This window comes from Pseudophryne corroboree, chromosome 2 (assembly GCF_028390025.1).
Source record: "Pseudophryne corroboree isolate aPseCor3 chromosome 2, aPseCor3.hap2, whole genome shotgun sequence".
Classification (NCBI taxonomy): Eukaryota; Metazoa; Chordata; class Amphibia; order Anura; family Myobatrachidae; genus Pseudophryne; species Pseudophryne corroboree.
Window position 1 is genome coordinate 130,358,820 of NC_086445.1, and position 72,089 is coordinate 130,430,908.

A 72,089-nucleotide genomic window follows, 5' to 3' on the forward strand; every position below is an offset into this window, starting at 1 on the left:
ACCTCATTGCGCCTCTTTTTTTCTTTGCGTCATGTGCTGTTTGGGGAGGGTTTTTTGGAAGGGACATCCTGCGTGACACTGCAGTGACACTCCTAGATGGGCCCGGTGTTTGTGTCGGCCACTAGGGTCGCTTATCTTACTCACACAGCTACCTCATTGCGCCTCTTTTTTTCTTTGCGTCATGTGCTGTTTGGGGAGGGTTTTTTGGAAGGGACATCCTGCGTGACACTGCAGTGACACTCCTAGATGGGCCCGGTGTTTGTGTCGGCCACTAGGGTCGCTTATCTTACTCACACAGCTACCTCATTGCGCCTCTTTTTTTCTTTGCGTCATGTGCTGTTTGGGGAGGGTTTTTTGGAAGGGACATCCTGCGTGACACTGCAGTGACACTCCTAGATGGGCCCGGTGTTTGTGTCGGCCACTAGGGTCGCTTATCTTACTCACACAGCTACCTCATTGCACCTCTTTTTTTCTTTGCGTCATGTGCTGTTTGGGGAGGGTTTTTTGGAAGGGACATCCTGCGTGACACTGCAGTGCCACTCCTAGATGGGCCCGGTGTTTGTGTCGGCCACTAGGGTCGCTTATCTTACTCACACAGCTACCTCATTGCGCCTCTTTTTTTCTTTGCGTCATGTGCTGTTTGGGGAGGGTTTTTTGGAAGGGACATCCTGCGTGACACTGCAGTGACACTCCTAGATGGGCCCGGTGTTTGTGTCGGCCACTAGGGTCGCTTAGCTTAGTCATCCAGCGACCTAGGTGCAAATTTTAGGACTAAAAATAATATTGTGAGGTGTGAGGTATTCAGAATAGACTGAAAATGAGTGTAAATTATGGTTTTTGAGGTTAATAATACTTTGGGATCAAAATGACCCCCAAATTCAATGATTTAAGCTGTTTTTTAGTGTTTTTTGAAAAAAACACCCGAATCCAAAACACACCCGAATCCGACAAAAAAAATTCGGTGAGGTTTTGCCAAAACGCGGTCGAACCCAAAACACGGCCGCGGAACCGAACCCAAAACCAAAACACAAAACCCGAAAAATTTCCGGCGCTCATCTCTAGTTTTTACATAGGAGGGGGCCTGTGTGCAGACTCTGGGTGGGCCCCCTTCTCTGCAGGGCGCAGTAGGCTTCGGCAATGTGCCTAAGTCTACTGTGCATGCGTACGTCTCCGGAAACATGGCGCCTGCCATGTTCCGGAGACTAATTTCACTACTGTGCATGCGTGGCGGACATTTTGGCTGTGATTTTTGCTGTGGCTGCAGCGCCCAACTCGGGACTCAAAAAAGGAAAGTATTAAAATATGGGTGCAGTGTGTGCTGTGTGGACCCCCCATAGGGGCTCATGTGCACCACACACATTGTACCCATTATAGAAACGCCAATGCCTGTGGGGTTATCTGTTACCCACCACTGATATATGTAGAATAGTAATCAAGCTAATAGAATGTGCAGGATTAGCCTCAGTGACAATTCAGTGCAGTTTTTTGTCACAAACATACAAATGTTTTTACAGGTATAGTTTGAGTTGCATGTATATTGCAATAAGTGTTGCATTAAACAATGTGTAAGAATGCAGCCTTGTTAATAATAATAATAATTATAATAATAATAATAATAATAATAATAATAATTTTATTTATATAGCGCTCTTTCTCCAATAGGACTCAAGGCGCTTAACAGATACATAGCATAATATAGTACAGAAAATAATGAAGTACAGAACAGCTTTTTATAAAATACAGAAGCATGTAGATAATAAAGGGACATTATAGAAATGATTGAGTAAAAAGGAAAGTCTTGAGTCTACTTTTGAAGGATTACTCTAGAATTGAGGCATCTCGCACTGTGCGGAGAAGTGAGTTCCATAGAGTCGGAGCCGCATGACTAAAAGCTCGACCCCCAGATGAATTACGGGAGATACTAGCTACTGCTAAAAGTCCTTCATCTACAGATCGCAGTAATCGAGTGGGGCAGTATGAAATCAGAAGCTGCTTCAGGTACCCCGGGGCCCTGGTCATGTAGTGCTTTGAAACTTAGTAAGCCAATCTTGAAGATGATTCATCATCTTACAGGCAGCCAGTGAAGGGAGCAGAAGATGGGTGTTATGTGGCTACAGCGGGGCTGGTTGATTAACAGCCTGGCAGCTGTGTTTTGCACCAGCTGTAAGCGGTGCAATTCGTTTGCTGGGAGACCAAGGTAGAGGGCATTACAGTAGTCTAATTGAGATGATACAAATGCATGGATGACTTTTGACAGATCATCTGAGGGAATTAAGTGCTTGATTCTGGCTATGTTCCTCAGGTGAAAGAATGAGGATTTGATTGTGGCTGATATCTGATGTTTAAGTGTCAAGCCACCATCCAGGACAACGCCAAGATTCCGCACACGATCAATGGTCTGTAATTCTGAATCCCAGAGTGTAAGTCCAGTTGGTTGGCTATGCTGCATACTCTGTTTTATCCGGGTTCAGTCGCAGCCAACTGGCGCTCATCCACTACTGGAGTTCAGCTAGACAGCCATTTAGGGTTGCTATTGGGTTATCAGTGCCCAGAGCAAAGGACAAGTACAGTTGTGTATCATCTGCATAGCAGTGGTAGACTAGCCCATGGCGCCTGATTATTTCACCCAGCGGGAGCATGTATACTGCAAAAAGCATGGGGGATAGCAGGGCCGTAACTACGTGTGTGCCAAGTGGGCTTGGCACACAGCGCAGTTGCCCTGAGGGCGCACGGCCAGCGGCATGCAATGAGTCAAATTGACTCATTACATGCCGCCTCTGCTGTGTGCGCCGTGCGCCGCGCTGTGGAGGGAGAAGAGGACCAGCGCCGGGCAGCGGAGAAGGAGGAGGAGGGAGGGGGAGCAGGGAGCCGCAGCAGCGCTATGTCATTGGTAGTAAGCGCCGCTGCAGCATCCCCCTCTCCTTCTGTATTGGCTGCCCGGCGCTGCTGTGGATGCTGGGATGCGGTTCCTCCATCCCAGCATCCACAGCAGCGCCGGGCAGCCAATACGGAAGGAGAGGGGGATGCTGCAGCGGCGCTTACTACCAATGACATAGCGCTGCTGCGGCTCCCTGCTCCCCCTCCCTCCTCCTCCTTCTCACCTCACTGCCTGCACCGAGGGAGCTGCACGAGGAGCCTGACTGCCATCAGGGAGATGGTAAGTATATCTCTCTTTCTCTCTTTCTCTCTCTCTCTCTCTCTCTCTCAGGGGGTCACCGTCTGCCGCAATGTGTAAAAAGGGGGATGGCTGCCGCAATGTGTAAAAAAGGGGGATGGCTGCCGCAATGTGTAAAAAGGGGGACTGGCTGTAAAAAGAGGGACTGGCTGCCGCAATGTGTAAAAAGGGGGCCTGGCTGCCGCAATGTGTAAAAAGGGGTCCTGGCTGCCGCAATGTGTAAAAAGGGGGACTGGCTGCCGCAATGTGTAAAAAGGGACTGTCTGCTGTAATGTGTAAAAAGGGGGACGCTGTCTGCTGTAATGTATAAAAGGGGCTGTACCTGGTGTAGTGGCGCTACTGTGCAGCGTAATTTGAATAATGTAGACTACTGTGCACCGTAGTATGAATTGCTATTATTTTGTGGCCACGCCCCTTCCCGTGAAGCCACGCCCCTATAAATTTTTGGTAAGTATATCTCTCTTTTTCTCTTTCTCTCTCTCTCTCTCTCCCTCTCAGGGGGTCACCGTCTGCCGCAATGTGTAAAAAGGGGGATGGCTGCCGCAATGTGTAAAAAAGGGGGATGGCTGCCGCAATGTGTAAAAAGGGGGACTGGCTGTAAAAAGAGGGACTGGCTGCCGCAATGTGTAAAAAGGGGGCCTGGCTGCCGCAATGTGTAAAAAGGGGTCCTGGCTGCCGCAATGTGTAAAAAGGGGGACTGGCTGCCGCAATGTGTAAAAAGGGGGCCTGGCTGCCGCAATGTGTAAAAAGGGGGATGGCTGCCGCAATGTGTAAAAAGGGGGACTGGCTGTAAAAAGGTGGACTGGCTGCCGCAATGTGTAAAAAGGGGGCATGATTGCCGCAATGTGTAAAAAGGGGTCCTGGCTGCCGCAATGTGTAAAAAGGGGGACTGGCTGCCGCAATGTGTAAAAAGGGGGCCTGGCTGCCGCAATGTGTAAAAAGGGGGCCTGGCTGCCGCAATGTGTAAAAAGGGGGCCTGGCTCCTGCAATGTGTAAAAAGGGGGACTGGCTGCCGCAATGTGTAAAGAGGGGGCCTGGCTGCCGCAATGTGTAAAAAGGGGGACTGGCTGCCGCAATGTGTAAAAAGGGGGCCTGGCTGCCGCAATGTGTAAAAAGGGGGACTGGCTGCCGCAATGTGTAAAAAGGGGGACTGTCTGCTGTAATGTGTAAAAAGGGGGACGCTGTCTGCTGTAATGTATAAAAGGGGCTGTACCTGGTGTAGTGGCGCTACTGTGCAGCGTAATTTGAATAATGTAGACTACTGTGCACCGTAGTATGAATTGCTATTATTTTGTGGCCACGCCCCTTCCCGTGAAGCCACGCCCCTATAAATTTTTGGCGCGCCAAAGGCGCGCACCGCCCCTGTCTTACATGGGGGGGGGGGGGGGGGCGCCACTGTCGTTTCTTGCACACAGCGCTAAAATGCCTAGTTACGGCACTGGGGGATAGTATAGAACCTTGTGGGACACCACATGGTAATGGCATTGGTGGTGATGAGTATAATCCAGACGATACTCTCTGTGACCTGCCTGTGAGAAATGATTTGAACCAGCTTAGGACTGTGCCATGCAGTCCACAAAAATGTGTCAGTCGCTCAATCAGAAGCCCATGGTCCACGGTATCAAATGCTGCAGGTATACTTAAGGTACACTTAAAGCTTTTAATGTATGTTAATGCTGCCGCACCATTCCTCATCATCAACTTAAATATACCGCACAGTAAACCAAGCACTGTCACAGCTAATAACAAGCCACAACCAGTACCATCACCAGTCCATGCCAGCCTGAGATGGTCCCACCATAACAGGCAAAACCAAAGTATGTGCTCGCATTTTAGCTGGTGGAGCGGAGCAGCCTTGCCCTGTGTTGGGCGGCCTCCTGCATGCTAGAGACATGAGTTGTAGTTTTGCAACTCATGCTGAATTAGGCCCCATGTCAGCTACAGTTGCCAGCGAGCAGACGGGAGTCACCATTTATGTAATTTGTATGTGAACTAGGCTCAATTACATCCAGCATGTGAGTAAACTGATGCAGTAAACTACTATTGTGCAGATACATTTGGCTCAATGGGGGTCATTCCGAGTTGATCGCTCGCTGCCGATTTTCACAGCGCAACGATCAGGTTAAAAAACAGCGAAACTGCGCATGCATATGCACGGCAAAGCTCATGCACGTCGTACGGGTACAAACAGCATTGTTGCTGTGCAATGCTTCTAGCGACTAATCCATTTGCACAGCCGATCGCAAGGAGATTGACAGGAAGAGGGCGTTTATGGGTGTCAACTGACCGTTTTCTGGGAGTGGTAGGGAAAACGCAGGCGTGTCCAAGCGTTTGCAGGGCGGGTATCTGACATCAATTCCGAGACCTGGAATCATCGCACAGGGTAAGTAACTACAGGGTTGGTCTTGTTTTGCACAAAATATTTTTGTACCGCTCAGCTGCACATGCGATCGCACACTTGCAAAGCGAAAATACACTCCCCTGTGGGTGGCGACTATGCATTTGCACGGCTGCTAAAAGTAGCTAGCGAGCGATCAACTCGGAATGAGGGCCAATGCACAGACAACTACAAAGGAAACGTGTGAGGAGAGGAACGGGTGAAAAGCACAAAAGGGCACTTTGGCTATGAGGCTCCGTGATGCAGTTAGGAAAATGGAAACCACATTTCTTAATGTGGTAAGGGATACAAGACTCCAGGCCTGGGAAAAGTTAATGACAAACTTCCCAACATGGCAAAACAAGAACTGTTAGAGCAGTGACAAACCTTAAGCACTGCTTAAACCATTGATGGACAGTCTCACATTGATGGTAGGGAACTTTCATGGAAACAGGGCCAGATAATCCACATCAGGGTGCAAGAGGGTGTCTAGGAGCCTATACATATAGGGCATGGGCCCAACCAATGCACCCCAAGGCAACACACTAGCGAAAGACAGCAAGTGAAGTGTTAAAGAGTGTTAGATAAGTGAGAGCAGCTGCGATGTGTCAGGAGTGTTACAGGGGTGAGAAATGTTACATGGATAAAAAAAAATAACACTATGGCCGGGATATAATGAAGTCCGAGTTCAGCGGCTGTGTGGGATGCCGGCTAAACTCAGATTTTTTTTAAAGGGGCAATCATGTGCAAGGCTAAATCATGCCTTGTACATGATTGCCCCTTTAAAAAAACGTCCGAGTTTGTCCGGCATCCCGCACGGCTGCCGAACTCGGACTTCATTATATCCCTCCCTTAGAGTGCTATAAAGGGCCTAATTCAGACCTGATCGCTGGGCAGCGATTTTTGCACTGCTGCGATCAGATAGTCGCCGCCTACAGGGGAGGGTACTTTAGCTGTGCAAATGTGTGAACGCATGTGTAGCAGAGCCAGGAGCGTAGCAAGAATGTTGTGGGCCCCATAGCAGGATTTTGAAGGGCCCCCTGTTCCAATGCTTCTAGAGAGACACCTCTCCGCAGCAGTTGTGAATTATATGCCCCATAATAGTACCCTAGTTCATTTTCTGAACCATTGTAGTGCCCTACTTAATGTTATGCCCCATAGTAGTGCCGTAGTTTATTTTGAGAACCATCAATGTTCCCAAGTTAACATTATGTCACATTGTAGGGCTGCCAGTACACATTATGTAACACAGTACCCCCAATGCACATTATGCCATATAGTCTCCCCAGTTCATATTATTCCACACCATTGTCCTTCCACTTCATATTGTGCCACATTACAGTGCTCCAGTTCATATTATATAATATTATAATGACCATCAGTCCATTTTTAGATCACATTACAATAAGCAGGTCCAGGGGCATACCTTGATATATTGCAAGCCCCAAGGCAAAGGTTTGTAAGGGTCCCTATGTACCTCCTAATGGTGAAATGTATATAACACATTTAGCTTTGACAGGGAAGGAGGGCCCCTCTCAGCTCTGGGCCCCATAGCCTCTGTACTCCCTGCACCTATGGTAACTACGCCCTTGAGCAGAGCTATACAAACAGATCTTGTGTAGTCTCTGCCCAGGACTTACTCAGCCGCTGCGATCACATCAGCCTGTCCGGGACAGGAATTGACATCAGGAACCCTCCCTGCAAACGTATGGACACGTCTGCATTTTTCCTAACACTCCCAGAAAATGGTCAGTTGACACCCACAAATGCCTTCTTCCTGTAAATCCCCACAAATGCCTTCTTCCTAAATCTCCTTGCAATCCTTTGCACAAACCCATCGCTGAGCAGCGATCCTCTTTGTACCCATGCAATGCGCCTGCGCATGCGTATGTGCAGTTTAGACCTGATCGCCCGCTGTACAAAAATGCAGCCTAGCGATCAGACCCCCAAAGTGCTGAAATAAGTGTTACATTGTGATACCTTGAAGCAGCCCAGCCAAAGCGATTCAGCGGGCCCCATGCCCCAAAACTCACCCCAAAAATTAGCTCTTCTGGCATCTGCCAGAAGTGCAAAATGGTCAATCTGGCCTTGATAGAACTCAAGAAGCACACTACAGTAGTTTTTATTTTTTAAATTGTGTTTATATTTTGCACAATATCCTTAATTATATTGTATAGCTCCTTGTTATTTAGATGATACTACTAGTTTTCTGGTTTGTACATTGAGAATGTCTAGATTATTTATAAGAAATATTTAAAAATGCCAGCGTTAATATATGCTGCCAACGCAAGGCGCATCTTATTACCATATACGTTAAAAGTGCACTGTACGTCGCAAACACTACATCCCTTAAGAGAAAACAAGTACTTGCACACATTGTAGATTGAGGTCCAACGCTCAGAGATGCATATATTTGATATTAAAAGGGTATGCATAAAATATAACACATGTACAGTATATATATATATATGGTTACAGTGTTACAATTACATGAGAAGCAGTTGTACTAACATGAGGATCAATCACAGCCACAGCCAGCATACATTACCCTCTCCCTCAAGGCACAGTCCTCTCCATCTTTGAATCTGCCTCAACAGCAACTAAACAGCAAACAGACCTTCTTGGGTGAGGGGAATTTCCTATATACTGTGTATTGGGGGGGGAAGTACATGTCTGGGACTGAGTCTTCTGTTATTGGTCCAGAGGAGGGAAATCTCTCATTCATGATGTGTCATTGGTCAGTGTGAGGGCTTTTGTTCTAGGTTGCTGACCCATGTGTCTGCCCCCAGGGCCATGCTGTGGAGCTAGTTTCAAGTCTTCAAGAAGTCTTTTGTTCACTTTAGAATTGTGGCTTCATATTCCTACATTTAATCATAACTAATTGTTGCAATGTGCTACAATCTAACCATTGCCAACAAATTAACACACTCATTCCCCTGATCATTTTGACACCAAACATGACATGTTTATCTTGTTCCGTTCCAATAATACATATATATCTGATGTTATATTCAATTATATAAATACATTATAATGTCTAGTGCTTGACATGTTTTGTCTATGTGTACTTTATGTGTGGTATGAAATATGTGTTGAATATATCTTTGTGGCTTGTCTGTGTGAATGCGTATGCTACCATATATCGCTGTTTGGAGTTTGAATTTGGTGTGTATGTAATATTTTTGACTTTGACAGCATTTAGGGGGTTATTCAGGTGGCATTACAGCAATAGTCTGTTGGCGGCACCACTGCGCACGTGCAGGTTCTGTCCTGTGAGTGTGCAGACCACCCAATGGGATAGCACTGCACTGGAAGGGAAGCAGCAGCTTTTATAATCCACCGCTTAGTAAATAAACCCCTGTGATAGCAACTGTCAAACATGGAGAAAGAAGTGTCATGATCTGGGGCAGGGGCGTTTCTAGAGAGGAGGAGGTACATGTGCAAGCTTTGTCTGGGCCCCCTCTAGCTGGCAGCGACATGCAGCTCTGGGCACTAGGGTCCCAGAGCCTAGAGGCGCGGTGGCCATTTTCCCAGTGATTTTGTTATTGCGCATGCACGAATCACCGGGAAAATTGTGCCACGCCATTTTCCCAGTGATTTTGGCAGCGCTGCTAATGCGCTGCGAAACTCTGGAGAGTAAGTATTTAAATTAATGGGTGCAGGGTGTGCGGTGTGGGCCCTCCTGGACCCCCATGGGCCCGTGTGTACCGCACACACTGCACCCTTTATAAATACGCCAGTGATCTGCGGCTTTTTGCTAGATGCAAGTTAGCGACTTGCTCAGAGTGACTTGCACCCTAAACTAAAAGAGCTAGAACAGCATTTTGTAGTACCATACTTAGTTGGTCGAGGGATTCATTCTACAGAAAGATAATGACCCAAAACATACCTCAGAAGAACTACCTTGAAGGAATGTAACAAGACAGTAGGCTTCACAGTCTCCAGGCAGGGCAGCTGAAACAGCCCAGGTACTTAAGGTGGTATGGCCAAATACAGGAGGTATAGCCACACTTCTCTGGGAAAAGAATAACGGAAAATACTATTTGTCACAGGACCCCAAGTAATAAGCACAAGCCCCCCCCCCCCCCCCGCGCCACTGTCTCCAGGCTGTTCTCATTGAGCCGGATTCCCTCCCAATGGCTGCCTTGTCCGTCTGATAGCACTTATCGGAAGAGCTGTCCTTTGCGATACTAATCGCATATGTTAGCACATATACGATTAGGAACAATGCGATGTGTGGTGGGATGTTCCACGGATGATTAGTACATCCCGCCCTATGCTTGGAAGTAACCTCAATTTATATTTTTACATTTTACTGTTGCTGATTCCATATTGTCCAGAAATCAGTAGGAATATTACTCTTTATTCTATCATGTGTTTAATGAGTAACAATTATCATCACTGTTTTGTGATACATGTACTTGTAAATTGCTCGCAAAATGATTTACTGACACTGATACACTGAGAATTTCCTGAAAGCAAATAATTGTTTTCCAGTTATTGTCAGGATTGCTGTGTATACTGGGAGACAAATTATAGCTAATAAAATCATAAAGTTTTATATAATACACTTCAACTACTTGGTTGTTTAGCTGTGACAGACTGAAGTAGTGGATTGGCTGTTTAGTTGTGACAGACTGAAGTAGTGGATTATATATGAGAGTCTCTCAGCATTCTGTTTAACAACTCTTCTGTGAAAATATCATAGCATGAACAAAATAGATGAAATCATCAAACAGTTCAGTTTATAGTTATAGCTTTCCGGCATTAGGCATGTCTTCTCCATCTTCTCCATGAGTTGACCTCACCCCTCAGTGATGTGGCCACACCCACTGTCCTGATCAGCTCCCCTCCAATGTTGTGAGTTATGGGGCACATACATCAACTGGCTGAATCCCCAATTCCCCATTGGCGATCCAATTCACTGATCAGTGATCTCTGATTCCCCAATGATCAGGAAAATATAACTTGTTAAAAAGCCATACATTATGCAATTTTCATAACGGCCACCACCTTCATTAGTTTTAACTTTTCCATTTAGTCACTTCTCAGTTTAGTGTCATAAGATTAAATAAATCCGGAAAGTGAGGGGACATCAGGATAAAAATAATAATAATAATAATAATAATAATAATAATAATATAATTCGTAAAGCGCCAATACAGTATGTCAGACAGTACTGTACAGATTGAACAGCACATGCAGGGACACACCTAGCAGGGTTTCCTGTTGCCCAGAAACCCCCTCAACCCCTTGCATAGGTTTGTGTTCAAAAGATGTTTCTGTGAATAGCTAGGTTCGTCTGTGACTACATCCACAACTCTGCGTACTGTCTCGTTCCTGGCACTGCTGCGAGAAAAATAAGCTGAGAGATATAAAGCACGGTCGGTGGTGTAATTAGTAAGTAGTGCTAGTACTCTTCCAACTACTCCATGCTTGTAACGTCACATCTACTCATGTTTATTACATGTGGCTTTCCTACGTTGTAGAGCAGCACATCAGTAGACATATATCCCAACTGTTTCTTATGTTAGGACAAAGGGGCCTATTTATCACCATCTGCATCCAAGGATGTGGTGTGATAAAATCACCCGAATCCGCACTGCGATAATTGATTACATCGCACGCATGTATCAGTTATCACATTCAGGGACAGAGCTTGCGATGACAATCTGCAGCATCATCAGGGTATTTTTCGGGAAAAATCTTAAAGCTGCAAGCTCTCTTCTGAGAATTGACATTTTGGAATTTGAATAAATATGTACCTACTATGCTGTATGGCCTTCTATCCTTAGGGTAATAGACAATAGCATTTACGTGGAATTGTCTCTCTCATTTCTAATGAAAACTGAGTAATTTTTTTATATTTAATAATTAATTTGTAATCATTAAATATACTTTAGATTTAGAATGTAGTGCATACAGCTCTGGATATAATTGCTTACTGTATCATTTATACACAATTTCCCTGCCAAATTCAAATGACAAATTCATTTTAAATCCTTGCAAATTCATTGTTAAGGATCTGAGGTGAGTCGAATCAGGGAATACAGCAAGTTCCTTGGTGTCCCTATTACACTCAGGGGGTCATTTCCGAGTTGATCGTAGCTGTGCTAAATTTTATCACAGCTACGATCATGTTCCCAGTCATGCGGGGTGACGCCCAGCACAGGGCTAGTCCACCCCGCATGTCTGCCCCCCTCCCCCCCCCCCCGCACAAGTACAAAAGCGTCACACAGCGGCAATGCTTTTGTACTTGTGGAATAACTCCCGGCCAGCGCAGCTCCTGCGGCTGGCCGGGAGTTGATCGTAGCTGCCCCTGGTCGCAGCGGCTGCGTGTGACGTCACGCAGCCACTGCGCCCCCCCCCCCGCACGGTCCGGCCACGCCTGCATTGGCCGGACCGTGCCCCCATAATGGCGGCCAAACGCCACCGTGCCGCCCCCTCCCGCCCAGCGACCACCTCTGCCTGTCAATCAGGCAGAGGCAATCGCTAGGGTATGACGGCCTTCGGCCGTCCGACATGTGCCGGCGCACTATGGCGCAGGTACATGCGCAGTTCCGACCAGATTGCTGCGCTGCGATAAACTGCAGCGAGCGATCGGGTCGGAATGACCCCCTCACTACAGTGTAATATTTCCAGCGATAGTGGGCAGCTAGAATTTATGGCACTAATATCAAAATCAATAGCATGATTATTGTATATGTTCTTAGTATATATGGTATGTATGTATGTATGTATGTATGTATGTATGTATGTATGATTATATGTATGTATGGATAGAGTTGAAAAATTACCAATATAGGACTGTATACAGTAATTCCCCAGTGATGCTGAAAGAGATGAGGCTGCAGTAAGCAGGCTTGGACTGGCCCACGGGGGTACAGGGGAACCCACCGGTGGGCCCTACTGCCTGGGGGCCCACCTTCTGCTCTATCTGGATCAGGTTCCAGATTGTGCACTTGAATTATACATTATATGTATTTTCTACAGTGCATTGCTGTTATTAATCTGGTACATTATCATGCATACAGCAGCTGAATTTACTGTATATATTTATGAAGGGGCCCAGACGTTGCACTCTCTAATGGTTAGTCAAACCAATGAGGTGGCAGGCCACACACCCTCTGCAGACTGGACACACCCCTAACATCGGCCCCTACCACTGCATTCCCCCGGTGGGCCCTACATGCACCAGTCCGACACTGGCAGTAAGACTAGATATTGTCCAGTTTGCCAACAATGAGACTAAACCCGTAATTCAGTAACCAGCTACTCTTTCTTCAATAACTAATACTATTACATTATTATATATTACTCAATATTGTAATTTCCTTCTAAAGCAAAATCTAGTCTATTCTGGGCCAGTTCAAACGTAAAGTGCACTCTTATGTTCAGTAGATGGCGCTATAGCCCAGGCTATGAAGAGTAGCTGCAGCATATGCTGTATTCTTTCAAGTGTGTATCATCTGTTGAATAAACATTAATCTATACCTGTATAACATTGTATAATGCAATGAATTAAATAATTTCACCTGTATTAACTAAATCCGCACGTGGAGTCTGACAGTTTCCAGAATGTTCTATAATATTTCATACTATTAGGAGTAAGTCAGTTTTTATCAGGACTTCCATAAGGCAAATATTAAATTTGTTCCTATTATATTCTACTCCATCTGATGGCAGTTCGCACTTGATAAGAGATATAGGCAGGCAATCTGACCTGTTGAGATGACCCGTAACATAATTAGTCCCAATTTACCTGTTTTTAGGGTGTATACTTAAATTAAATGATAATAAAAAATATGAATGAGAAAGTCGTATCTTTTACACCGGGGGTGGGGGGTGGTATGTATCAAGCCTTGGATAGAGATGTGGAGAGAGATACATTTATCAAAGCTCGGAGAGAGATAAAATGGAGAGAGAGAAAATATCAACCAATCAGCTCCTAACTACCATGTTACAGACTGTGGGGCATATGTATTGAGCCTGGAGACGGCATAAGGAAGTGATAAACCAGTGATAGGTGCAAGGTGATAAACGCACCAGCCAATCACCTCCTAACTGTAAACGGAACGGACTCTGGGTGCAGGATTGGAGGGGCGCCGAGGAGCAAGTATTTTTTTTTTCTTTTTTTACCGGCAGTGCTGTGCTGCTTCAGTGAAACAGCAGACGGCTCCCGGGGCAGTGTCCCTGACCCACCTGTGTGCCCGCAGCTGGCTCCGATGCTGTACAGGTGAACTCCAGTACCTGGGAGCTACTGTCTTAAACTCTTTTCTTTGCCATGCAGTGCTGCGACTAGCGTGCGGTGCGGTGCACCATGCAAGCTATAGAAGCGAGCTGTTGGTGCTGTGTTTTTCAGCAGACTATGATCCCGGCTGCCTGCCCAGCACCAACTGATAACAAGCTGCCGGCTACACACCACTGAGAGGACGCACTGCGCCAGGCTTTTGCTTGTTAACAGGTGCAGTCACCAATGTTACAGAAAGCAAAGGCTCACTTTGCTAGCTATCTACTTGACAGTGGAAACTAAGAGCCTGGACAACCTCCAACTCTCACCGAGTATCATTACAGCAGCTTTGTGGTGAGTTTAAAGACAGACTTTATTATTGGCGCTGTGCTTCCAGTTAGCAGTATCAACCTCTGCTTTGCTTCCCAGATTGGTTGATTTAGTGTAGCTTATAGGGGGATGTAGTGTAGTGATGTAGTGTACTCAGTGCTGAAAGTAGGGTGGTACGGAGTACCATTAAGAAATATGGTGGTGGTACTCAGTATCACCAGCCCATAGCTGGGGCACAATTTATAAGGGGCATTTTTGTGTGTGGGACATAAAATGGTGTCAGTGGCATAACTGTGTGTGGCATAATATGTAATAGGCATTAGGGTGTGTGATATAATATGTAAGGCATTACAGTGTGTGGCATAATGTTTAATGGGCATGATGGTGTGTGGCATAATGTGTAATAAGCATTATGGTGTGTGGCATAATGTGTAATAAGCATTACGGTTTGTGGCATAATGTGTAAGGGGCATTACGGTGTGTGGCATAATGTGGTCATGCCCCTATTGTCATGTAGCCACTCCCCTAGTTTCGTGTGACCATGCCCCCTCATGACATGTGACCACACCCATTTTTACTATCAGTATCACTAAAAAAAAAATTCTACTTGCACCACTGAGTGTACCATATACGGTATGTAGAGTAGTAATGTATTGCAGTATACAGGAGCATGTAGTGCACTGATGTGGTGTAGTATATAAGGGGATATTGGGGGTCATTCCGAGTTGTTCGCTCGCAAGCTGCTTTTAGCAGCTTTGCACACGCTAAGCCGCCGCCTACTGGGAGTGAATCTTAGCTTATCAAAATTGCGAACGAAAGATTCGCAATTTTGCGAAAAGACTTCTCTGTGCAGTTTCTGAGTAGCTCGAGACTTACTCTGCCAGTGCGATCAGTTCAGTGCTTGTCGTTCCTGGTTTGACGTCACAAACACACCCAGTGTTCGCCCAGACACTCCTCCGTTTCTCCAGCCACTCCCGCGTTTTCCCCAGAAACGGTAGCATTTTTTCACACACTCCCATAAAACGGCCAGTTTCCGCCCAGAAACACCCACTTCCTGTCAATCACATTACAATCACCAGAACGAAGAAAAAACCTCGTAATGCCGTGAGTAAAATACCTACCTGCATAGCAAATTTACTTGGCTCAGTCGCACTGCGGACATTGCGCATGCGCATTAGCGACTAATCGCTCCGTTGCGAGAAAAAAATAACGAGCGAACAACTCGGAATGACCCCCATAGTGTAGTGATGTAGTATAGCTTATAGGGTATGTAGTGCAGTGTATGGGGGCATGTAGTGTGGTGATGTAGTTCAGCGTGCAGGGGATGTAGTATAGTGATGTGGTGCAATGGACAGGGGAATGTAGTGCACTGATGTGGTGTAGTATATAAGGGGATATAGTGTAGTGATGTAGTATAGCATATAGGGTATGTAGTGCAGTGTATGGGGGCATGTAGTGTGGTGATGTAGTTCAGCGTGCAGGGGATGTAGTATAGTGATGTGGTGCAATGGACAGGGGAATGTAGTGCACTGATGTGGTGTAGTATATAAGGGGATATAGTGTAGTGATGTAGTATAGCATATAGGGTATGTAGTGCATTGTATGGGGGCATGTAGTGTGGTGATGTAGTTCAGCGTGCAGGGGATGTAGTATAGTGATGTGGTGCAATGGACAGGGGAATGTAGTGCACTGATGTGGTGTAGTATATAAGGGGATATAGTGTAGTGATGTAGTATAGCATATAGGGTATGTAGTGCAGTGTATGGGGGCATGTAGTGTGGTGATGTAGTTCAGCGTGCAGGGGATGTAGTATAGTGATGTGGTGCAATGGACAGGGGAATGTAGTGCACTGATGTGGTGTAGTATATAAGGGGATATAGTGTAGTGATGTAGTATAGCATATAGGGTATGTAGTGCATTGTATGGGGGCATGTAGTGTGGTGATGTAGTTCAGCGTGCAGGGGATGTAGTATAGTGATGTGGTGCAATGGACAGGGGAATGTAGTGCACTGATGTGGTGTAGTATATAAGGGGATATAGTGTAGTGATGTAGTATAGCATATAGGGTATGTAGTGCAGTGTATGGGGGCATGTAGTGTGGTGATGTAGTTCAGCGTGCAGGGGATGTAGTATAGTGATGTGGTGCAATGGACAGGGGAATGTAGTGCAGTGATGAAGTGTTATGATATAGTGCAATGTATGGGGACACACAGGGGGACATGTAGTGGAACACACTGCAGAGGTGGCATGAGATGCTTAGGGCATCTGGGACACATAGGGGAATATTGTCCACTAGTATCCCTTTTTTTCAAAATTTTTGATAATCTGATTATTTTAGTTTGAAGAGGTTTTTTTTTTATATCACCCAAGATACCCAACATAAGGCTCAGCCTGGTACCAGCCAATCGTACAAGGCATGCTTTAAAATAAATCATTTAGTGGACTGATCCCAGAATGTCTGTAATAAATAGTGGAGCAATGATATAACTTATGACGGAATGGGTCAGGTTGACATCTCTGCAATCTGTACAGTGCTGCTTAGGAGGAAATATTTATTCTCATGCAGAATATATTATTGGTTTGTTTATCATTACAACCCTGATAATGGCGATAAGTTTGATTATTATTTTTTATTGCAATTTCTCGACTGCCCCAGCGATATTTCTGCAGTGATAAGATTTATCCTACTGCTATGCCAGGCCAATCTTTACAGATGTGACCAGTTAAAGCTCCAGAGGTGGTGCTACAGCATACCTCCCAACTTCTATTAGATAAGAAGTGGGACTCTTCTGCGCGCGCCCGTCCAAAAAAGGGGCATGACCTAGCTGAAAAGGGGCATGACTTTGTGGGAATGCCGCGACCGCCTGCCACGCCTCCAGTTTTTGTCACAATGGGGGTATGGCCAGCGCTCAATGACATGCCCCCTGTCCCTCTGTCTCCTGTGAATAGATGCTGTGCGCATGCACGCAGGAGCCTCCCAACTGCCCCCCCTCCCCCCCCCCCCATCACCGCGGGACACTGCGGGTGGGACAGCGGGACAGTCCCAAAAAAAGGGAACTGTCCCATGAAAATTGGGACAGTTTGGAGGTATGCTACAGCGTAGTCTAAAATTCAAATAGGGGAGCCACTGCAACTGCCAGCGAGTCCCGGCCGGCGATATTTGCCAGCATTTGGAGTGGCAGTTGGTGTGGGTGTCATATTTGAATTATGGACTGTGCTGCAGCCCCACTTCTTGAGCCACCACTGGATGTGACCAAGTACAGTGTGAGCAAGCTCAGGACTGCACAGTGAAACTGAAAGCCCACATGACATGAGTTACAGGTAAAGCCAAAATACAAGCCTTGTAATTGTATAGCATATCGCTGGTGAAAACATCAATTTGCCCTTAAGAGTGTCAACCTTTTTCTTCACAGTTACAATGATCTCCTGTTTCGTAAACTAATACAGCCATACATTTACCCAGCCAAATGGTGGTCTCCAATGATAGGCGATTTGTCAGGGGATCTGCAAAATTCTACATGTTAAAAATCAAATTGCTGATTCCAATAATTTTTGGGTGGAAATGGTGAGTCAAGGATATCCAACATATTGGATTTTGCCGATGACCCAACTCAGTCACTGGCAAAAAGGGGAATTGCCACAATGAATTGTAGACTTATGGGCCCCATAAGAGTAAGGAGTCTAGATAAGTACTGACTAGGTAAACAATTTGCCAGACATGCACATTTTCTATTTTATCTTGTACATTCGATAAAATGATAGCTAGAATCTGATGTCATCTTTAGAAGGTTTGGTTCAATTCCCGATTGTTTCCTGATGGCAGCAAAAATGTAGAAACAGAGTTAACCTGAAACATAAAAGAGAAAAAGTGCAGATAGTCATCCTAAGAACAAGACATAGTGCTAAAGGTGCAACACCCTGTCATCTATTAAGTGGAAAAATAGTTATAAATGACACAAGTTATTTAATTTCAGTTATACTGCTCCCGCTGGCTTTACAAACACTCCATAATCAATGACGCCATATGTAATCTACAGTATTTACACCAGGACACTTTCGCCATGGCAACTTTAAAACATTTGCCGAGACAAGCTGCCGACTTTTATATCTTGAGCAAATCAAATCTCCCACTCAATAATATTTCAAAAAGGCTTTCATTGCTCAAAAAAAGAAAAAATCAATCCAAAAGCAGTCAGCAAGAAAACGCTTAATAATTAATGATCAGTTGGCTGACTAATAGTATTTACATAGTCTCTCAATAAACGTTTTCCACCAAAACATTAAGATAAAACATTAAGATTCTAAATCGTAGGTCATAGATCGATCACATATCCGTGGCTTTGAGAGTTTAGATATAGTTTTACTTAACATAAAGAATATAAAACATAGGTTATACGTAATAACTTCAAAAAGGCAATATAGTGCCAAATTAGCTTAAACAAATGATCATCATCAAGAGGCCATAACTAAGAATCCCTAATTTAAAATAAAAAGTTATTGCAGTACTCTGCAATTGTGTCAATTAAGTGAACTGCGAATAGGAAGTTCAATCAGTAACTTTATCATTCCCAATGCAAAGTGAAACACTAGGTGAAAAATGTAACACAGAATTAGAAATAACATAATGGATCACCAATCAAAATGATAATTAACAAGAGTATGTATAAAATACTAGCAATTAACGTTCATATGCACATAAATATCATATAATGAAATTTTAAACAAAAGATAAAATCATATCATATAGTACAGGTTGAGTATCCCATATCCAAATATTCCGAAATACGGATTTTTTTGAGTGAGAGTGAGATAGTGAAACCTTTGTTTTCTGATGGCTCAATGTACACAAACTTTGTTTAATACACAAAGTTATTAAATATATTGTATTAAATGACATTCAGGCTGTGTGTATAAGGTGTGTATAAAACATAAATGGATTCTGTGCTTAGACTTAGGTCCCATCACCATAATATCTCATTATAGTATGCACTTATTCCAAAATACGGAAAAATCCGATATCCAAAATACTTCTGGTCCTAATAATTTTGGTTAAGGGATACTCAACCTGTACAATTATTATAAACAGAAAATAACACATCTCTAAATACGCAAAATAAACCGAACATTTAAAATATCATGGGGATATATCAATACACATTAGACCATCTACAATGTAGCCAAGGAGAAATAGTTCATAAAAAGCGTGTAACATAGAAGAGTTCATATAGATAAACAAGCTTTAAATTATTTTATTTTAATTAAGGGAATGGTCAATAGATGAAAGCAAAATGTGTAATCCTGGGTTTTGGTACTCTTTTCTCTGACAGCAATAATATACTTATAGACATTATTTCAACATGAAATAAAAAATAAATGCATCTTAGTTCCATATAGAATACCTGTAGTGGAAATAAAAAGCTTTTACCAGCTACTGGCTGCCACTTTCACTATGCTCACCGCTGCTTGAGTATATTGCCTGGCATAGTATCCTCTTGCTGGCAATGGCACCATAGCTTGTGTACATGACCTCCCGTTGGCATACTTATCAGTTTATGGATATTATCAGTTTATGAATATTAAGAGGTGTGAGGCACCACATGAAATGTATTACTTCTATGTGTTTTAGTACCATTTGATTTTATTGGATCATTTTATTATATGACTAGCATTTGGCCGTGGCTTTGCTCACGTGGATTTTTTTCCCCTCAATTTTTTTTAAATCTCCATAAACAGTCCCTTGAAGTATATTTCTGCCCCAGAAATTATATTTATAGTCATTTTGGACTTGAGGAGCCTGCACACTGCATGCGCCGATCGTTAGGCGTCTGATTTTTCCTATATTGCTCCTCTGCCTGATGTCACATAGAGATCATACAGACATCCGTTTCTTTCTAGGTCACTAAGCTTTCCAATAGTGAAACCACCTTCTAAATTCATTCCGCAGTTTTTGTGTGATGCTGGAAAGAACAGACAGACAAACAAAAATTACAATTTATATATATATATATATATATATATATCAAACAAATACTCTCCTCCTGCGCTGTTCTAAAAGTAAATAAAGGACATATAAAGTATTTCTAAAACTGGCCGCCTGATTCTGCTAAGTTCCCTGTTAGGGGAACTAGATATAGGGAATGGAGTGAAAAAATAGCGGAAATTGGCGCCCAGGGATTATATCAACCCTTGATACTTAAAAGAACACTAAAAGGTTTCACAATTTAAGATGAACAAGCTTTAAAGCATAAAAATGAACTGTTCCTTCATAAAAGTTTATTAAAAAAGTACAAAGGCATAATTAGTGTCCATCATATTACATAGACAACAAGATGTAATTCTCCTATATTAATCCACCAATAAGTTGTAGAAGAATTTGAGAAATACATTTTCGTCCACACCAGAGACACAAATTAACTTTTGAGCAGAGTTTCAGGGTTTATTGGTCCTTTTCAATATTGGTAAACTACTGTATACTGTTTAGATATTTGTAGCCAAATTCGTGGGTGCAACCCTCCAATTAAACAACATGTTTAGAAATTTCACAAAGAGAGAAAAGAAGAATCGGATTCTAATGGGTGCACGCCGACTCTGGAAATTATTGTTTAAAATACAATTTATTATAATTTCTTTAAAAAGTATATGGAATAGGTATAGACATACCACCCTTATCTTAGAGCCTGTAGGCTCAATGTTATGTTTTCCAAATCACCCTTATTTAGGGCTGAATAAAGCGAAGTATAACAAAAAAAATCTGAAGAAAAAATGTGTAACAAAAATAATAAAGTGATGAAAGAAAATGTGTTTGTGACGAAAGTATTTAAAATATTTTGTTGTACCCATTCTATCGTGTGGTTATAATTTATTACAGACTTCTTTTCTTATTACTGGTACTTGAGTTCTAAAACACAGTGTTCACATGCAGGATGTTATTCGATATATATGTTTCTATACTAGTTTTGATACATTATATGTAAACCAATGTATCTACAGTTATGCCTTACCATAGGGAATTTTAACCCTGTTGTTTAGGCAATCTAATAGAGGTATATGCTATATGTATTAGTCACACTGTTACCCTATCCACAATGGCTAATACTGAATACAGCTGTATATATTTCCTACCACCTTATTAGTGGACAGGTATCTTATTAAGGCAGGCCAGAGGCTCTATTCTGTCAGTCTGCTCTAATAAATGTTGCCAAGTAATCAGTATTTATTGGCGCTGTCCCTCAAGCGGTTGTATCATATGAGGGAAATTTAATTTGACACATATTATGTGTAAATTTACAGCTTTTTAAACACCATTCCTTTAGACACCATGCCTTTAATACATAGAATTGTGCGGGATTTTGCAGTATAGGTTCCCTTCTGCCCGTTGCAATTCTTTTTCTCATATATACAGTTGTTCATTCAGTGTGATCTCACATTCATTCTACCCCTTGTTAAAAAGCACCATCCCCTCTGTGTGCACGTATTCCTATTAAGTCTGCATATGTGATTTATACTGGGCAGTATCTTTGCTATTCAGCCTGCATGTGTAATTACACTAGGCAGTGTCTTTGCTTGCTAAATTACTGTCAGGTTTAATATACCCGTTGCCACGTTGTTTAACACAAATGCAGAACATAGACAATTATGTAACATTAATATTGCTCTTTTAAATAAATGCAGCCTTTGTGTTTGTGTTACATCTAATGTTGAATATTCTCCTGCATAGATTAGCAGTCCGTGCAGTGAGCCGCCACAGTATTACATGAAAATGCAGTATCACATATGATGTTTAATTCTGGGCAAAGTTTATTCACATGCAATCAGAGGGTTACATAGATATTGCCTAAGTATTTGTACTGCGTCTAGTGCTCAGTATCTTGTTGGAGTGCTCTATCTCCGTTCTCCTGGTATAAGTGAGCGTCCCCACTAAACCACGAGCTGTTGGAATTGCATATATATTAATTGCACTATCCAGCCATGAATGGTCTATATCAGTAATAGTGCACTCCTCTACTTAAGGCAATCATTATTTCATAGAAGTCTGCTATATAGTTGTCGTCCTAGAATGGGTACAATACTACCCATGCGCATTTCGCTTGGTTAAAGCTTCATCAGGGCTATGCCGGCATGGATACTGGATCATCACTGACTGTCCTCTGGAGGGTTTCATATCCATACGAACTTATAAGGATATTTTTTCTATATCTGAATTCTACATTTTTAGTTGACCTATGAGGTCTGCTTCTGTATGAATTTGCTGACCCCATCATTCATATGAATTTCCCATACAATGGAGTTTTATGAAATCTGAGTAGTTGACTCATGAGGCTGGATTGATGCTGTCATAATACGTTTTAGTGGCGTTTGAATTCTTCTTTTGAGTACCCCTGATTGACTGTCTGGGTTCATTCTATTTGGTTGACGTTACTTATGCTGCATTCACACCGCAAATGCCGGGTCCTACCCGGTAAGACAAACGTGTACTTACCGGGTGGGATCCGGCATTTGCGCTCCGTTGCAGGCTTCCCGACCCGGCAATATACCGGGTCGGTTGCCATGACAACGGAGGCCGCAGCAGCAGCAGGGGCGGGGGTGGAGGCGTCGTCGGGAGATGAGCTCATCTCCAGCGCCGCCTCTCCCTATCTTGTGAATGGGAACCGTGTCGCATCGACACGGCTCCCATTCACACCGCACCTGACCCGGTAATCAACCCGGGTAAAACCCTTCTTTTTTACCGGGTTGATTTACCGGGTCAGGCGACCCGCTAAATTGCCCAGTGTGCTTTCACATCGCACACTGACCCAGTTCGACACGGCAATATGCCGTGTCGGTACCGGGTTATTTGTGCGATGTGAAAGGGGTATTACCAAAGATCAGAGCTGTCCTACAATTTTAGACGCATCCCTAATGAAGTCTTGACATTAGACAAAACGCGTTGGGTTACCGTTCTGTTGTTTGATGTAATCTCCGAATACTTAATAAGGAAGAATAAGGACACAGCAGAAATTTGCCTACATTCTTCTACAATTTATTGGTGGATTAATATAGGAGAATTACATCTTGTTGTCTATGTAATATGATAGACACTAATTATGCCTTTGTACTTTTTTTAATAAACTTTTATGAAGGAACAGTTCATTTTTATGCTTTAAAGCTTGCTCATCTTAAATTGTGAAACCTTTTAGGGTTCCTTTAAGTATCAGGGGTTGATATAATCCCTGGGCGCCAATTTCCTCTATTTTTTCACTATATATATATATATATATCCTATATAATAGCCCAGATCTGCGACTCTGTACATGTGTGTATAACGCTGGGCGTGGCTAGGACCTCTCATTGGGTTAGCAGCAGGTCTATCACACCCAGTCCACAGCTGATTGGCCGAGAAATGCCCTCCCACACAGGTTACATCCAATGGGAGGCTCTGCCCTTTGGCTGCTGTGTGTTTCCAGAGCAGGATTAACAATGGGGCTGATGGAGCTGCAGTTCCAGGTCCACACCTCAAAATAGGCCCACTGCATCAGCAGTAACATAGCCTCCAACAATTTACACATACAAATCACTACAAAATCGAAAGGGGGCGTGGTCACGGGTACAGCAGCGTGGCCACGCCCCTTTTCCTATACTTTCAATGGGAGTTTGGAGAGCCAAAAATCGGTACAGACTATAAAAAAAAGGTTCTCTACCTGCTAAAAAGGTACAGCCGGAGGGTATACCACTGCATCTGCAGCAAGTCTCTGCGCTGTAGATAGGGGGGGGGGAACTTTTACTGCGGCGTCCTATGGGGGTCATTCTGACCTGATCGCACGCTAGCTATTTTTTGCAGCGCTGCAATCAGGTCAAAACTCGGCAAATCTGTGCATGCGTATGCACCGCAATGTGCAGGCGCGTCGTACAGGTACAAAGCAGATCTGTGCTGGGCGATGGATTTAACAAAGAATCCATTCGCACAGCTGTTTGCAAGAAGATTAACAGGAAGAAGGCATTTGTGGGTGTCAACTGACCGTTTTCAGGGAGTGGATGGAAAAACGCAGGCGTGTCCAAGCATTTGCAGGGCGGGTGTCTGACGTAAATTCTGAGACCAGACAGGCTGAAGTGATCACAGCGGCTGAGTAAGTTCAGACCTACTCAGAAACTGCACAGAACTTTATTGTACCGCTCGGCTGCACAAGCGTTCGCACACTTGCAAAGCAAAAATACACTCCCCCATAGGCGGCAACTATGTGATCGCAATGCTGCAAAAAATAGCAAGCGAGCGATCAACTCGGAATGACCCCCTATGTCCTGCAGCCAGTCCGCCTGCCCCATCCGGCATCAACAATCCCCACTCCCTAGCTGCAGCGCAGGTGGAACAAAGCTGCTGCGGCCACCGGCACTGATGTGCATGAAAGCAGAGCAGCTTAAGGCTTTCGTAGCCCTCCCTGTGCCACATACTCTCTGAGCCCCGGAGCCTCCTCTACGCGTGATGTCACAGAAGTGCCTCCCAGCCACAGCCGCGCCAAGATCCTCAGGGGTCCTGACTCCGCAACACATCACCTGGCCTGCCGGCCTGGAAGCCCCGAGATGGCTAATGTAACGGATAGAGTGGGTAATATCGCGGAGGGTAATGTCTGGACGCTGAATCAGTGTAAAAGGTGACAGTGCTGTGCAGTGCAGTGGGTGTGCAGTGTCACTCACACTGCTCAGCACTCTCACCTTTTACATTGATTCAGCGAGTCAGTCAGTTCTCCCAGTCAGTCACTATTGTTAGCGCCGGTGTCCCAACGCGCCACATTACAGGGAAGAAGACGCACTAAATATACTACACCTCCCAGCAGCCCTTAGCGTCAAAGCATTCCAGCGCTAAGGCCTGCTGGGAGCTGTAGTTTATTGAGTGCATCTTCTTCCCTGTAATGGGGCGCGTTGGGACACCGGCGCTAACAATAGTGATTGTCACGATCCGGGTATCTGGACGCCATTTCTTACCCATCAGATGCCTCCTAAGGCTGGCTCAGCGCTCCAGGACCGGATCCCATCTGTTATCCTAATGTTCACATTCCTGCATCCTCTCCTGTCTCTCTGAGACGCTGTCACAGTAACGCCTTATTACATCTGGCATGGCGTCTCCCGCGGCCTCCGCCGCCGTCCCTGAGCTTCTGCATGCAGAGTGTCAGAGTGGCGATTACGTCAGCCGCGGCCTCCGCTGTGTCCGCGTGGTTGGATGTGCACTTGTCAGCCTGGCGTCTCCTGTCTCCAGTGGCCGGCGCCGCCATTACTGTTTTCATTACCACATGGATTACAAACCAAACTTCCCTCCAAGTGTCTGCATGGGCGCAGCCATCTTGGATTCTGTCAGCTGATCATTTCCTCCAATCTGTTGTCAGTATTGTTAATCTGCATAATTGCCTAGCCAATCCCTTCCTTGCTGCAGGTATAAATACACTGTGCCTGAGCAAGGAAGGCGTCAGTGCTTTGGTTGTCAAACCTAGTTCCTGTTTGTCTCTCTCCTGTGATTGTCTTCCAGGTTCCAGCTCCTGTCTCAAGACTTCCACCATAGAGACCCGCACCAGCATTCCACCTGCGGTGTAGCCTGACTCTCCAATCCATTGTGGATTCATCTGTTTCCAGCTACAACATTACCTGCTTCCAGCTCAGCTTCCAGCAGAGTACAGCTTTCCTTAAAGGGCCGGTGTCCTTTCTACACTTTACCACTCTCCACCGGTATTATTATTTCTCCGCTCTCAAGTTCTACATTTCAGTTCATATTTCATCGCTCCCGAGTTCATTTATTATTTAACTGGTTCCAGCCAGTATCCACTCCGTGCTAACAACAGTCTGGTTCCAGCCAGTATCCACAGCAGCTGTTTTACCTTCAGCAACCCAGCTTTTCCTGGAACACCAGCTGGCACAATCCTGGGTTATCTCCATTGCTACAGTCGGGCCTGGTAAGGACTTTCCATCTAGAAGATCATAAGAACTATCTCACACTACCAGTGCCCTGTGGCTCCTGCCATCCTGTAGTACCCAGGAACTGTATTTATTATTTGCTGACTTTTACGTTTTCTTTTACTGCTGCTGTGTTGCGGAGTTGTCATAATAAACATCATTGACTTTTATCCAAGTTGTCGTGGTCACGCCTTCGGGCAGTTATTATTCATGTTACTTACATGTCCAGGGGTCTGATACAACCTCCCAGGTTCCGGTACATCTCAGCCCCTACAACTGAGGCTGCCTCCCGTCAGCTCAGGCCCTCAGTTGTGACAGTAAGCACTGACCTAATGAATCCAGCCGGAGACCAGGATCAAGCGGCCAGGCCGATGCAAGAACTGGCAGCCCGACTAGAACATCAGGAGGCTGCACAGGGCCACATCATCCGCTGTCTCCAGGATCTCTCTACTCGGCTGGATGGGATTCAGACAACTCTCCGTGGATCAGGCGCATCTGGTGCGTCAACCACAGTGACTCCAGCTATAACCCCACCCACCTTACCCATTTCTGCTCCACGTCTTCATCTTCCAACGCCAGCAAAATTTGACGGATCTCCAAGATTCTGCAGGGGATTTCTCAACCAGTGTGAGATTCAGTTTGAGCTACAACCTGGCAATTTTCCCAGTGACCGTACAAAAATTGCCTACATCATCTCTCTTCTCAGTGGCTCCGCCCTTGACTGGGCATCACCGTTATGGGAGAGGTCCGACACCCTGCTATCTTCTTACACTGCATTCGTGTCAACATTCAGGCGCATCTTCGACGAGCCAGGCCGGGTAACCTCAGCTTCATCCGAGATTCTCCGTTTACGCCAGGGGTCACGTACTGTAGGACAATATCTGATACAGTTCCAGATCCTGGCATCCGAACTGGCATGGAACGACGAGGCCCTGTATGCTGCATTCTGGCATGGCTTATCTGAGCTTATTAAAGATGAGTTAGCTACCAGAGACTTACCTTCTAAGTTAGATGAGCTAATCTCACTCTGCACGAAAGTTGATTTACGTTTCAGAGAGAGAGCAACTGAGCGTGGAAGATCATCTGCTCCAAAATCTTCTGCTCCTCCTCGTCAACTGTCACCATCTAAAGATGAGCCCATGCAAATTGGCCGTTCCCGTTTAACTCCTGCTGAGCGCCGAAGACGTCTCTCTGAGTCTCTTTGTCTTTACTGTGCAGCTCCGTCTCACACCATCAATGCCTGTCCCGAACGTCCGGGAAAACTCCAAACCCTAGCTCGCCCAGGAGAGGGCCGGCTAGGAGTAATGATCTCCTCTCCATCTCCTCATGATTGTAATCTCCCAGTCTCGCTTCAAGTTGCTCAACGTTATCGGAACGTCATTGCCCTCCTTGATTCCGGAGCAGCTGGGAACTTTATTACTGAAGCCTATGTTAAACGGTGGTCCCTACCCACCGAGAGACTTCCTTCCTCCTTTTCCTTAACTGCCGTGGATGGCAGTAAAATTTTTGATACTGTTATTGCTCTAAGGACTCTACCAGTTCGTCTGAGAGTGGGAGTTCTTCATTCCGAACTTATTTCACTTTTAGTGATTCCAAGAGCCACACATCCTGTGGTCCTGGGCCTTCCATGGCTCCGTCTTCACAATCCTACAGTTGATTGAACGACATTACCATCAAGAACCGTTATCCTTTACCCCTGATTACTGAGCTCTTTGACAGAGTTAGCGGAGCTACCATCTTTACAAAGCTGGACTTGAGAGGTGCATACAATCTCATCCGGATCCGTGAGGGTGACGAGTGGAAGACCGCCTTTAACACCCGTGACGGACATTATGAGTACCTCGTCATGCCCTTCGGATTGAGCAATGCTCCAGCTGTCTTCCAGCATTTTGTCAATGAGATCTTCAGAGACATTCTATACCGTCATGTCGTGGTCTATCTAGACGATATCCTCATTTTTGCCAACGATTTAGAGGAACATCGTTTTTGGGTTAAAGAGGTTCTGTCCCGTCTCCGTGTCAATCATCTCTATTGCAAATTAGAGAAATGCGTCTTTGAAGTCAAGTCCATTCCGTTTCTAGGGTACATTGTGTCCGGTTCCGGACTAGAGATGGATCCTGAGAAACTACAAGCAATCCAAAATTGTCCGATACCCTTAACCCTCAAAGGGGTCCAGAGGTTCTTGGGGTTCGCCAACTATTACCGAAAGTTTATACGAGACTTTTCCACCATTGTGGCGCCTATTACTGCTTTCACTAAGAAGGGTGCTAACCCGTCCAAGTGGTCTGAAGAAGCCATGCAAGCATTTCATCTTTTAAAACAAAGGTTCGTCTCTGCGCCTGTTCTGAAACAGCCTGACATCGACTCTCCTTTCATCTTAGAGGTGGATGCCTCCTCCGTTGGAGTAGGAGCGGTGTTATCTCAGAGGGCTAAAGATGGCCATTTACACCCTTGCAGTTTCTTCTCCCGGAAGTTCTCCCCAGCTGAGCGCAACTATGCCATTGGCGACCAGGAGTTGCTAGCCATCAAGCTCGCTCTAGAAGAGTGGAGGTATCTGTTGGAGGGAGCTTCTCATTCAATCACCATACTTACAGACCACAAGAACCTTTTATATCTGAAAGGTGCACAATGTCTCAACCCTCGTCAGGCCAGATGGGCACTTTTCTTTTCCAGGTTCGACTTTAAACTCCAGTTCTGTCCGGGCTCTCAGAATCGCAAGGCCGATGCCCTTTCCCGCTCATGGGAGCAAGAAAATGAGTCAGAGTCTTCAGACAAGCATCCTATTATAAATCCGTTGGCATTCTCCACGGTAGGGATGGACTCTACGCCCCCATCAGGGAAAAGTTTTGTGAAACCGATGCTAAGGAAGAAGCTCATGCATTGGGCCCATGCTTCCCGTTTTGCCGGACATACAGGTATCCAAAAAACCCTGGAGTTTATCTCTAGGTCCTATTGGTGGCCAACTCTGAAAAAGGACGTCTTGGAGTTTATTGCATCTTGCCCAAAGTGTGCTCAACATAAGGTATCCCGCCAGTCGCCTGCGGGGCAACTGGTTCCACTATCTGTTCCCCGTCGACCTTGGACCCATTTGTCGATGGATTTTATTACAGATTTACCCATGTGCAACAAGTTCAATACCATCTGGGTGGTAGTTGACCGGTTCACCAAGATGGCACACTTCATTCCTCTCACCGGTCTTCCGTCAGCTTCCAAGTTGGCTCAAGTATTCATACAAGAGATCTTCCGACTCCACGGTCTTCCTGTAGAAATTATCTCAGATCGAGGAGTTCAATTCACAGCCAAATTCTGGCGAAGTTTATGTCAAGTCCTTCAAGTCAAGCTAAAGTTTTCCACGGCTTACCATCCTCAGACCAATGGTCAAACCGAGAGGGTGAATCAGGACTTGGAGGCCTTCCTCCGCATCTATGTGTCCTCCTCTCAAGATGACTGGGTTCAATTACTTCCCTGGGCCGAGTTCTGTCATAACAACCAGTATCATTCTTCATCTGCTTCAACACCATTCTTCACTAACTTTGGATTCCACCCTAAAGTCCCTGAGTTCCAACCGCTTCCAGCAACTTCTGTTCCCGCAGTGGATATCACCTTGCATCAGTTTGCCAATATCTGGAAGAGCGTACGATCAGCTCTGCTCAAGGCATCGTTCAGGTACAAGAAGTTTGCGGATAAGAAGCGTCGAGCAGTTCCTGCTCTCAAGGTGGGTGATCGGGTATGGTTATCCACGAAGAATCTGAGGTTAAGAGTTCCCAGTATGAAGTTTGCACCTCGCTATATCGGTCCTTTCAAGATTGAACAAGTCATCAATCCTGTTGCTTACAGACTTCAGTTGCCTCCCTTCTTAAAAATACCCAGGACATTCCATGTTTCCCTGTTGAAACCGCTGATCTTGAATCGGTTTCATTCCTCACTTCCTCCAACTCCGAAAGTCCAAACTCAACGAGGCGTTGAGTATGAAGTGGCCAAGATCCTGGACTCACGTCACCGTTACGGTCAACTACAGTATCTTATTGACTGGAAGGGTTACGGCCCTGAGGAACGTTCATGGACCAATGCTTCTGATGTCCATGCTCCTGCCTTGGTCCGGAGATTCCATTCCAAGTTTCCTCAAAAGCCAAAGAAGTGTCCTGGGGCCACTCCTAAAGGGGGGGTGCTGTCACGATCCGGGTATCTGGACGCCATTTCTTACCCATCAGATGCCTCCTAAGGCTGGCTCAGCGCTCCAGGACCGGATCCCATCTGTTATCCTAATGTTCACATTCCTGCATCCTCTCCTGTCTCTCTGAGACGCTGTCACAGTAACGCCTTATTACATCTGGCATGGCGTCTCCCGCGGCCTCCGCCGCCGTCCCTGAGCTTCTGCATGCAGAGTGTCAGAGTGGCGATTACGTCAGCCGCGGCCTCCGCTGTGTCCGCGTGGTTGGATGTGCACTTGTCAGCCTGGCGTCTCCTGTCTCCAGTGGCCGGCGCCGCCATTACTGTTTTCATTACCACATGGATTACAAACCAAACTTCCCTCCAAGTGTCTGCATGGGCGCAGCCATCTTGGATTCTGTCAGCTGATCATTTCCTCCAATCTGTTGTCAGTATTGTTAATCTGCATAATTGCCTAGCCAATCCCTTCCTTGCTGCAGGTATAAATACACTGTGCCTGAGCAAGGAAGGCGTCAGTGCTTTGGTTGTCAAACCTAGTTCCTGTTTGTCTCTCTCCTGTGATTGTCTTCCAGGTTCCAGCTCCTGTCTCAAGACTTCCACCATAGAGACCCGCACCAGCATTCCACCTGCGGTGTAGCCTGACTCTCCAATCCATTGTGGATTCATCTGTTTCCAGCTACAACATTACCTGCTTCCAGCTCAGCTTCCAGCAGAGTACAGCTTTCCTTAAAGGGCCGGTGTCCTTTCTACACTTTACCACTCTCCACCGGTATTATTATTTCTCCGCTCTCAAGTTCTACATTTCAGTTCATATTTCATCGCTCCCGAGTTCATTTATTATTTAACTGGTTCCAGCCAGTATCCACTCCGTGCTAACAACAGTCTGGTTCCAGCCAGTATCCACAGCAGCTGTTTTACCTTCAGCAACCCAGCTTTTCCTGGAACACCAGCTGGCACAATCCTGGGTTATCTCCATTGCTACAGTCGGGCCTGGTAAGGACTTTCCATCTAGAAGATCATAAGAACTATCTCACACTACCAGTGCCCTGTGGCTCCTGCCATCCTGTAGTACCCAGGAACTGTATTTATTATTTGCTGACTTTTACGTTTTCTTTTACTGCTGCTGTGTTGCGGAGTTGTCATAATAAACATCATTGACTTTTATCCAAGTTGTCGTGGTCACGCCTTCGGGCAGTTATTATTCATGTTACTTACATGTCCAGGGGTCTGATACAACCTCCCAGGTTCCGGTACATCTCAGCCCCTACAACTGAGGCTGCCTCCCGTCAGCTCAGGCCCTCAGTTGTGACAGTGATTGGCTGCTTGGCTGCTGTGTGAGTCTCCGGGAGAGCCACTGCCAAAGGGAGGACAGCCGCTTAGCTGCTTCCAGGAGGAGAAGCAATACCCGCCACTCGCAGTACCTCTGGGCCCCATCCGCGGCACCCCCACACACATCCCTCCACCTGTGGTGGCACTGGACCCCCTCTTCCACCTGCAGCTCCCCCTTCCCCACTCACTGCACCCACCCCTCCTCCACCCGAAGCACCACCGCACCCACGATGGCTCCGGACCCCACCCGCCGCACCCATACACCCGCCCCTCCCCCACCCACGGCAACACCGCACCAGCCCCTCCCCCACCTGCGGCAACCCTGGACCCCATCCACGTCCCTCCTCACCCACCACTCCCCCAACCACAGCACTTACTAGGTGATTCATCAGGCCCTGCGTGCGCTGTTCACGCTGTTGCAAGGGGCTACGACCCCTTGACCATCGCACGCCCTTTATCCATGCAATATTTAACCACTCACACAATTATGATTGGAGGTAATACTCCATATAATAAAAATATTGCACGCCACAAGGGTGTGCAAGGGTTAAGGGGGCGTAGCCTCTTGCGACGGTGTGAAGTTTTTCCATAGGGCGCGATGAATCACCTAGTATATATATATATATATATATATATATATATATATATAGAGAGAGAGAGAGAGAGTCAAGGATAATGTTAATTGATTGGCAGTATTTCATACTTAAGATTATTTGCACTATTCTAAGTCTCTTTTCCCTTTTTCACCTGTATGATTATTTTACATTGGGAATTATATTATTACTGTTGATATAAATTGACAGTTATGTTATTTTTTCCTTGTGTTCTACCTTAATGTCTACCTTAATGTAATACCTTAATGACATCACCCAGGATAATAGTGCTATAGTGTCATCAGTCCTGTACCCCGTTACAAGAATGTAATTCTCTAAATTTCAAGCATAAAAGGCATTTAAGTATAATATTAAGTGACCTAATACAGCTTATTTTAACAATCTGCCTCTGGAAAGTAAAACTACGAATTAAATACTTAGGGGGCTAATTTATCAACGAGTTTCGAGTTTTAAAACTCGTTGCGTATGATAAATGGTGCTCCAGCCAATCAGCTCCTAATGGTCATGTGTTTGAAAATGACAGTTGGGAGCAGCATTCATCATAAAACTCATTGCATATAATAAAACTGATAAATCTGCCCTTTAGTGGTTGATTCTAAGGCACAGACACAGTGGCTGTAGTTGCCAGTAACCACGGGAGCCTGATTTTATGCCTTATGCTAATATAAGACTACTGCGTGGGGCTGTGACTGTGAAAGCAGAAACCAGGAATGCCCAATGATTTTATGCCGGCCTCCACACCTGCCATCATTAGTAACTGCACTTGCCCCAGCCCCATGTGTTATAGTGCCTGGTGCGTCACTAGACACCACCATCAGTCACACCATGGGAACTTGCAACCGCCTTATGGCAGGTGCAGATTTACAGTCTCCTATGTGAGCAACTGAGCGTATGAAAATGCTTCAGTGACACACCCACACCACTCCTATAACACGCCCATCTCTGTGCATCTGTTTAGCCATCTCCAAGTCACCGCCCAGGAATAATAATAATTATTATTATTATTTAAAAAAAATTTATTTCCTCAATGCCTTACAGGTACTGTGGAAACAATGAAACTTTATTTCTCTGACGTCCTAGTGGATGCTGGGACTCCGTCAGGACCATGGGGAATAGCGGCTCCGCAGGAGACAGGGCACAAAATTTAAAAGTTTGACCACTAGGTGGTGTGCACTGGCTCCTCCCCCCATGACCCTCCTCCAAGCCTCAGTTAGGTTTTTGTGCCCGTCCGAGCAGGGTGCAATCTAGGTGGCTCTCCTAAAGAGCTGCTTAGAAAAAGTTTGTTAGGTTTTTTATTTTCAGTGAGTCCTGCTGGCAACAGGCTCACTGCAACGAGGGACTTAGGGGAGAAGAAGTGAACTCACCTGCGTGCAGGATGGATTTGCTTCTTAGGCTACTGGACACTAGCTCCAGAGGGACGATCACAGGTACAGCCTGGATGGGTCACCGGAGCCGCGCCGCCGACCCCCTTGCAGATGCCGAATAGAGAAGAGGTCCAGAAACCGGCGGCAGAAGACGTCTCAGTCTTCATGAGGTAGCGCACAGCACTGCAGCTGTGCGCCATTGCTCTCCGCACACTTCACACCAGCGGTCACTGAGGGTGCAGGGCGCTGGGGGGGGCGCCCTGGGCAGCAATGTAATATACCTATTCTGGCTAAAATATATCACATATAGCCCCTGGGGCTATATGGATGTATTTAACCCCTGCCAGGTTCCAAAAAAACCGGGAGAAGAAGCCCGCCAAAAAGGGGGCGGGGCCTATTCTCCTCAGCACACAGCGCCATTTTCCTGCCCAGCTCCGCTGCGAGGAAGGCTCCCAGGACTCTCCCCTGCACTGCACTACAGAAACAGGGTAAAAACAGAGAGGGGGGGCACTTATTGGCGATATTTATAATATTTGAGCTGCTATAAAGGGAACACACTTATTAAGGTTGTCCCTATATATATTTATAGCGCTTGGGTGTGTGCTGGCAAACTCTCCCTCTGTCTCCCCAAAGGGCTAGTGGGGTCCTGTCTTCTATCAGAGCATTCCCTGTGTGTCTGCTGTGTGTCGGTACGTGTGTGTCGACATGTATGAGGACGATGTTGGCGTGGAGGCGGAGCAATTGCCTGTAATGGTGATGTCACCCCCTAGGGAGTCGACACCAGAATGGATGGCTTTGTTTATGGAATTACGGGATAGTGTCAGCACGCTACAAAAGTCGGTTGACGACATGAGACAGCCGGCAAACCAGTTAGTACCTGTCCAGGCATCTCAGACACCGTCAGGGGCTGTAAAACGCCCTTTACCTCAGTCGGTCGACACAGACCCAGACACTGAATCCAGTGTCGACGGTGAAGAAACAAACGTATTTTCCAGTAGGGCCACACGTTATATGATCACGGCAATGAAGGAGGCTTTGCATATCTCTGATACTGCAAGTACCACAAAAAGGGGTATTATGTGGGGTGTGAAAAAACTACCGATAGTTTTTCCTGAATCAGAGGAACTGAATGAAGTGTGTGATGAAGCGTGGGTTACCCCAGATAGAAAACTGCTAATTTCAAAGAAGTTATTGGCATTATACCCTTTCCCGCCAGAGGTTAGGGCGCGCTGGGAAACACCTCCTAGGGTGGATAAGGCGCTCACACGCTTATCAAAGCAAGTGGCGTTACCGTCTCCTGATACGGCCGCCCTCAAGGATCCAGCTGAGTATATACACACATACGGGTGTTATACTGAGACCAGCAATCGCCTCAGCCTGGATGTGCAGTGCTGGCGTGGCTTGGTCGGAGTCACTGTCTGAAAATATTGATACCCTGGATAGGGACAGTATTTTACTGACTATAGAGCAGTTAAAGGATGCATTTCTTTATATGCGAGATGCACAGAGAGATATTTGCACTCTGGTATCAAGAGTAAGTGCGATGTCCATATCTGCCAGAAGAAGTTTATGGACGCGCCAGTGGTCAGGTGATGCGGATTCCAAACGACAGACTCAGGGGCGGTGGGGGGTCGCCTCAAACATTTCAGCGCACAGTGGGCTCACTCGCAGGTGGACCCCTGGATCCTGCAGGTAGTATCTCAGGGTTACAGGTTGGAATTCGAGAAGTCCCCTCCTCGCCGTTTCCTAAAGTCTGCTTTGCCAACGTCTCCCTCCGACAGGGCGACGGTATTGGAGGCCATTCACAAGCTGTATTCTCAGCAGGTGATAGTCAAGGTACCCCTCCTACAACAGGGACAGGGGTATTACTCCACGCTATTTGTGGTACCGAAGCCGGACGGCTCGGTAAGACCGATTCTAAATCTAAAATCTCTGAACCTGTACATACAAAAATTCAAGGGCAAGATCCAGAGAACAGCTGGAGGTCGGAGTAGCACTAACCCAAGTAGTGCTCCAACAACACGGGTGGATTCTGAATTTTCCAAAATCCCAACTGATCCCGATGACACGTCTGTTGTTCCTAGGGATGATTCTGGACACTGTTCAGAAAAAGGTATTTCTTCCGGAGGAGAAAGCCAGGGAGTTATCCGATCTAGTCAGGAACCTCCTAAAACCAGGAAAAGTATCTGTGCTTCAATGCACAAGAGTCCTGGGAAAAATGGTAGCTTCTTACGAAGCGATTCCATTCGGCAGATTCCATGCACGAACTTTTCAGTGGGATCTGCTGGACAAATGGTCCGGATCGCATCTGCAGATGCATCAGCGGATAAAATTGTCCACAAGGACAAGAGTGTCTCTGCTATGGTGGTTGCAGAGTGCTCATCTGTTAGAGGGCCGCAGATTCGGCATACAGAACTGGGTCCTAGTGACCACGGATGCCAGCCTGAGAGGCTGGGGAGCGGTCACACAGGGAAGAAACTTCCAGGGCGTGTGGTCAAGCCTGGAGACGTCTCTTCACATAAATATACTGGAGCTAAGAGCAATCTACAATGCTCTAAGCCTGGCAAAACCTCTGCTTCAGGGTCAGCCGGTGTTGATTCAGTCGGACAACATCACGGCAGTCGCCCACGTAAACAGACAGGGCGGCACAATAAGCAGGAGGGCAATGGCAGAAGCTGCAAGGATTCTCCGCTGGGCAGAAAATCATGTGTTAGCACTGTCAGCTGTGTTCATCCCGGGAGTGGACAACTGGGAAGCAGACTTCCTCAGCAGACACGATCTGCACCCGGGAGAGTGGGGTCTTCATCCAGAAGTCTTCCACATGATTGTGGTCCATTGGGAAAGACCAATGGTGGACATGATGGCGTCCCGCCTCAACAAAAAACTGGACAGGTATTGCGCCAGGTCAAGAGACCCTCAGGCAATAGCTGTAGACGCTCTGGTAACACCATGGGTGTACCAGTCAGTGTATGTGTTTCCTCCTCTGCCTCTCATACCAAAAGTACTGAGAATTATACGGCAAAGGGGAGTAAGAACGATACTCGTGGCTCCGGATTGGCCAAGAAGAACTTGGTACCCGGAACTTCAGGAGATGCTCACGGAAGATCCGTGGCCTCTACCTCTAAGACGGGACCTGCTTCAGCAGGGACCGTGTCTATTCCAAGACTTACCGCGGCTGCGTTTGACGGCATGGCGGTTGAACGCCGAATCCTAAGGGAAAAAGGCATTCCGGAAGAGGTCATCCCTACCCTGGTAAAAGCCAGGAAGGAGGTGACTGCACAACATTATCACCGCATTTGGAGAAAATATGTTGCGTGGTGTGAGGCCAGGAAGGCCCCGACGGAGGAATTTCAACTGGGTCGATTCCTACATTTCCTGCAAACAGGATTGTCTATGGGCCTCAAATTAGGGTCCATTAAGGTTCAAATTTCGGCCCTGTCGATTTTCTTCCAGAAAGAATTGGCTTCAGTTCCTGAAGTCCAGACTTTTGTAAAAGGAGTACTACATATACAGCCCCCGGTTGTGCCCCCAGTGGCACCGTGGGATCTTAATGTAGTTTTGCATTTTCTCAAATCCCATTGGTTTGAGCCACTCAAATCGGTGGATTTGAAATATCTTACATGGAAAGTAACCATGCTACTGGCCCTGGCTTCAGCCAGGAGAGTGTCAGAATTGGCGGCTTTATCGTATAAAAGCCCATATCTGATTTTCCATTCGGACAGGGCAGAACTGCGGACGCGTCCTCACTTTCTGCCTAAGGTGGTTTCAGCGTTTCACCTGAACCAGCCTATTGTGGTGCCTGCGGCTACTAGCGATTTGGAGGATTCCAAGTTGCTGGACGTTGTCAGAGCATTGAAAATATATATTTCAAGGACGGCTGGAGTCAGAAAATCTGACTCGCTGTTTATATTGTATGCACCCAACAAGCTGGGTGCTCCTGCTTCTAAGCAGACGATTGCTCGTTGGATTTGTAGCACAATTCAACTTGCACATTCTGTGGCAGGCCTGCCACAGCCTAAATCTATCAAGGCCCATTCCACAAGGAAGGTGGGCTCATCTTGGGCGGCTGCCCGAGGGGTCTCGGCATTACAACTCTGCCGAGCAGCTACGTGGTCAGGGGAGAACACGTTTGTAAAATTCTACAAATTTGATACCCTGGCTAAGGAGGACCTGGAGTTCTCTCATTCGGTGCTGCAGAGTCATCCGCACTCTCCCGCCCGTTTGGGAGCTTTGGTATAATCCCCATGGTCCTGACGGAGTCCCAGCATCCACTAGGACGTCAGAGAAAATAAGATTTTACTTACCGATAAATCTATTTCTCGTAGTCCGTAGTGGATGCTGGGCGCCCATCCCAAGTGCGGATTGTCTGCAATACTTGTACATAGTTATTGTTACAAAAAAATCGGGTTGTTATTGTTGTGAGCCGTCTGTTCAGAGGCTCCTACGTTTGTCATACTGTTAACTGGGTTCAGATCACAAGTTGTACGGTGTGATTGGTGTGGCTGGTAGGAGTCTTACCCGGGATTCAAAATCCTTCCTTATTGTGTACGCTCGTCCGGGCACGGTATCCTGACTGAGGCTTGGAGGAGGGTCATGGGGGGAGGAGCCAGTGCACACCACCTAGTGGTCAAACTTTAAAATTTTGTGCCCTGTCTCCTGCGGAGCCGCTATTCCCCATGGTCCTGACGGAGTCCCAGCATCCACTACGGACTACGAGAAATAGATTTATCGGTAAGTAAAATCTTATTATTTCAACTATAAATGTACACTGACATATCCTTGCAACCAGACAAACCAAGTAACTTACAAACTAGGTAGGATGCTGACAGAGGATGATGCAGTGCTGTATTTATCGTGGGTGTAGGTCTATACACATGGGTCCAGGGATGAAGTGGGGGTCCGCACTGCACACCCTGTACCCAGGACTAAGCACCGTGCCTCCCATGTCGTGCGCTGACTCACTATGCTTCTCCCACGGGGCCGTCATTTTAGTCATATGTTCAAAAAGATGACACCGGACGCACACCCCTAGTACCGGCCATACACTTGACAATAAATAAATTGAACATAAATGGCCATTTATTAACCAGTAAAAAATCTGTGCCACAGTGGGCATGTTTGCTTGTGATGTCATCAGCCTCTTTCTGCGTGCATGCGCCAACAGCCTAAATGTTAACAGCCTGCAATCCAAGATGTAAGAAAAGTAATGAGTGATTGCAGGCCTGCCCTTAATGGAATAAATACATCTAGAAGAGGTATACTGTAGGGTCCAAGGAAAATTACGAAATTATATTTTAGATGGCCTTACCTCTCAGTGGTGCCAAATCCAGAAATATCATGCATTTCCCTGTGACCTTACGTGGTTTCCAGGAGAAGTTACTGTGTTATATTGGTCCCACGTACTCCACAGACCAGTCAACCTGTTTTATGGAATATACAGTATTGTGAATACTAGGTCCATGTACTGTATATCCGTTTTAAATATAGATTTTTATAAATTGCCACAATGGCACTGTACAGTGGCAACCTGACTTTCTAGCAGAAATGAATGGCACTTGAATTGGATTTGATCATCTCTATGCCCCTGTGTATCTTACCTGTCCCACCTCGCCCTCTATCAATGGATTGAAGTGTGTCATTTTATATATGCGCCATTAAAGGGAGATTGGTAATGGCGGCCATTAGAGTTAGCAGGTCAAGCTTACATGCCAGGGAAGAATCCAACATGGTAAAAATAAACAGTGATAAAACGAAGGGAGTAGGCGGAAGAAGCTGAACTAAAATCATTTACTGGGTTCGTGACTGGCATACGTATTTATGTGCTGTAGTTCCTACATTGATTTAATGAATAACCTTTGCTGTCTCTCCAAGCCTGTCTATGTTTATCATTATCTCCATGATCCTGTTTTGGTAGTTGTGCTTATGCACTCTTTGTTGTGCCTGTAGATCATCCTTGTAGTCCATCCCGAAAAGAAAATGCTGGCTCATCCGAAATGACAGGGTTAACACACATTTTTATTGAGATAACCCGAAAAGACCATGAACTCATGCTTCTAATCCTTATACAGCCGGCTCTGGTTTAAAGTGTGTCCTGTTAAAGATGGTGTAATAAAAAGAGAATTCAAGGCCACTAAACGGTTTGGCGCCACATAAAAACGCTACCGCAACTGACATTTTTTTTTTTTTAATGGATTGGAATATAATGGTTCTAACCTCATGTGACTCGGTGCCCCTCTAACTTTTGCCCTATTTAGAGACTTGAGATGAACATGCAACAACTTTATTTAAAGGAACATTGCAATGTAAGTAAACTTTGCAATTAAAGAGGACCAATGTCATTTTATAGTTGACATAATTTCTTGTGTGGCCATGAGATTACCAGGCAAAAATGGCTATCACTGCGACCCCTAGCTCCAGGAGAGAGCATGAAATCCAGTATGATGCTCTCCACAGGTCGTCTGTGCTTCTACCAGTCCACACAGCAAGAGAACTCCTGGATGAAGCAAGTTTAGCAGCGAGCACTCTACTGACTGACAACTTTGAGTTCAGCTTTGACTGCACTATCCTCACTCCTGACCTGGAGAGAACTTAACACATAGAAAGTGGAGGAATTATGTAGTAAAGTAATAAAAAGACTTAAGGGTAATTATTTCAGCCATAAAAATGCCTATCGCCAATATGAATTTGTCCTTACCTTTGAAGCACACTCCCATTTACTGTCAGGGGCCATATTTTCTTTCAAATGACTTGTTGAATCCATCTTGTCTATCTCATTTGCATATAAAGCAGGCGAGGAAAGCAATGAAAGACATACCCTAAAAAGGAAAGTACGTTAAAAAAAAGTGTGAAATATCAAACAAGCTACATTTCTGGACATCTTTACTGACTAACTGACAAGATGTCTATGCCAAATTTTCAACATTTTTTTTTTACCTCACTGCCCACTTTACCAGGATAATTGTAACTTTTTTCTCAAGTGAATATGATATAGTTTTGGCGTAAAATGCATAAACAAAAGATATTTACACCATTACCACACTGGGACCAGTAGTTCACCACGGACAAATCATATTTAGATCTGTTTTAAACATAATAAACCTACTGTAGTTTTCATTCAGATTCACAATTAGGGAGGCTCATCGACCATCAATGATTTCTAATCATCGATGGTTTGTGGCCGATGTCGAATACTTTTGCCATCAATGGGAGAGAACCAGATGGTTTCGCTCCATCGATGGCACAGCATAAACTAATATTTTTTTTTGCAAAGTGTCGGGACATGGGGGGTCATTCCGAGTTGATCGCTAGCTGCCGTTGTTCGCTGCGTAGCGATCAGTGAAAAAAATGGCTGATCTGCGCATGCATATGCACTGCAATGTGCAAGCGCGTCGTACGGGTACGCAACCATTGTGGTTTTGCACTGGTTCTAGCAACGATTCCAATCGCACAGCCGAACGCAAGGAGATTGACAGAAAGAGGGCATTTATGGGTGTCAAATGACCATTTTCTGGGCGTGTTTGGAAAAACGCAGGCGTGGCCGGGCATTTGCTGGGCGGGTATCTGACGTCATTACCGTGTCACTCGTCGCAGCAATCATCGCACAGGATAAGTAACTACAGGGCTGGTCTTGTTTTGCACAAAATGTGTTTGCAAGCGCTCTGCTGCACAGGCGTTCGCACTCCTGCAAAGCGAAAATACACTCCCCCGTGGGCGGCGACTATGCATGGCTGCTAAAAACTGCTAGCGAGCGATCAACTCGGAATGACCTCCCTGGAGCATAGCTCTGCCACTGACACTGCTAAGCTCTGCCCCCATTTTTTATTGGTCCGCGGCCCAGCCAGCACATTTTAGTGGTGGCCATCGAGTGGTGCAAACCATCGATGGTTTGCCATAGATGGCTTATGTACCATCAACGGTTATCTCCGATGGTAACCATCAATGGACAGCCCACGATGGCCATCCCTACTCACGTTATTTGAATACTATATATAATAGCTGACCGTTTTTAATAATTCACGGGTAGATGATAATTGAAACACATTTTTTAGGCCAATATCTTTCATCTGTCTAAACTAGAGATGTGCGGGTTCGGTTTTACTTGGTTCTTTTTGACAAAGTAGCACAAGTTCGGATTTATCAGGATTCATCTTATTGGCTATCCAAAACACGTGAGAGCCAGTAGCCAATAAGATGCAGTTTTTTGACGTGCTAAAGACAGTGCTTGTCTTTAGCACTGAAGGTCCATTAAGTTATAGCATACCTTCCAACATTGTGCTGTAAGCAGTCAGGACTCTGGGGGTCATTCAGACCCAATCGCACGCTAGATTTTTTCGCTGCACTGCAATCAGGTCAAAACTGCTCATGCGTATGCACCACAATGTGCAGGCGCGTCGTATGGGTGCAAAATGGATCGTTGCTGTGTGATGGATTTAACGAAGAATCCATTCGCACAGCCGATCGCAAGGAGATTGACAGGAAGAGGACGTTTGTGGGTGGCAACTGACCATTTTCAGGGATTGCTTGGGGAAATGCAGGTGTTCCCAAGTGTTTGCAGGGCGGGTGTCTGACGTCAATTCCGGGACCTGACAGGCTGAAGTGATCACAGCAGCTGAGTAAGTTCTGGGCAACTCAGAAACTGCACAAAACTTTTTTGTAGTGCTCGGCTGCACATGCGATCGCACACTTGCAAAGCAAAAATACACTCCCCTATAGGCAGCGACTATCTGATCGCAGTGCTGCAAAAAATAGATAGCGAGCGATCAGGTCTGAATGACCCCCTTTGTGCGAGACAAAGGCGGATGCGTGCCTGAGAAGAGGGCGTAACCTAGTTAGAAGGGGCATGGCCTCACGGCACACCTCCATTTTGTCACTCTGGGGGTTTGTACTGCATTCCTGGAGATGCTGGGCTTCCCACAGGCTCTCCCTGCACTCTCCTGACCTTCCTTTCACTGCAGCCCGCTGGTGAGACAGTAGGACAGTGTTCCAAATGCTGGACTGTATTGCTGAAATTGGAACAGTTGGAGGTAAGGTTGTAGGTCAAGGCCCAATTTCTGCAAGTTCAAAACACAAATATAAATACTGAAAGTGTTCTCTCCAACCCATTTTCTTATTGTAATTAAACATGGTGGTACTGTAGGTGTGCCAGCACAAATCGAGACGTGACATGGTGGTGACATGGTGGTAATGTAGGTGTACCAGCACGAGATGTGACATCATAACAGAGCTGTTTGTTGCTTTGTAAATGACATCTGGTGTTTTTTTTTTTATTATGTTAATATATATATATATATATATATTTTTTTTTAGAACATGATGTTCAAAATAGCCAAAAATATTCACATTTCCATAATTCTATCCACATTTCATTTCCGCTAAATACAAAACCAGGGGGTATATTTACTAAAGGTCATTTTTCAGTTTCAGTCCATTTTGAGGTGACTTGGTGTTGCATTTGACAATCACGTATTTACTAAAGGCAAAACCGACTCAAAATTCCCTCAAAATCAGTAGCGGATCTTGCTATGGGATTTTTGCCGGGGCACCACCTTCCGGAGGGCGCCGTCCCCATCTGGAGGGCGCCGTCCCCATCTGGAGGGCGCCACCACCATCCAGAAGGTGCCACCGCCGTGGCAAGATCCGCTACTGGTGGTGCCCCCTGGTGCGGTGTGGTGCTGTGCTGTCACTGCTGTGCGGTGCGCGATGACGTCATCGCGCACCGCACGGCATTGTGGGACCGGCACATAGACGCTAGGGGTCATAATTGACCTCTAGTGTCTATACTGTGCTATGGGAGAGACGTCATGACGTCTCTCCCATAGATCCGAGGAGCGGCGCCGGCGGCCGGAGACGGAGGTCAGCAGCGGTCGAGAATCAGGAGCGGGGAGGGTGAGTATTAATTAATTTATTTTAATTTTATTTTTTGTAAGCGGCACAACTCTACTGGGGGCACAAACGGGGGCACAACTCTACTGGGGGCACAAACGCGTGGCACAACTCTACAGGGGGCATAACTGACCATACCCCTTTATGAAGTCACTCCCCTATTTTCGGCCGGGGCGCCACAAGGGCTAGAACTGGCCCTGCTCAAAATCACCAGAAATTCAACTTCACACACAAATAAAACTTTAAATAGACCATCGGTACTTCCCCATTGACATCAATAGGAAAAAGCTAATTTACTAACAGTCAATTTGAAAATAGAACTCCAACAGAACCAGAAATCGACCCAAAATCACCATTTTCAATAGAACCACCAGAAACAGTTCTGTATGATTTTGTATCATGTAGAATTGTCTGAAACCTCAATATGATGGGGTAAAAACATGGGAGAGAAGCGTGTGGGACACTCTGGCTGCATAAATTATAACATTGAAAGGCACAGCAATGATTTTTAAAAATCTCGGGTATGCAAATTAGCACATGAATGAAGGTATTTGTGGGTAATACAGTGCATGTGACCTGTTTTGGCCAATAGGAATGCTTTTGTATAATTTTGTCTGTTTTGGGTATAGACATCACCCAGCAATTTTAAAATGGAACTCAAAATCAACTTTCAGTAAATGAGCTATTTGGAATCGAAACACTGTAGTCGATTTTGTGAAGAAGCTGGTTCTATTCTGGTCGATTTTAATTAAATACTGTAGACCCAAAATCGACTTTTAGTAAATATTGTATACCCACAGATGCTCATCCCAATATATAATTCGCTAGTTTTGCCAGGTATAGCAATAAGAAATAGTGCACTTTATTCAAGTACTGACACAGTTATAGTGCCAGATAACTAAGCAGTAACTGTAATTTTCCTCCCCTTAAGGTACACCATCATTTGACATATGGGAAGAACACACTCATGTAAAAATTCTCAGGTTGGGGGTAACAAACCGGGGAAATTATTGGCTATAGCGCTACGTTCACAAAGGGCTACCCTATATAATCAAATGATAGTGGACGCGAAAGGGACTCGTCATACCCTAACAAGAAACATAGCCGACATACTGTATTTCACTCCGACTATAGTAGCTTATATAACCTCCAGGGCCCCAAGTCCCCGGAGTGCTTAATGGCCACTAAAGACCTGGTAGATAAATATCTCTGCGACTCAGGCCTTCCAAGATTGTCTAACAATGACAGTGCTTGGATGGACTCCCCGTTCTCCCTACCAGAACTAGAACAGGCCCTGAAAGGAACGCCCTCTGGGAAGAGCCCAGGACCAGATGGCTTCACCATCTCATATTATAAATTATTTAGCGACTCTCTCCTACCCAAAATGCTGTTGGCCTTCAATGAAATCTCTGGAAATTGTGGGTTCTCGACCCATGCTTTGGAGGCCTTCATCACAGTCATACCTAAGGAAGGAAAAGATCCGTTGCAATGTACAAGCTACCGTCCAATCTCACTCCTCAACACAGACATCAAACTGTTTGCCAAACTTATAGCAGACAGGTTGAAGCGGTTGCTCCCAAATATCATCAATTTGGATCAGGTGGGGTTTGTCCCTGAGAGAGAGGCACAAGACAATACAACTAAAATTATTGACCTGATACACCTAGCCTCCTCGAGCCGTGTCCCCACAGTGGTGCTGTCTACCGATGCCGAGAAGACATTTGATAGGATCAGCTGGGTCTTCATGGAAGGGGTTTTCGGACATTTGGAAGTAGGCACGGTCAGTCTTGGCCGCATTCTGGCACTCTATAGCTCCCCCACAGCTAGGATTAAAATCAATGGAGCCTTATCTGCCCCAGTTTTAATCAGAAACGGTACCAGACAGGGCTGCCCCCTCCCACCCCTCATTTTTATTCTATGCATGGAGGCCTTGGCTGGTTCTGTTAGACGCAATCCTGATATTTCCGGGCTGGAGGTGGATAGCAGGGAATATAAGCTAGCATTATTTGCGGACGATCTGTTGGTTGTCCTATCGAATCCAACAGTCTCGATTCCCAATCTCATGCATGAATTTAATAAATTTGGTTCCCTGTCAGATTTGAAAATTAATTTTTCTAAGTCGGTGGCAGTGAATGTGTCGGCTCCTTCTCAATCCCTGGTGAGTCTCAAACAGTCCTTTCCATTTAGCTGGCACCCTAATAGTTTGAAGTATCTGGGAGTCATAATACATACAGATCTTACACACCTCTTCGACAAGAATTTCAAAACCCTACTCACCACACTTCGCTCAGAGTTTAGAGACTGGGGCAACAGAAGGCTCTCTTGGCCGGGGAGACCCAGTGTAATGAAGATGAATGTACTCCTAGAGTCCTATATCTTCTAAAGACACTACCAATATATATCCCTAAGACTTGGTTGAGGGACCTACACAACACAGTCAGAGATTTTCTGTGGGGCAGCAGGAGGCCCCGTTTTCAACATGCCATACTTTTTCGCCGAAAACACATGGGAGGCCTTCAGTTGCCCCACTTCTCTTTCTACTATGACGTCATTATCCTTAATAGGGTAATGGAGTGGTCCCGCATGACTGACACCAAACAATGGGTGCTTATAGAAAACGCCACTCTAGCCTCACCAATACACCATTATCCTTGGCGTTCACGACTCTCTGCTGTCACTCACCCCACTGTTGGCCCTACATGTTGGAGCAGATTACGGGCCCTTCCATATGTGTCTTCCAAATTCTCCCCCCTGAACCTATTGTTCCATAATCCAGACTTTCCTCCAGGGGGTCTCCGGACGAGGGTTTGAGGCTTGGTCCTTGAAGGGGATCTCACGTGTCGGCCGGCTGGTGGAGAATGGGGAGATACTCCCTTTCCTTACCTTACAGCTGAAATTGAGTCTTGCATCATCGGAGATTTAGAGGTACTTTCAGTTGAAGCACTTTGTAGCAGGGAGCAAAGTTCGTTCTGACGCCGTTAGACCCACGACAATATTTGAGAGTATGTGTCTCGATTTCTCCAAATGCTACAAACTCCCGATTGAAAATAAGTTCCCAGCCCTCCCTAAATACACTAGTGATTGGGGTAAGGATCTGAAGGTTGAGCTGACGGAGGAGGACTGAACTAATTGTTTTCAGGCCACCTTTGTTAGTTTGATTAGTTACTCTGTGCTTGAGACGCAATTCAAAGTTTTAATGCGTTGGTACAGGTGCCCTCTGACACTTGCCAAAATGTTTCCGGGTGTTCCAGATCTTTGTTGGTGCTGTAACACCGAAACGGGCTCCCCGCTACATATCTGGTGGGAATGTCAATTGCTTCACCCCTTCTGGAATAATGTAATTTCAATTTCTAAACTGATTGTGGGACCCGAGGTCTCTTCTGAACCTGCTTTTTGGCTTCTTAATTTAGTTACTGGCTCTCTGACAACTTATAAAAAAATCCCTTTTAAATTTTTTTAATAGTGCAGCTAAGGCGGTGAACCCTGTCCATTGGCGTAATATTGCCCCTCCCACGGTCAAAGAGTGGTTTACTAGAATGGACATGTATATGTCAATCAGTGACGTGCGGTGGGGTGAGGCAGGTGAGGCAGAGCCTTTCCTGTCATACTAACGTTTGTGCCAGAGTTTTTACTGTATAAAGTATATAAAAAATGCAAAGAATATGTTTGAAATATCTTCTTTGCATTATTCTAATCATTTTTATAGCCAAAACTCTGGAGTAAAAAGTCTATGGCAGGTGAGGCAGTGCCTCCCCTGCCTATCTTTTCCGCACATCTCTGATCAAAACTCGCCAAATTTCCAGGAGTGTATACTGCTGCACCTGTATATAATGCCCAGATGTACTCTTTGGATCATATATTGCATGTAAATCTGGCTCAGGTGCTAGGCAGTGCCTCCAGAGCTATTTAGCTCACTGCACGTCCCTGATGTCAAAGGAGGAACTACGGCTGACACCTGAAAATCAAAAAGGGCCACTTGGTCTCCCTGGCTTGACTTCAAGTCCTCACAGGCTTATTTACTGCATATGCACTGACAACAACTCTCAAATACTGGGTCCTCCTTTGCATTGTTGGTTTAATTTGATAAATTGATATTCCACACAACGCTTTTCCCACCCTCTTGCTTCCCTTTTCCCTGTTCTCTGCTCTTCTTTCCTGTTTTTCTTTCTCTTTTTCGGTTTGTTAGATTTAATAATGAATAGGCAGGATTTGTTGTATGACCTACGGGTCAACAGTTTTATGAGGACCATTGCTTTTGATTACTGGATATTAATGCATGTCCGATTAATCTTTGTTAGAAATGTGCTGCTATTGTTATGTGTTCTGAGTCCCTTTGATATGCCTGCTCATATGTCTATATGTTTAATGTTGTTTTATAGATCAAAATCCAATAAACACTTATTAAAAAAAAAAAAATAATAATAATGTAATAAATGGTCCCGTAAGTGTTAAAAAAATAATAATAATTCATTCTGACTTTCTGAGAATTGTTGTCCTTCTCAAGTCTCTGTGCATAATGTTATATCAGACGTATAGGTACAACGCCACAGATAACCATGAATATGTCACATGGTATTATTGGACCCATGAGTGAACAGTAAACTCTTCAGGAAGAGACAGTTGTGGTCATTGGTGGTGGTCAGAGAACTCAATGCTGCAGCAGGCCCAGCATTTCAAGTCTTTAGAGAGGTGCAAGCAAGACAGGTAAATGGCAATTTTATTGGGTTTGGTATGAAATCCTGGCAGAATGTATCCAGCAGCGGCATCCCGACAGTCAAAATCTTGCTGGATCCTGGTAAGTATTTAAGCCCTATTCCTACCCCTAACCCACCCTTCCTGCAGCCTAACCCTAACCGACTTCCCATCCTGCAGCCTAACCCTGACCTCCCCCACAGCCTAACACTAACCCTCCCCCTAGTGCCTAACCCTAACCTGTACTTACCGGCGGGATCCGGTGGGATTATGTTGGGATACCGATTGTCGGGATCCAACACATCCCAATTTATTCTCCATATCCCTATTTCAGTCATTTTCATGTATTCCATATGTTTGTGTGGTTTGTCATACCCTGGTGCTTGTGTGTAAGAATGATCATACTGTATTTCTGTTGTGTTTTGCAATCAGAGGAATTTTAGTTTAGTATTTGGGCATAATGTCATTACCATTACATACCTTTAAAAAAAACCTGTGTAGATAACACTTAACCACTTGCCCGGTGTGGTTGCTCAGATGTGACCACACTAGGGGCCTAATTCAGACCTGATCGCACCTCTGCGAATTTGCAGAGGTTTGCGATCGGATAGCCGCTGTCCAGACAGAGTGAATACTCCTCCGTGCAAGTCTGCGTACGCTGTGCAAAAAGCTTTGCAAACGCCAGTCAGCTGCAAATCCGTTCACAATTCACTCACCATCGAATGATTTTTCCAGTCTGTGCATAGCCTAGGACTTACTTCTACAGTGCGATAGAATCAGGCTGTTCGGGGCCAGAGCTGACGTTACACACCCTCCCTGAAAATGCTTGGGAACGCCTGCATTTTTCCAGGCACTCCCAGAAAATGGCCAGTTACCACCCCCAAATGCCGGCTTCCTGTCAATCAACTTGCGTTCACCTAGCGATCAAAAAAGACGCAGGATTTTTTTTGCAGTTTGGCCTCGCGCCTGCGCATTATGGTCCGTATGCATGCGTAGTCGTTCAATAATTGGCTGCTGTGCGATTTCGCGCAACAGCGATCAGGTCTGAATTAGGTCCTAGGCTAGGCTTTCCCTGACATGGGGGTATATTTACTAAAATGGGAGTTCTATTTAAGATGGGATGTTGCCCATAGCAACCAATCAGATTTCAGGTATTATCTTCTAGAAGGTGCTAGATAAATGAGAAGTAAAATCTGATTGGTTGCTATGGGCAACATCCCATCTTAAATAGAACTCCCATCTTAGTAAATTTACCCCATGGTCCCCTCTGATGCAACCAGTCAGAAAGCTCCCTGTGCAGCTGCAGGAAGAGAATCTTCTAGCAGCTGCTGGTCACAGATGGACCTCCCGGCCCCTTTCCTTCCTGGTTCCCTCCCCCAGTGCCTGCTGTGCTGCAGACATTGCCCGGGGATATGTAATAGAAGTCCCCCTTACTTTGCTTGTGCACACCCCTCAGATGCAGAGAGAAGCAGCTTCTGGAAAAATGTAGATTTGCGATGGTCACAATGTACCAATCATTGAATGACTGATATTTCAGCCATCGATGTTAACCAATGTTTATAATAAGAAATTTGTAACAATTTTTTTTTTCAATTAAATTGTGTTAGATATGTTTTAAACAGATGTTCTTAACCTAATTCAATCATTAAAAAAAAGTCAATTTCTGAATATTTGTGACAATGGTGATGTCAGTTTTAACAGTGCACATAATAAAATGCTGAAAGTTTGATATTTCAGAACCTAGGTCACGTATATATAATATGGAAATGTGTGCCTCCTTCCATCAACAAAACAAAGACTAATGCAATAAAATGTCACTTGTCCAAACAGGAAATCACTGAACCAATAGAAAATTATATCTATAAGCACATATAATAAAAAGTAAACTCATGAAAATTATACAAATAGTTATGTAAAAAAACATCTAAAAATTACATGATATTATGTTATGTTTTTTAGGGTTTTTCTTAGATTTATTGATTAAATTTACATTTGTGGGTGAAATCCAAAAACAAGAGAGCAGCCTGGTTTTGTGTAGCTCTCTAATACAATATCAATGAGCAGATTCATTTTTTCCAACCATAGTTTGAGAGGCACGCTTGAGCCTTGAAGGCATGTGAAGGGCGGAGCATGCCGCCTTGTTTGAAAGGGGTGAGTACAGTATAACACTTTCTACTGATATCCACACCCTTTGCAAGCTTGCTACACCCACTTTCCTGTGGAACTGCAAATTCGTAAAAAATATGTGCGCCCCTTTTTCAGAATTTTTTTATTTTAATCTATGGTTTATACAACCAATCACCTTGCATTTTATAGAATGTACTTTGTAAATGCTAGCTAGAATCTTATTGGTTGCGTTGGGTTAACTTTTCCGCTTCTCTACTCTTTATAAGGTTTGGTACATTTCCCCCATAATCCTTTGCGCCTCATGCCTCAGTGATGTCTCTGGTTCTTAGCAAATTCACGGGCTGTCTCCACTGTGTGCAAGGGATAAACATGAAATGTAGAAGAGCCTTCTTAATAAACTGATATTAATTTAATTTGATACGTTATGTATGTACAGTATGGAGAAACGTGGTCTAGACATGTCATTACTGACTGCATCCATTTCATTCCTCTCTGTGTGCCTTGTGTTAATTTGGTGCCTGACTGATATTATCTCTTTCCATGTACAGTAATTGTTCCAATATTTGTATAAATTACACCTAGTTTACTGTGTAAACTGATCTTTTCATGCCAAGGACAGAACATCTGTTTATGTCAGTATTGAGGAAAGTATTGTGTTTGCATAGACATTTGTCGACAAATATACCACCCTAGTCAGGCCACTCACCTGCACTTTACACAGCTGATAGCAGAGCGGGCGGCTTAAGCAGACGCCTGCTGCTTTCTTCCTTTTTTTTTTTTAACTCACAAGCCATGAGCTCAACATGGCGCCAGTCTACCGACTCACTTAATCAATTATGTCAGCCATGCAAATTGTGTATTGCAAATAAAAGGGTACAGAGATTATTAATTTCAGTTTGAGTGGAAGCATTCACATTGCAGCAAATAGATACATGGCTTGATAATTTCAATCTCCCCTGAGCTGTAAATCTGTTGTTCATCACACTTGCCAATAGCTGACAGAACAAAGTGCCCACAGCCCACACCTCTACCGACTAACACTCCGCAAACAGAGAAGTACAAAGCTAACACCTTTCTGTCACACAGCGTCCAGCTTCTGAGGAGACACAGTTGTTGAGTTTTCAAAGTTCAGTCAACTATTCCGGTGACATAAAGGTTATGCTAAACAAGTGAGACCACAGACATGATTTTGACCACCACTGACGCACGACTGAATCAGTGCCTCACCTGTGAGGGTTATGCATGCATTAAGATGAAGGTCTGATGGGCTATACTATCTGGGTTTACCCATGGAAAATTCAGGAAAACTATAGTCAAAATATATTTATTATAACAGTGGTTCCCAAACTGCGCTGCAACATGTGCTAGTAGTTCATCAGTTCAGCAATAGATGGTGCTACATTAAGTACTAAGGGGGTCATTCTGACCTGATCGCATGCTAGGATTTTTCGCTGCGCTGCGATCAGGTCAGTACTGCGCATGTGTATGCACCGCAATGTGCAGGCGCGTCATACGGGTACAAAGCGGATCGTTGCTGAGCAATGGATTTTTACAAAGAATCCATTCTCACAGCCGATCGCAAGGAGATTGACAGGAAGAGGGCATTTGTGGGTGTCAACTGACTATTTTCTGGGAGTGGTTGGAAAAACGCAGGCATGTCGAAGCATTTGGAGGGCGGGTGTATGACGTCAATTCCGGGCAAGAACAGGCTGAAGTGATTGCAGCGGCTGAGTAAGTTCTAAGCTAGTCAGAAACTGCGCAAAACTTTTTTTGTAGTGCTCGGCTGCACATGCGATCGCACACTTGCAAAGCGAAAATACACTCCCCTATAGGCGGCGACTATCTGTTTGCAGCGCTGCAAAAAATAGCTAGCAAGCGTTGAACTCGGAATGACTTCCTAAGTTTGGCTGCTAAATCTCAGCAACTCCTAATTCCATTTGCTACGTCATAGCATTGCGGAGAAGAGCTTTTAGCCTTTGCTATGGTCAGTGTGGAACAGGAAATGAGGCTGGCAGTGTCCAGGCTAATTCCAAGGTTTAAGAAGTTGTCTGGTGTCCAATAAATGTGCATGTCCCATTAGTAAATGTGGTTATTTGAAAATTAAATAAAAAATATAGTTTTCTTTTGGTTTTATTCTTTCTAATGGCTATAAAGTTGTTATGGGGGGGGGGGGATGCTTCAAGTGAGGGGTTAAGTGATTAAGGTAGCTGTGAGTAACTTATGATACTTATGATATTAAAGATTATAGAGGCTATTTATCAAATAGTATTTGCAAGATATTCCTTGAAAACACCCATTTTGGGGGTATTTCCGCAAATATTACCTATCCCACAAATATCTGATATCTGCCGCTGTTCCTCAATTTCCGACTGCAGCTGCAGCCCCCGTAGGTTTCTCTGGGGGCTGTGAAGCGGTCATATTTACCAAGCACCAGAATGCAGAGCATTGCAGAGTGTGAACCCGATAGGTAACGCCATCTTCAGGTGGCGTTATTCTATAGTAGCCTATGGGCTATATTCCACAGCACAGAAATCACCTGGAGAGGGTTCCTGCTGAAACGGCGCACATGCTTGGTCAGCAGCAGGGCTGTTTCTAGCCAATTTGGCTCCTAGTGCGAGATTTAAAAATGCGCTCCCCCCATAGATTTAAAAATAAAGAATTTGCACTCCCGGCAAGGGGTGTGGCCTCATTAAAATGGGCGTGACCTTGTTAGGATGGGTGTGGCCTCGTCTGAAAAGACTACCTTACACCCCAGTTTGTGACCCTGCACCAACAGATCATGGCCACCAAGGGAAAAAAGAAAAAATTCTACCATATTAAGCCCCACACAGTAATGCCCTCTGCACCATATTATGCCACACACTGCAATACCCTTGATACATTAAATCCCCATTTTACACATTACGGCAGACAAGAGTCCCCATTTTACACATTACTAGGCAAGAGTCCCCATTTTACACATTATAGCAGGCAGAGTCCCCTTCTACAAAGAGAGAGACAGGAAAGAGAAAGAGTGTGTTATACTCACGTTTGCAGCAGCATCCGCCGGCCAGAGGTCCTTTTCCATCCCGCTCTTCGGCCTGCGCCTGCCCGCCTCTTCCTCCTCCTGGCTTGCCTGCCATGTCCTGGTTCCCCCTCCTCCCCGTCATCAGTACTCCGCTTGGGGGCAGAGTTTCGTTTAATGACGCGTTTGCGTTGTGACGTCACAATGCAAATGCGTCATTACACGAAACTCCGCCCCCTGAGCGGAGTAGTAATAACAGGGAGGAGGGGGAGCACAAACTGAGCCAGCAAGAGCCACAGCAGGCGCCCCGTGCGAATGCACGCCTCGCCCGCCCCAAGAAACGTCTCTGGTCAGCAGATTGCCCATGCACAGCCCCTCCTCCAGATGTAGAGGTGAAATGATTGCTTTTGACGTACACTCGGTAAATGTTAATTTCTTATTGTTGCAAATAGAAGTGATAAGAAATTCAAATTATCGGGCCTAAACCCCAATAGTTAGTAAATATGCCCCTAAGTGACATTAAACATACCTCCCAAGTTTTGGTTCCATGAACCCAGGCATGCTGTAGATACACTTCCCCAAAAAAGGGCATGGCTGCGGGTGGGATGGGCATGGCCCGGATAGTATGAGCATGGCCTTGCGCAACGACCCTGTTTTGGGGGCGTAGGCAACACTCCCCTACCAACTGGGCAGTCCCCTTGCTCATCTCACTGCTGCTTAGATCGCACGGTATCTATTCAGGAATCTCTCGCTGCTTTGCAGAACAGCAGTGATCAGAGGCTTCCCCAGCCTTCCCCCCGCCCGCGGGACACTGCTGCTCGCAGGTGGGACAGCGGGGCAGTGTCTGAATGGCGGGACTGTCCTGCTGGAATTGGGACAGTTGGGAGGTACTATATGCATTAAAGACCTTTTACAAAAGTGTGTTCCCACAAGGCATGTGCTATATGTTGAAGCCCAGGGCCGGACCAACGTAAACGCGAGGTACCCGGCTGTGTAGAGCGCCAGACTGGTGAGGGAGTTGCATCCGTGCGGCGGGACTTTGAGTTGTCAGACAGAAAACGCCTGGAGTCCTGTTGGAGAAAGAGCGCTATATAAATAAAATTATTATTAATATTATTGTTATTTAGGTTTGCTAGCAAACCAAAAAAGTTAGCAGTGATTTAGATTTGGGTGGGTTATATTTAGTGATGAGCGGGTTCGGTTTCTCGGAAACCGACCCACCCGAACTTCAGCCTTTTTACACGGGTCCGAGGCAGACTCGGATCCTCCCGCCTTGCTCGGTTGACCCGAGCACGCCCGAACGTCATCATCCCGCTGTCGGATTCTCGCGAGATTCGGATTCTATATAAGCAGCCGCGCGTCGCCACCATTTTCACACGTGCATTGAGATTGATAGGGAGAGGACGTGGCTGGCGTCCTCTCCGTTATAGTAGAAAAGAGTGACTTAGTTATAATTGTGGGGAGGATTGGGGACGGGGAGCAGCTGTTAGGGAGTACAGTGCAGGGTTTTGATTATAATACCACCAGTGAGTTTAATCCGTTGTTTCTCTTCCTGGAAAAAACGCTCCACCATATCTGTGCTCAGTGTGCTGCACTGCTGCATGATTTATCTGTGCTGAGTGCACTGCTCACACTGCATAATTGTGGGGACTGGGGAGCAGTTATAGCAGGAGTACAGTGCACAGTTTTGCTGACAGTGACCACCAGTCCAGTATACGTTTGTCTGCCTGAAAAACACTCCTGTGGTGGCTTTTTTTCTTTACTAGTAGTTTAGCAGTCTGCTGACAGTGTCCACCAGGTCCATTATTATTATACAGTATATTATATATAAATGTATGGCTTGGACTGGCACTCCCACTATAGAGGAGTAGTGAGCCCTGGTGCCCTCTGGTATGATTGAATATAGCAAGTGGCGATAAAGCAGTCAGCGGCACTCAGGGTCTTAGAAAATCAAGTGTATTAAATTCACTCCAAAATTTCCAACGTTTCGGGACGCGCAGGTCCCTTTGTCAAGGTGAGTAACAAGTGAGAGAAAGAAAACATACCTTTATACCCGCAGAGAAGAGGACCCCAGGTGCTGGTGCGATCGGCGCCGCCCGTTCATCCCGGCTGTTCCCGGCGTCTTCCGTCGACGTCATCACGCGGCGTCCGTCGGAGCCATGGAGACCGGGTGACGCCGGCGCTCCAAGTGACGTGTGGTAGTAAACAAAACTGAAAAGGAAAAAACACTCATCAGCAGGCTGGCATGGCTCCAAGTCCATGGTTATCGGGCCCCAGTGTGGCGGACCTGGGCTGTATATAATTATGTAGTGACAATAGTGCTCAACAGCTGTGATAGAATGAGAAAGAAATATATAATGATAATAAAGTGGTGCTACAAGTGCAGACAAAGAACATAGTCAGGGGACTGCAGTGGTGGTGAAGAGTGCTATTATGACAGGAATAAACTGTTGCCCTAGTGGATGACAATGTAGAGTGTAGGAAGCATCTCTTATCATAAGGGACTGTGAGCCAGGCCTGACTTATATGATGAGTGGTACTACTGGTGGGCTAATAATAAAGTGCTGCATAAGGAATATAGGGAATATAAGAAATATTCCAGGAACCAGAGGTAAGAAGTCGACAGGCCGCAGGAAGGAATCTAAAATTTAAATAATTAAACATGAAACTAGAACAACATAGTGTGGGCTGATTAAGAAGGTTGATAGTCCTGTGGTGAACAGTATTGCTAGAAGGGAGATTATACTGCTAGAGATCATAGTTCTTAAGGAGATTCTGTCGCTGTCTGCTCATTCATTTATGCAGGAACAAGCTCCAAGGCATCATTTCATTCAGACCTCTTGGACTGATGGTATCAAGTCTGAAAATCCATTTGGCCTCTATACGCAATAGCTTCTTCTCTCTATCACCACCCCTCATAGTTCTAGGTACGTGATCAATCAGGATGTGTTTAAAGTCGTTCATAGAATGACCCTTTTCCGCGAAGTGTCTCGCGACTGGTTGGTCTGAGGGCTTCCCCAATAGTGCCTGTTTTATAGCTGACCGATGGAGAGCCATCCTTTCTCTGGCTGTCCTAATGGATTTACCAACATAGTGCAGATTGCATGGACATATAATTAAATAGATGATATATGAGGACGTGCATGTCAATACATGCTGGATCCTCAATGTAGAGTCCTTGTGTGGATGTTTGAATGTTGAGCCCGTCATCATGTGTCCACACGTGGTACATTTCGGGCACTTATAGCAACCTGGCAATCTAGTTAGGAACCCTTTCGGTCGTTCAGAATGTTGTTTAAAACCTGTGACGTCAGTATGTACTATTATATCTTTGATGTTACGACCCCTGGTATAGCAGGTCATGGGGCGCCGATCTTTAAATACAGGCAGGGACTTATCAGTAGCAACTATGGGCCACAGTGCTCTAGAGGCTCGGGGAATGACGGAGCTTGCAGTATTGTACCTAGTCACAAACGGAATGATATTTTCTTGAGATTTGGTTCTGGTACTTATTAAGCTGTTTCTAGGTAATTGGAGTACTTCATTCTTGTGTTGTAATAACAGCTTCCGATCGTAGCCCCGTTGTACAAATTTGTCTACTAGTTTGTCCAGTTCCCCTTCTATGGTTGATCTATCACTGGTTATCCTGGAGACTCGGATCATTTGGGACCGTGGAAGTCCCCTAATGAGGCCCCTCGGGTGGTGACTATTGGCCCTTAAGATGGTGTTTTGGTCCGTTGATTTGACATACAGACCAGTTGATATTGCAGTGCCGGTAATGGATACACAGACATCCAAATAGTTGATCCTCTCCTTGCTGGTTTGATAAGTGTATTTAATCGGTGAATCCCGTGCGTTGGCCATGGTCATCAGGTGTTCAAAGGCGTCCTGCGGTCCTGTCCAAAGGAGAAAAAGGTCGTCTATGTATCGAGTGTATAGAAGTATGTGGCTGGCTGTCATCGGATCCTGAAAGAAGACCATCTGTTCTTCTTTGAACATGAAAACATTGGCGAACGAGGGGGAGACGTTGCTCCCCATCGCACACCCGGTCTTCTGTCTAAAGAAGTGTCCGTCAAACAAGAAGTAGTTTCTGGTGAGGGTCAGTTGAAGTAATTGGATGAATAAAGAGTGGTCCAAACCATCCATTTCTTCCGCCTTTAAGAATTCTTCCATCGCTGCTAAACCCTCTATGTGAGGGATGCTGGTGTAAAGACTATTGACGTCTATCACGCATAAAAGTGTGTTCTTGGGGACTGTTTGGATTGATGACAATAATTGCAGGAAGCTTGTGCTATCTTTTATGAAATGTTTCTGTCTCACTACCATCGGTTGGAGAATTTTATCCAAAAATACTGAGATGGGTTGGTAGATGGAATCTCTGGCCGAGATTATTGGGCGTCCAGGTGGATGCTCCAGATTTTTATGTATTTTTGGAACAGTGAAAAATAATGGGACTACCGGAAAGTCCTTAGTGAGTGCCTTCTGCAAATCGACACCAATCAGCACATCACTGCATGCTTTCCTCAGGATACCATCGAGCTCTTGTTTGTAAGTGACGGAGGGGTTGTGTGGTAGTTCCTCATAGACTTCGGTGTCCGACAGCTGTCGTTGCGCCTCCAATAGATAATCATTCAAATTGACGACAACAATACTGCCCCCCTTATCGGCGGGACGGATGATGATGTCCTTATACGACCCCAGGTCCTTAAGAGCTTTGTGTTCTGCTCTAGACAGATTGTAGTTAATCTTGGTATTGGCTTTCTCGTACTTAGAGACGGATTCCTCCATAAGGCGTATGTAGGTTTTGATTGATGAATTTGTGGACGGAGGGTCAAAAGATGACATACTTTGAGACCTGATGAACTCTTTATGCACCAACGGTTGATTCGAGGGTTGAGGGATGGTGGGTTGAGTTTGAAAAAATTCTTGCAACCTAAGTTTTCTAGCAAAACGATGGGTGTCGATCTGCCACGTAAACTCATCAAATTTGGTGGTGGGGATGAACGAAAGGCCCTTTTCCAATACTGCCACCTCATGTATTGTAAGGATCCTATCCGACAGGTTGTAAATTACCGATTTTTTCTTGTTGAGGACCCTCTGGTTCCTCTTGCATTGCCCGCCCCTACGGCGTCCCTTTAGGGACACCAACAACGACAGCAACCGAAAAAGAAAAAGGCAGACGAGGACGCCCACCCGTAGGGGCGGGCAATGCAAGAGGAACCAGAGGGTCCTCAACAAGAAAAAATCGGTAATTTACAACCTGTCGGATAGGATCCTTACAATACATGAGGTGGCAGTATTGGAAAAGGGCCTTTCGTTCATCCCCACCACCAAATTTGATGAGTTTACGTGGCAGATCGACACCCATCGTTTTGCTAGAAAACTTAGGTTGCAAGAATTTTTTCAAACTCAACCCACCATCCCTCAACCCTCGAATCAACCGTTGGTGCATAAAGAGTTCATCAGGTCTCAAAGTAAGTCATCTTTTGACCCTCCGTCCACAAATTCATCAATCAAAACCTACATACGCCTTATGGAGGAATCCGTCTCTAAGTACGAGAAAGCCAATACCAAGATTAACTACAATCTGTCTAGAGCAGAACACAAAGCTCTTAAGGACCTGGGGTCGTATAAGGACATCATCATCCGTCCCGCCGATAAGGGGGGCGGTATTGTTGTCGTCAATTTGAATGATTATCTATTGGAGGCGCAACGACAGCTGTCGGACACCGAAGTCTATGAGGAACTACCACACGACCCCTCCGTCACTTACAAACAAGAGCTCGATGGTATCCTGAGGAAAGCATGCAGTGATGGGCTGATTGGTGTCGATTTGCAGAAGACACTCACTAAGGACTTTCCGGTAGTCCCATTATTTTTCACTGTTCCAAAAATACATAAAAATCTGGAGCATCCACCTGGACGCCCAATAATCTCGGCCAGAGATTCCATCTACCAACCCATCTCAGTATTTTTGGATAAAATTCTCCAACCGATGGTAGTGAGACAGAAACATTTCATAAAAGATAGCACAAGCTTCCTGCAATTATTGTCATCAATCCAAACAGTCCCCAAGAACACACTTTTATGCGTGATAGACGTCAATAGTCTTTACACCAGCATCCCTCACATAGAGGGTTTAGCAGCGATGGAAGAATTCTTAAAGGCGGAAGAAATGGATGGTTTGGACCACTCTTTATTCATCCAATTACTTCAACTGACCCTCACCAGAAACTACTTCTTGTTTGACGGACACTTCTTTAGACAGAAGACCGGGTGTGCGATGGGGAGTAACGTCTCCCCCTCGTTCGCCAATGTTTTCATGTTCAAAGAAGAACAGATGGTCTTCTTTCAGGATCCGATGACAGCCAGCCACATACTTCTATACACTCGATACATAGACGACCTTTTTCTCCTTTGGACAGGACCGCAGGACGCCTTTGAACACCTGATGACCATGGCCAACGCACGGGATTCACCGATTAAATACACTTATCAAACCAGCAAGGAGAGGATCAACTATTTGGATGTCTGTGTATCCATTACCGGCACTGCAATATCAACTGGTCTGTATGTCAAATCAACGGACCAAAACACCATCTTAAGGGCCAATAGTCACCACCCGAGGGGCCTCATTAGGGGACTTCCACGGTCCCAAATGATCCGAGTCTCCAGGATAACCAGCGATAGATCAGCCATAGAAGGGGAACTGGACAAACTAGTAGACAAATTTGTACAACGGGGCTACGATCGGAAGCTGTTATTACAACACAAGAATGAAGTACTCCAATTACCTAGAAACAGCTTAATGAGTACCAGAACCAAATCTCAAGAAAATATCATTCCGTTTGTGACTAGGTACAATACTGCAAGCTCCGTCATTCCCCGGGCCTCTAGAGCACTGTGGCCCATAGTTGCTACTGATAAGTCCCTGCCTGTATTTAAAGATCGGCGCCCCATGACCTGCTATACCAGGGGTCGTAACATCAAAGATATAATAGTACATACTGACGTCACAGGTTTTAAACAACATTCTGAACGACCGAAAGGGTTCCTAACTAGATTGCCAGGTTGCTATAAGTGCCCGAAATGTACCACGTGTGGACACATGATGACGGGCTCAACATTCAAACATCCACACAAGGACTCTACATTGAGGATCCAGCATGTATTGACATGCACGTCCTCATATATCATCTATTTAATTATATGTCCATGCAATCTGCACTATGTTGGTAAATCCATTAGGACAGCCAGAGAAAGGATGGCTCTCCATCGGTCAGCTATAAAACAGGCACTATTGGGGAAGCCCTCAGACCAACCAGTCGCGAGACACTTCGCGGAAAAGGGTCATTCTATGAACGACTTTAAACACATCCTGATTGATCACGTACCTAGAACTATGAGGGGTGGTGATAGAGAGAAGAAGCTATTGCGTATAGAGGCCAAATGGATTTTCAGACTTGATACCATCAGTCCAAGAGGTCTGAATGAAATGATGCCTTGGAGCTTGTTCCTGCATAAATGAATGAGCAGACAGCGACAGAATCTCCTTAAGAACTATGATCTCTAGCAGTATAATCTCCCTTCTAGCAACACTGTTCACCACAGGACTATCAACCTTCTTAATCAGCCCACACTATGTTGTTCTAGTTTCATGTTTAATTATTTAAATTTTAGATTCCTTCCTGCGGCCTGTCGACTTCTTACCTCTGGCTCCTGGAATATTTCTTATATTCCCTATATTCCTTATGCAGCACTTTATTATTAGCCCACCAGTAGTACCACTCATCATATAAGTCAGGCCTGGCTCACAGTCCCTTATGATAAGAGATGCTTCCTACACTCTACATTGTCATCCACTAGGGCAACAGTTTATTCCTGTCATAATAGCACTCTTCACCACCACTACAGTCCCCTGACTATGTTCTTTGTCTGCACTTGTAGCACCACTTTATTATCATTATATATTTCTTTCTCATTCTATCACAGCTGTTGAGCACTATTGTCACTACATAATTATATACAGCCCAGGTCCGCCACACTGGGGCCCGATAACCATGGACTTGGAGCCATGCCAGCCTGCTGATGAGTGTTTTTTCCTTTTCAGTTTTGTTTACTACCACACGTCACTTGGAGCGCCGGCGTCACCCGGTCTCCATGGCTCCGACGGACGCCGCGTGATGACGTCGACGGAAGACGCCGGGAACAGCCGGGATGAACGGGCGGCGCCGATCGCACCAGCACCTGGGGTCCTCTTCTCTGCGGGTATAAAGGTATGTTTTCTTTCTCTCACTTGTTACTCACCTTGACAAAGGGACCTGCGCGTCCCGAAACGTTGGAAATTTTGGAGTGAATTTAATACACTTGATTTTCTAAGACCCTGAGTGCCGCTGACTGCTTTATCGCCACTTGCTGTATATTATATATATATATATATATATATAGCAGTACGGTAGGCCACGGCTGTACCTACCTCTGTGTCGTCAGTGCACTCGTCGTCCATAAGTAATATAATACTATACTATCCATACATCTACATTGTATACCTGTGGTGGCTTTTTTTTTCTTCATACTAGTTTAGCAGTCTGCTGACAGTGTCCACCAGGTCCGTTATTATTATACAGTATATTATATATATATATATAGCAGTACGGTAGGCCACGGCTGTACCTACCTCTGTGTCGTCAGTGCACTCGTCCTCCATAAGTAATATAATACTATACTATCCATCCATCTACATTGTATACCTGTGGTGGCTTTTTTTTTCTTCATACTAGTTTAGCAGTCTGCTGACAGTGTCCACCAGGTCCGTTATTATTATACAGTATATTATATATATATATAGCAGTACGGTAGGCCACGGCTGTACCTACCTCTGTGTCGTCAGTGCACTCGTCCTCCATAAGTAATATAATACTATACTATCCATCCATCTACATTGTATACCTGTGGTGGCTTTATTTTTCTTCATACTAGTTTAGCAGTCTGCTGACAGTGTCCACCAGGTCCGTTATTATTATACAGTATATATATATATATAGCAGTACGGTAGGCCACGGCTGTACCTACCTCTGTGTCGTCAGTGCACTCGTCGTCCATAAGTAATATAATACTATACTATCCATCCATCTACATTGTATACCTGTGGTGGCTTTTTTTTCCCTTCATACTAGTTTAGCAGTCTGCTGACAGTGTCCACCAGGTCCGTTATTATTATACAGTATATTATATATATATATATATATATATATATAGCAGTACGGTAGGCCACGGCTGTACCTACCTCTGTGTCGTCAGTGCACTCGTCGTCCATAAGTAATATAATACTATACTATCCATCCATCTACATTGTATACCTGTGGTGGCTTTTAGTTGTGCGCATTAAAATATGGAGAACAAAAATGTGGAGGTTAAAAAAATAGGGAAAGATCAAGATCCACTTCCACCTCGTGCTGAAGCTGCTGCCACTAGTCATGGCCGAGACGATGAAATGCCATCAACGTCGTCTGCCAAGGCCGATGCCCAATGTCATAGTACAGAGCATGAAAAATCAAAAACACAAAAGTTCAGTAAAATGACCCAAAAATCAAAATTAAAAGCGTCTGAGGAGAAGCGTAAACTTGCCAATATGCCATTTACGACACGGAGTGGCAAGGAACGGCTGAGGCCCTGGCCTATGTTCATTGCTAGTGGTTCAGCTTCACATGAGGATGGAAGCACTCATCCTCTCGCTAGAAAAAAGAAAAGACTTAAGCTCGCAAAAGCACAGCAAAGAACTGTGCGTTCTTCGAAATCACAAATCCCCAAAGAGAGTCCAATTGTGTCGGTTGCGATGCCTGACCTTCCCAACACTGGACGGGAAGAGCTTGCGCCTTCCACCATTTGCACGCCCCCTGCAAGTGCTGGAAGGAGCACCCGCAGTCCAGTTCCTGATAGTCAAATTGAAGATGTCAGTGTTGAAGTACACCAGGATGAGGATATGGGTGTTGCTGGCGCTGGGGAGGAAATTGACAAGGAGGATTCTGATGGTGATGTGGTTTGTTTAAGTCAGGCACCCGGGGAGACACCTGTTGTCCGTGGGAGGAATATGGCCATTGACATGCCTGGTCAAAATACAAAAAAAATCAGCTCTTCAGTGTGGAATTATTTCAACAGAAATGCGGACAACTGGTGTCAAGCCGTGTGTTGCCTTTGTCAAGCTGTAATAAGTAGGGGTAAGGACGTTAACCACCTCGGAACATCCTCCCTTATACGTCACCTGCAGCGCATTCATAATAAGTCAGTGAAAAGTTCAAAAACTTTGGGCGACAGTGGAAGCAGTCCACTGACCAGTAAATCCCTTCCTCTTGTAACCAAGCTCCCGCAAACCACACCACCAACTCCCTCAGTGTCAATTTCCTCCTTACCCAGGAAAGCCAATAGTCCTGCAGGCCATGTCACTGGCAAGTCTGACGAGTCCTCTCCTGCCTGGGATTCCTCCGATGCATCCTTGAGTGTAACGCCTACTGCTGCTGGCGCTGCTGTTGTTGCTGCTGGGAGTCGATCGTCATCCCAGAGGGGAAGTCGGAAGACCACTTGTACTACTTCCAGTAAGCAATTGACTGTCCTACAGTCCTTTGCGAGGAAGATGAAATATCACAGCAGTCATCCTGTTGCAAAGCGGATAACTCAGGCCTTGACAACTATGTTGGTGTTAGACGTGCGTCCAGTATCCGCCGTTAGTTCACGGGGAACTAGAGAATTGCTTGAGGTAGTGTGCCCCCGTTACCAAATACCATCTAGGTTCCACTTCTCTAGGCAGGCGATACCGAGAATGTACACGGACGTCAGAAAAAGACTCACCAGTGTCCTAAAAAATGCAGTTGTACCCAATGTCCACTTAACAACGGACATGTGGACAAGTGGAGCAGGGCAGACTCAGGACTATATGACTGTGACAGCCCACTGGGTAGATGTATTGCCTCCCGCTGCAAGAACAGCAGCGGCGGCACCAGTAGCAGCATCTCGCAAACGCCAACTCGTTCCTAGGCAGGCTACGCTTTGTATCACCGCTTTCCAGAATACGCACACAGCTGAAAACCTCTTACGGCAACTGAGGAAGATCATCGCAGAATGGCTTACCCCAATTGGACTCTCCTGGGGATTTGTGGCATCGGACAACGCCAGCAATATTGTGCGTGCATTACATCTGGGCAAATTCCAGCACGTCCCATGTTTTGCACATACCTTGAATTTGGTGGTGCAGAATTATTTAAAAAACGACAGGGGCGTGCAAGAGATGCTGTCGGTGGCCAGAAGAATTGCGGGCCACTTTCGGCATACAGGCACCGCGTACAGAAGACTGGAGCACCACCAAAAACACCTGAACCTGCCCTGCCATCATCTGAAGCAAGAGGTGGTAACGAGGTGGAATTCAACCCTCTATATGCTTCAGAGGATGGAGGAGCAGCAAAAGGCCATTCAAGCCTATACATCTGCCCACGATATAGGCAAAGGAGGTGGAATGCACCTGTCTCAAGCGCAGTGGAGAATGATTTCAACGTTGTGCAAGGTTCTGCAACCTTTTGAACTTGCCACACGTGAAGTCAGTTCAGACACTGCCAGCCTGAGTCAGGTCATTCCCCTCATCAGGCTTTTGCAGAAGAAGCTGGAGGCATTGAAGGAGGAGCTAAAACAGAGCGATTCCGCTAGGCATGTGGGACTTGTGGATGGAGCCCTTCATTCGCTTAACCAGGATTCACGGGTGGTCAATCTGTTGAAATCAGAGCACTACATTTTGGCCACCGTGCTCGATCCTAGATTTAAAACCTACGTTGGATCTCTCTTTCCGGCAGACACAAGTCTGCAGTGGTTCAAAGACCTGCTGGTGAGAAAATTGTCAAGTCAAGCGGAACGCGACCCGTCAACATCTCCTCCTTCACATTCTCCCGCAACTGGGGGTGCGAGGAAAAGGCAACGAATTCCGAGCCCACCCGCTGGCGGTGATGCAGGGCAGTCTGGAGCGACTGCTGATGCTGACATCTGGTCCGGACTGAAGGACCTGCCAACGATTACTGACATGTCGTCTACTGTCACTGCATATGATTCTCTCACCATTGAAAGAATGGTGGAGGATTATATGAGTGACCGCATCCAAGTAGGCACGTCAGACAGTCCGTACGTATACTGGCAGGAAAAAGAGGCAATTTGGAGGCCCTTGCACAAACTGGCTTTATTCTACCTAAGTTGCCCTCCCTCCAGTGTGTACTCCGAAAGAGTGTTTAGTGCCGCCGCTCACCTTGTCAGCAATCGGCGTACGAGGTTACTTCCAGAAAATGTGGAGAAGATGATGTTCATTAAAATGAATTATAATCAATTCCTCCATGGAGACATTCACCAGCAGCAATTGCCTCCAGAAAGTACACGGGGACCTGAGATGGTGGATTCCAGTGGGGACGAATTAATAATCTGTGAGGAGGGGGATGTACACAGTGAAAGGGGTGAGAAATCGTACGATGAGGAGGAGGTGGACATCTTGCCTCTGTAGAGCCAGTTTGTGCAAGGAGAGATTGATTGCTTCTTTTTTGGTGGGGGCCCAAACCAACCAGTCATTTCAGTCACAGTCGTGTGGCAGACCCTGTCGCTGAAATGATGGGTTCGTTAAAGTGTGCATGTCCTGTTTATACAACATAAGGGTGGGTGGGAGGGCCCAAGGACAATTCCATCTTGCACCTCTTTTTTCTTTCATTTTTCTTTGCGTCATGTGCTGTTTGGGGAGTATTTTTTTGAAGGGCCATCCTGCGTGACACTGCAGTGCCACTCCTAGATGGGCCAGGTGTTTGTGTCGGCCACTTGTGTCGCTTAGCTTAGTCACACAGTGACCTTGGTGCGCCTCTTTTTTTCTTTGCGTCATGTGCTGTTTGGGAAATATTTTTTTCAAGTGCCATCCTGTCTGACACTGCAGTGCCACTCCTAGATGGGCAGGTGTTTGTGTCGGCCACTTGGGTCGCTTAGCTTAGTCACACAGCTACCTCGGTGCAAATTTTAGGACTAAAAATAATATTGTGAGGTGTGAGGTGTTCAGAATAGACTGAAAATGAGTGGAAATTATGGTTATTGAGGTTAATAATACTATGGGATCAAAATGACCCCCAAATTCTATGATTTAAGCTGTTTTTTAGGGTTTTTTGAAAAAAACACCCGAATCCAAAACACACCCGAATCCGACAAAAAAAAATTCGGTGAGGTTTTGCCAAAACGCGTTCGAACCCAAAACACGGCCGCGGAACCGAACCCAAAACCAAAACACAAAACCCGAAAAATTTCCGGTGCACATCACTAGTTATATTGTGGCTGCCTTATTTTTACACTGCAGTTTAGATTTTAGTTTGAACACAACCCACCCAAATCTAACTCTCTCTGCACATGTTACATCTGCCCCACCTGCAGTGCAACATGGTTTTGCCCAATAGCTAACTTTTTTGGTTTGATAACAAACTTGAATAAGGCCCTCGGAGCAGACAGAGGGCCTAATTCAGATCTGATCGCAGCAGCAAATTTGTTAGCTAATGGGCAAAACTATGTGCACTGCAGGGGGGGCAGATATAACATGTGCATAGAAAGTTAGATTTGGGTGGGTTATATTGTTTCTGTGCAGGGTAAATACTGGCTGCTTAATTTCTACACTGCAATTTAGATTTCAGTTTAAACACACCCCACCCAAATCTAATAGGCTCTACACACTGGGCGACATGAGTGAAAGATATGAACGATCTCGTTCATTAATGAACGAGATACCGTTCATATCTTTCAGTGTGGAGGCACCAGCAATGAACGATGCGCGGCCCCGCGCTCGTTCATCGGTGGTGCCCCATCGCTTGTGCATGGAGGCCAATATGGGCGATCTTGTCCATATTATCCTGCACTGCTATGGAGCTGGGTGACGGGGGGAGTAAAGAAACTTCACTTCCCCCCCGCTGCCGGGTCGCCCGTCGGCCGTATCAGCCGCCGGGCAGCTCGGTGGCGCATCGCGCAGTGTGTAGGGCCCTTTCCTCTCTCTGCACATGTTATATCTGCCCCCCCTGCAGTGCACATGGTTTTGCCCATTAGCTAACAAATTTGCTGCTGCGATCAGATCTGAATTGGGCCCATAGCCGGGGAGGAGGACGTGAAGAACATGGAAGCTCGCTAGGTGCTGAGATTCCACTGTCCTGCTGCCTGCTCCCGGTCTGAGGTGAGTGCCCGCTGTCTTCTGTATACTTTGCCATGTGTGTATCTGCAGCCACACTGAGAAACACAGAGCACGAGAACTGCACATCACACAGAGAGGGGAATAGGCCAAAGTTAACTCCAAAAAGGGGCTGGAGTCCACTATCTCCCTAGCCTCAGACACCCACTATCTCTCTATCACCCCTGCCTCAGTCACCAACTATCTCCCTATCACCCCTGCCTCAGTCACCCACTACCTCCCTGTCACCCATGCCTCAGTCATCCACTATCTCCCGGTGCACATCACTAGTTATATTGTGGCTGCCTTATTTTTACACTGCAGTTTAGATTTTAGTTTGAACACAACCCACCCAAATCTAACTCTCTCTGCACATGTTACATCTGCCCCACCTGCAGTGCAACATGGTTTTGCCCAATAGCTAACTTTTTTGGTTTGATAACAAACTTGAATAAGGCCCTCGGAGCAGACAGAGGGCCTAATTCAGATCTGATCGCAGCAGCAAATTTGTTAGCTAATGGGCAAAACTATGTGCACTGCAGGGGGGGCAGATATAACATGTGCATAGAAAGTTAGATTTGGGTGGGTTATATTGTTTCTGTGCAGGGTAAATACTGGCTGCTTAATTTCTACACTGCAATTTAGATTTCAGTTTAAACACACCCCACCCAAATCTAATAGGCTCTACACACTGGGCGACATGAGTGAAAGATATGAACGATCTCGTTCATTAATGAACGAGATACCGTTCATATCTTTCAGTGTGGAGGCACCAGCAATGAACGATGCGCGGCCCCGCGCTCGTTCATCGGTGGTGCCCCATCGCTTGTGCATGGAGGCCAATATGGGCGATCTTGTCCATATTATCCTGCACTGCTATGGAGCTGGGTGACGGGGGGAGTAAAGAAACTTCACTTCCCCCCCGCTGCCGGGTCGCCCGTCGGCCGTATCAGCCGCCGGGCAGCTCGGTGGCGCATCGCGCAGTGTGTAGGGCCCTTTCCTCTCTCTGCACATGTTATATCTGCCCCCCCTGCAGTGCACATGGTTTTGCCCATTAGCTAACAAATTTGCTGCTGCGATCAGATCTGAATTGGGCCCATAGCCGGGGAGGAGGACGTGAAGAACATGGAAGCTCGCTAGGTGCTGAGATTCCACTGTCCTGCTGCCTGCTCCCGGTCTGAGGTGAGTGCCCGCTGTCTTCTGTATACTTTGCCATGTGTGTATCTGCAGCCACACTGAGAAACACAGAGCACGAGAACTGCACATCACACAGAGAGGGGAATAGGCCAAAGTTAACTCCAAAAAGGGGCTGGAGTCCACTATCTCCCTAGCCTCAGACACCCACTATCTCTCTATCACCCCTGCCTCAGTCACCAACTATCTCCCTATCACCCCTGCCTCAGTCACCCACTACCTCCCTGTCACCCATGCCTCAGTCATCCACTATCTCCCTGTCAGCCCTGCCTCAGTCACCAACTATCTCCCTATCACCCCTGCCTCAGTCACCCACTACCTCCCTGTCACCCATGCCTCATTCACCCACTACCTCCCTGTCACCCATGCCTCAGTCATCCACTATCTCCCTGTCAGCCCTGCCTCAGTCACCCTCTATCTCTGTCGCCACTGCCTCAGCCACCCACTATCTCCCTGTCACCCCTGGCTCAGTCACCCACCATCTTCCTGTCACCCCTGGCTCAGTCACCCACTATCTACCTGTCACACCTGCCTCCTGTCACCCACTATTTCCCTGTCACCCCTACCTCATCTGTCACCCACTATCTCCCTGTCACCTCTGCCTTCCCTGTTACCAACTATCTATCTGTCATCCCTGCCTCCCAGTTACTATCGCCCTATACCCTTGGGTGTACAATTGTGTGGCCACACTCCTTTCTTGTGAGACCACTTTAAGAGGTTTATCTCATCAATTTGCTTAGGAAAAAAATTAAACTCAGGCCAGCCCTGGTGAAGCTACACACTTTTCTACTTTGAGCATGAAAGATACATTTTTAAAGAGAAAGAAATGGATTTGTGGACCAAGATGGCAGTGTCTGTAGTAATGAAAAATATAGCATCGTCTGAAGCAGTTGTTCCCAACCTCGGTCCCTAAGTACCCCCAACAGATTATGTTTTCCACCTGTGGGTCTTTAAAAATGTGTCAGTGAGTAATGAATACATCTGTTCAACTGCTCGGTGACCTGGAAAACATGAACTGTTGGCGGTACTTGAGGACCGAGGTTGGGAACCACTGATCTGAAGGAAGTAGCCGGGCTTATCAGCGGCTACATGCACAAATGCTCCTAGTCTGTTTCTATATTTGTGGATTATGAGCCTAATTCAAGATTGATTTCAAAACAGCATTTTCCTCTAATGGGCAAAACCATGTGCACTGCAGGTGGGGCAGAAATAACATGTGCAGAGAGAGTTAGATTTGGGGTGGGTGTGTTCCAACCAAAATCTAAATTGCAGTGTAAAAATAAAGCAGGCAGTATTTACCCTGCACAGAAACAATATAACCAACCCAAATCTAACTCTCTCTGCACATGTTATATCTGCCCCACCTGCAGTGCACGTGATTTTGCCCAACTGCTAACAAATCTGCTGCTGCGATCAACTCTGAATTATAACCCCCCCACCCCCCACGTGCACTGCAGGGGAGGCAGATATAACATGTGCAAAGAGAGTTAGATTTGGGTGGATTATATTGTTTCTGTGCAGAGTAAATACTGGCTGCTTTATTTTTACACTGCAATTTAGATTTCAGATTGAACTCACCCCTCCAAAATCTAAGGGTGTGTACACATGGTGAGATTCGCGCTATGCCCGATTCTCACTATGTGACAGGGGCGGGGTCGGCACATAGGTGGTTATTCCGAGTTGTTCGCTCGGTAATTTTCTTCGCATCGCAGCGATTTTCCGCTAATTGCGCATGCGCAATGTTCGCACTGCGACTGCGCCAAGTAATGAGGGCCTTAGTCAGTATCGCAAGCACATGAGTGTGCTTGCGATGCTGGCTATGGCCCTCATTCCGAGTTGTTCGCTCGCAAGCTGCTTTTAGCAGCATTGCACACGCTAAGCCGCCGCCTACTGGGAGTGAATCTTAGCTTAGCAAAATTGCGAACGAAAGATTCTCAAAATTGCGAATAGAAATTTCTTTGCAGTTTCTGAGTAGCTCGGGACTTACTCTGCCACTGCGATCAGTTCAGTCAGTTTCGTTCCTGGTTTGACGTCACAAACACACCCAGCGTTCGCCCAGGCACTCCCCCGTTTCTCCAGCCACTCCCGCGTTTTTCCCAGAAACGGCAGCGTTTTTTCACACACTCCCATAAAACGGCCAGTTTCCGCCCAGAAACACCCACTTCCTGTCAATCACATTACGATCACCAGAACGAAGAAAAAACCTCGTAATGCCGTGAGTAAAATACCAAACTTCTTAGCAAATTTACTTGGCGCAGTGCGAACATTGCGCATGCGCAATTAGCGGAAAATCGCTGCGATGCGAAGAAAATTACCGAGCGAACAACTCGGAATGAGGGCCTATGTGCGATTTTGGCTAAGTGTCTATTTTGACTATCTCTTCTGTAGAGATAGTCAAAATTCACTTGCCTGCACAGTCTATCTTTTCATTCGATGCCGACCGCGCGGGACCGCGCATCGGCATCGAATCGGGATCGCAAGGTGACTGTCACCTTGCGATCTGCACTAACTTTTCTTCCGATTTTGACTATATAGCCGGAATCGGAAGAAAAAATCTCACCGTGTGTACACACCCTTACTCTCTCTGCACATGTTATATCTGCCCCCCCCTGCAGGGCACACGGTTTTGCCCATTAGCTAACAAATTTGCGGCTGTGATCCGATCTGAATTAGGCCATTAGGCCCATAAATTGTGCAGAGAGATAGATGTGAGAGGGACATGTGCAAATCTATATTGCAGTCTAATAATTTAGAGTTCAGTTTAAACACACCCCACCCAAATTTAACTCTCACTGCACACGTTACGGTATATCTGCCCCCCCCCTCCCCTCTTGCCGTGCACATGGTTTTGGCCATTAGCTAACAAATTTGCTGCTGCGATCAGGTCTGAATTAGGCCCAATATCTGCCCCACCTGCAGTGCAACATAGTTTAACCAAGGTGGAAGTTACTTGCTTCTTATGCTTTGCTCCCAACTGAGAATCAGCCCAAAAACTGCACAAACAGCACCAAATGAAGTCACCAGCAGGTGGCAGTATTTAACAACTAATGAACAGATCTCTCATTTATATATATAGTGGACTGAACTCTCCTCACTCTCATCAGTTGCGCTAAGGGTAGCATAAATGAACTGTTACTTTGGGATTATGGATCCCTAGTACAAACACAATCAGGGTCATTTGGGCACTTCAAAAAGTGCACACCCACCATTCTTCTTTATACATGTACGTGCACATTTCACGTTACAAAACAACATCCTGGTCTTTGGAGCTGCCCTTCGAAAATAATGATCACGATCACCTGACCACCGCTGGAGCCGCTTCCAGGTAAGTGATTTTTATAATCATTTTGACATTCCATCAGTGTCGATATGGTCAATGTCAACATACTGAAAATGTCGACTTGCTCATATCGATATGATGACTATTGACAGAATTTACGGAATCCGTATTAGAAAGTGTAGGAAATATAAATCAA

General features: G+C 45.7%; 1 long non-coding RNA gene across 1 annotated transcript; it reads right to left on the bottom strand.

The window, feature by feature from the left end:
• Nucleotides 1-17,877: 17,877 nt before the first annotated feature.
• LOC135050567 (uncharacterized) lies at nucleotides 17,878-39,204 on the bottom strand. Its single transcript, XR_010241669.1, has 3 exons — nucleotides 39,103-39,204; nucleotides 38,814-38,925; nucleotides 17,878-17,959 (listed from the first exon to the last, which is right to left on the bottom strand). It is a non-coding gene; the product is annotated as an uncharacterized LOC135050567 (long non-coding RNA).
• Nucleotides 39,205-72,089: the final 32,885 nt, after the last annotated feature.